Below are 72,089 nucleotides of genomic sequence, written 5' to 3' on the forward strand. Positions count from 1 at the left end.
TCCGGCTGGCATCTGGCAGGTGTCCCTCTGGGACGAAGCTTCCAGAGGAAAGAACAGGCAGCAATCTGTGCTGTCCCGCAGCCTCCACTGGTGATCTCCAGGCAAACAGCGTCTGGAGTGGACCTCCAGCAAACTCCAGCAGACCTGTAGCAGAGGGGCCTGACTGCTAGAAGGAAAACTAACAAACAGAAAGGATAGCACGTCCACTCAAAGACCCCATCCAAAGGTCACCAACATCAAAGACCAAAGGTAGATAAATCCACAAAGATGGGGAGAAACCAGTGCAAAACGGCTGAAAATTCCAAAAACCAGAATGCCTCTTCTCCAAAGGATCACAACTCCTCGCCAGCATGGGAACAAAACTGAATGGAGAATGAGTCTGACGAATAGACTGAGGTGGGCTTCAGAAGGTGGGTAATAACAAACTCCTCCAAGCTAAAGGAGCGTGTTCTAACCCAAGGCAAGGAAGCTAAGAACCCTGAAAAAAGTTTATTCGAATTGCTCGCTAGAATAACCAATGTAGAAAAGACCATAAATGACCTGATGGAACTGAAAAACACAGCACGAGAACTTCGTGAAGCATACACAAGTATCAACAGCCGAATCAATCAAGCAGAAGAAAGGCTATCAGTGATTGAAGATCAACTTAATGAAAGAAAATATGGCACATATACACCATGGAATACTATGCAGCCATAAAAAAGATGAGTTCATGTCCTTTGTAGGGACATGGATGAAGCTGGAAACCGTCATTCTCAGCAAACTATCGCAAGCACAAAACAACCAAACACTGCATGTTCTCACTCATAGGAGGGAATTGAAAAATGAAAACACATGGACACAGGAAGGGGAACATCACACACCAGGGCCTGTTGTGGGGTTGGGGGAGGGGTGACGGATAGCATTAGGAGATATACCTAATGTAAATAATGAGTTAATGGGTGCAGCAAACCAACATCGCACATGTATACATATGTAACAAACCTGCACGTTGTGCACATGTACCCTATAACTTAAAGTGTAATAAAAAATTACATATATATATAATGGGACAATAAGAAAAAAAGAAGACCAACTTAATGAAATAAAGTGTGAAGACAAGATCAGAGAAAAAAGAATAAAAAGGAACGAACAAAGCCTCCAAGATATATGGGACTATGTGAAAAGACCAAACCTACGTTTGATTGGTGTACCTGAAAGTGATGGGGAGAATGGAACCAAATTGGAAAACACTCTTCAGGATATTATCCAGGAGAACTTCCCCAACCTAGCAAGACAGGCCAACATTCAAATTCAGGAAATACAGAGAACACCATAAAGATACTCCTCAAGAAGAGCAACTCCAAGACACATAATCGTTAGATTCACCAAGGTTGAAATGAAGGAAAAAATGTTAAGCGCAGCCAGAGAGAAAGGTCGGATTACCCCATCAGACTAACAGCAGATCTCTCTGCAGAAACCCTACAAGCTAGAAGAGAGTCGGGGCCAATATTCAACATTCTTAAAGAAAAGAATTTTCAAACCAGAATTTCATATCCAGCCAAACTAAGCTTCATAAGCAAAGGAGAAATAAAATCCTTTACAGGCAAGCAAATGCTGAGAGATTTTATAACTACCAGGCCTGCCTTAGAAGAGCTCCTGAAGGAGGCACTAAACATGGAAAAGAACAATCAGTACCAGCCACTGCAAATACATACCAAATTGTAAAGAACATGGGCACTATGAAGAAACTGAATCAACTAATGGGCAAAACAACCAGCTAGCATCTTAATGAAAGGATCAAATTCACACATAACAATATTAACCTTAAATGTAAATGGGCTAAATGCCCCAAACAAATTCAAAACCTAGCAAAAGACAAGAAATAACTAAGCTCAGAGCAGAACTGAAGGCGATAGAGACATGAAAAACCCTTCAAAAAATCAATGAATAGAGCTAGTTTGTTGAAAAGATCAACAAAATAAATAGACCGCTAGCCAGTCTAATAAAGAAGAAAAGAGAGGAGAATCAAATAAATGCAATAAAAAATTATATAGGGGATATCACCACTGATCCCATCAGAGAATACTATAAACACCTCTATGCAAATAAACTAGAAAACCTAGAAGAAATGGATAAATTCCTGGACACATACATCCTCCCAAGTCTAAACCAGGAAGAAGTCAAATCCCTGAATAGACCAAAAACACGTTCTGAAATTGAGGCAGTAATTAACAGCCTATCAACCATAAAAAGTCCAGGACCAGACGGATTAACAGCTGAATTCTACCAGAGGTACAAAGAGGAGCTGGTACCATTTCTTCTGAAACTATTCCAAACAATAGAATAAGAGGGAATCCTCCCTAACTCATTTTATGAGACCAGCATCATCCTGATACCAAAACCCGGCAGAGACACAACAAAAAAGGAAAATTTCAGGCCAGTATCCCTGATGAACATCAATGCAAAAATCCTCAGTAAAATACTGGCAAACCGAATCAAGCGGCACATCAATAAGCTTATCCACCATGATCAAGTCAGCTTCATATCTGAGATGCAAGGCTGATTCAACATATGCAAATCAATAAATGTAAGCCATCACATAAACAGAACCAACGACAAAAACCACATGATTATCTCAATAGATGCAGAAAAGGCCTTTGACAAAACTCAACACCCCTTCATGCTAAAAACTCTCAATAAACTAGGAATCGATGGAATGTATCTCAAAATAATAAGAGCTATTTATGACAAACCCACAGCCAATTTCCTACTGAATGGGCAAAAAATGGAAGCATTCCCTTTGAAAATGGAAACAAGACAAGGATGCCTCTGTCACCACTCCTATTCAACATAGTGTTGGAAGTTCTGGCGAGGGCAATCAGGCAAGAGAATGAAATAAAGGCTATTCGAATAGGAGGAAAGGAAGTCAAATTGTCTCTGTTTGCAGATGACATGATTGTATATTTAGAAAATGCCATCATCTCAGCCCAAAATCTCCTTAAGCTAATAAGCAAATTCAGCAAAGTCTCAGGATACAAAATCAGTATGCGAAAATCACAAGCATTCCTATACACCAATAACAGACAAACAGAGAGCCAAATCATGAGTGAACTCCCATTCACAATTGCTACTAAGAGAATAAAATACCTAGAAATACACCTTACAAGGGATATGAAGGACCTCTTCAAGGAGAACTACAAACCACTGTTCAAGGAAAGAAGAGAGGACACTAACAAATGGAAAAACATTCCATGCTCATAGATAAGAAGAATCAATATCATGAAAATGGCCATACTGCCCAAAGTAATTTATAGATTCAATGCTATCCCCATCAAGCTACCACTGACTTTGGTCACAGAATTGAAGAAAACTACTTTAAACTTTATATGGAACCAAAAATGATCTCACATAGCCAAGTCAATCCTAAGCAAAAAGAACAAAGCTGGAGGCATCAAGCTACCTGACTTCAAACTATACTACAAGGCTACAGCAACAAAAACAGCATGGTACTGGTATCAAAACAGATACATAGATCAATGAAACCGAACAGAGACCTCAGAAATAACACCACACATCTACAACCATCTGATCTTTGACAAACCTGACACAAATAAGCAATGGGGAAAAGATTCCCTATTTAATAAATGGTGTTCAGAAAACTGGCTAGCCATATGCAGAAAACTGAAACTGGACCTCTTCCTTACACCTTATACAAGTATCAACTCAAGATGGATTAAAGACTTAAATGTAAGACCTAAAACTATAAAAATTCTTAAAGAAAACCTGGGCAATACCATTCAGTACATAAGCATGGGCAAAGACTTCATGTCTAAAACACCAAAAGCAATGGAAATGAAAGCCAAAATTGACAAATAGGATCTAATTAAACTAAACAGCTTCTGCACAGCAAAAGAAACTACCATCAGAGTGAACAGGCAACCTACAGAATGGGAGAAAATTTTTGCAACCTACTCATCTGACAAAGGGCTAATATCCAGAATCTACAATGAACTCAAACAAATTTACAAGAAAAAAAACAAAGAACTCCATCAAAAAGTGGGCAAAAGACATGAACAGACACTTCTCAAAAGAAGACATTTATGCAGCCAACAAACATATGAAAAAATGCTCATCATCACTGGTCATTAGAGAAATGCAAATCAAAACCACAATGAGATACCATCTCACACCAGTTAGAATGGCAATCACTAAAAAGTCAGGAAACAACAGATGCTGGAGAGGATGTGGAGAAGTAGGAATGCTTTTACACTGTCGATGGGATTGTAAATTAGTTCAACCATTGTGGAAGACAGTGTGGCAATTCCTCAAGGACCTAGAACTAGAAACACCAGTTGACCCAGCAATCCCATTATTGGGCATATATCCAAAGGATTATAAATCATTCTACTATAAAGATACATGTACATATATGTTTATTGCAGCACTATTTTCAATAGAAAAGACTTGGAACTAATCCAAAAGTCCAACAATGATAGACTGGTTAAAGAAAATGTGGCACATATACACAATGGAATACAATGCAGCCATGAAAAAGGATGAGTTCATGTCCTCTGCAGGGACATGACTGAAGCTGGAAACCAGCATTCTCAGCAAACTATCACAAGAACAGAAAACCAAACACCACATGTTCTCACTCACAAGTGGGAGTTGAACAAGGAGAACACATGGACACAGGGAGGGGAACATCATACACCAGGGCCAGATGGGGGGGGGGGGGCTAGGGGAGGGATAGCATTAGGAGAAATACCTAATGTGGGTGATGGGTTGATGGGTGCAGCAAACCACCATGGCACATGTATACCTATGTAACAAAACTGCACGTTCTGCACATGTACCCCTGAACTTAAAGCATAATAAAAAAAATAAAAACTGTGGTATGTATACACCATGAAATGCTACTTGGCCATAAAAAGGAATTAAATATTGGCATTCGCAGCAACCTGGATGGAATTGAGACCATCATTCTTTTTTTTTTTTTTTTTTTGAGATGGAGTCTCACTCTGTTGCACTGGAGACCATCATTCTAAGTGAAGTAACACAGGCATGGAAAACCAAATATCATATGTTCTCACATATAAGTGGGAGATAAGCTATGAGGAAGCAAAGGCATAAGAATCATATAAAGGTCCGGGCACAGTGGCTCCACTCCTATAATCTCAGCACTTTGTGGTGGGGCCGAGGTGGGTGCATCACTTGAGGTCAGGAGTTCGAGACCAGCCTGGCCAACATGGTGAAACCCCGTTTCTACTAAGAATACAAAAAAAAAAAAAAATAGCTGGGTGTAGTGGCACATGCCTGTAATCCCAGCTACTTGGGGGGCTGAGGCAAAAGAATTGCTTAAGCCTGGGTGGCAAAGGTTGCAGTGAGCGGAGATCATGCCACTGCACTCCTGCCTAGGCGACAAAGCGAGACTCTGTCTCAAAAAAAAAAAAAAAAAAAAAAAAAAAAAAAAAAAAAAAAAGAATGATATAATGGACTTTGGGGACTCTGGGAAAAGGGTAGGAGGTGGGTGAGGAATTAAAAAAAAAAAGAATTTCAAATGAAGAGGCAAATTCTGAGAGTGAAGTTCCACCAAGGGAGTGGCACTGAGTGGTATTTAGGATGGGCATTGAAATATGGGTGGATACCACCCAGCACAAATTAGAAGAGGCTCACGGACAGCCCTTCCATCAGAGAGAAGCATGTGTAGATCTGTGACTGCTTCCACAGAAGAGATAAAGCTTCTTAACGAAAGTCCTGCTCTCTTGTCCATTCCCTCAAATCCAATTTCCCTGCCACTGAGTCTTATAAAAGATAATAAGATCTTCTGACTTTCCTGTTTAACCCTTCAACGATGTTTATCTACCAGATATAGTCTAAATTCCCCAAAACGGCACATCAGAGCATCTGGGATCAGACTGCTGCCGGTCCCTCCAGGCTCATGTCCTGAACCTACTGACTTGTTCTCATACTCCAACAAGACACAGACACCAAAGCCTCTGAAGGGATCACACGTATGTTTACTGAATACATTCCGCATAAATTTACTTGCTGGAGCTGCCCTTACCTCTTCAAATGCCCTCTCTACCCTCTTTGTCTGACTAATTTCCACCCAGCCCTTAAGACTCAGCCTCTCTCTCTTGCTTTGCAAACTCTTCATTTATTATCCCTGTAACTAATTGTTCAGTGTCTATTTTCTGCACTAGATGGTAAAGACAGGGAATAGGTCTATCCTATTTGCCCCTGTATCTCCAACACTTACTAAAATATCTAGTATATGGCCACCTCTCAAGAAATATTTGTTCAATGAATGAATGAATGAGTTAGGAAAAAATAAAAGGAACAAGGAGACAGTAGTGCAGGAAGCACACATGGTACCCTACCTTGGCTTTCAAGATAAATGTGACCACCTTACACTGATATTACCCAGCTTTAAAAACTACATTGGCATAAGGCAGTTATAAATATCTTTGTTGATAGCCAGAGACACAGAAGTCAGGCAGGATCAAATGCTGCACAATATCACACAGCGTGCTTGTGCTTCCATGATATCAGAAATGCAGGGCTTGGACATTTGAGCATGAATGCTGTCAGATTCAAACTTCACTATGAAGTTCAACCATGTTGCTACAGAAAAACAAGATCCACTTTTGCTCCCACCATGTAGAATTTGAATCTCCTGTTATGATGTTTTTAGCTATAATGGAAGACAGACTTAGACGAATAACTCATAATTATGGCAAAAACACTGAAAATGAACTAAGAATTCAGTATTTTGAATGCCAATGCATCTTTTATCCTATCGTAAATTATTGTCAATTCTGATTTTAAAGGAAAATGAGAGTACATTGCAGGTGATGGCCACTTATTGAGTGAATGCAGATGGCATTAAATATTTCAGACTCACTGGCTTAAAATGTTATTCACTTTTGTTTGTTTCTTCCCTTGGTGGAATCAGAATACAGGTTTAAAATTCCCTCTAATGCCAAACAGCTGCTACTTTGCTTTGTTTTATTTAAAATTGAATATAGCTGCCCCAGATGCCCTGCCCGTGTGGATCTGCACAAGATGTCACTGAGCATCACCACCAAGCCCTGAAAAATTATATTGTGCCTGTATATTAATGAGCCATGGAGTATTTGTGGAAGAAGAGGGAGAAGACGGGGGATTCACCTGTTTATTACACTACAGCACCAATATATGGCTATCAGCACATTAAATTTTTACTCATATGGCTTGGGGTCAAATATTTAGAGTAAAGCCATCTTAGAAATTATCTGGTCAGATCCCCCTTCATGATTAGAAAACCCAGCCCAGAGAATTTTAGTGATTTGCCAAAGTCACATATCTGATCTGTGTCAAGGCCTCACCCTTCTCCCTTGACAATGCACCCAGCATTCAGTATCGTGAAAGTACTTTTTTAACATTTGGGGTTTCACTCAGCTGTCACCATCTTAGCACACAGTCAATACCTAGTGAACTCCCACTCGCTCTCTCTCCCTATCTCTAAATCACTTTTTTTCTCTCAGCCAGAAATTCTACTTTGATCTTGGTAACTGTTCTTTATATCATCCCAAACAGACAGAAGCAACCTCAATGGTAATTTTCACTCACATGAGTAATATGGACAGTTCCGTACCAGGCACAAAGGGAAACGATCTCAAAGAACTTGAGAAGAAGTTTTAACATTATGAAGTACTATCAGTTGAGAAAATGTGGCTATGAAATATATTAACTATTCTTTGAAGCCTCTTTCTGCCTTTCCTCAATCTCAATTTCTTCATGAAACCCAGCAGACATCATGTTACTGACAAAGGCAGAATATTTGAATAGATAAAACTTAGAGGCACTCCCTAGTCTACGGTAATAGAATACACATAATAGTTAGGTCAAGCTAACTGTTGGAACAAAAAAAGCCCCAAAATATATATTTTGTCTAATATAAAAGAGGTTTATTTCTTACTCACCTAATAGTACTGGGCAGTGAAGGAGTTAGTAAGCTGTCCCTTTTCTAAGTAGTTATTTGGAGATTACATTGATGGAGATGACAGAGGCTTTTCCATCTTCTACATGTAGCTTCCAAGATGTCCCTGAGGTCATGGGCACTCAGTCCAGCTAGAAGGAAAAAAGGAGCATGGAGAAGCACATAGAAGTTTCAATGAGCCAGGCCAGCAGGATGGTGGAGCATAACGTTTTCATTCACAATCCACTGGCTAGAATTCAGTCACATGGCCTCAACTAACTGCAAAGTGATGCTGGGAGGCAAAATCTGGCTGAATTTCCAGGAAAAGCAGGACATACCACTTGAGTGGTATAGAATCTATCTTAGCCTCTATGATATACCTAAATTACGTTTTTAAAAATCCCAGCATTCAATAAATAAATAATAGCTTTGATGAAATCTTATTTATATACTCAAATTCTTCCATGATTAGACGATTAGAAAATCAGAGAGACACATCGCTCCTCTCAAGCCAACTAAGGACTTCTAAGATTAAAGATGTAGCTAATGTCATAATTTAATAAATAATAAATCCAAGCAATAAATCGAGTATCTGCAGTGAGCATTACAGCCCATCAAGGCAAATATTGGTTTTGGCTGATTTTTTTTTTTCATTAAAACTACATACCCACATATATCCAATCAGATTTCTAATCAAACTTTCCAGGAAGTTCAGCCTTAAAACTAAATATACTCAACTAGTCATTGGAACAATCTTATATAATTGGATTGACCATTTCCTCAGAAACTTCTACTCACTGAACATTCGTTCTTCATCAGACACAGACATATGGGGCATGATACTATTACGTCACCCATATTGCAAAGGGGAAAACAGAAAGATGAATAATTTGTTCTAGGTAAGATTCAAACCCAGGCCCATCTAACTCCAAAGTACTGTGGTTTCCCCTGTGGTACACTTTCCCAGTTGGTCCTTTCAAATGTTTAGAGAAGTTGCATGCTTCAGTCGAGACTCCATCTGAGTATTTGGATATTCTCAATATGAGCTCAAAAAGGTTTGCAGAGACTTAGAGTTAATAGCACTATCAAGACTTGACAGGGCAAATCACCTGCCTCCATGTCCATCCACTGCTTACCAACAAGCGGAAGTACTACAGCACAGAGAGAACCTTGATGTGTGACTCCTAACAGTCTACCTTTTAATCCAGTGTTACGCCTTTCCAGCCTCTGCTTTGGGAAATGCAGCCTGGGAAGGAAGGATCAAGCCTACTCAGAAACACAAGCCGAGGTCTTATCCTAGCAACTCCCCAGAGCAATTGTACAACATTGTTTGCCTAAGCCTCAAGTGCTGATGCCTGGCTGTGAACAATGCAAAGTTCAAAGGTTTGCTCATTACCATCATGGGATATAAGCCTTTACTGTTGGCTGTGGAATAATGAAGATAATTCTTTTGGATTGTTCCTTCGATCTGTGTTTATTTTGGTTAAATAAGCTTTTTTTCTTTTTCTCTCTCTCTTTTTTAAACATTTCTTGAATTTTTTTCTATGATTAGTTAAGATAATATTCAACAGATTTTTCATAAGGGGCAGAAGGTTATTAATTGAGGTCCCCCCCCCACCCAGCACAAAATATCTAATCCTTCACTTTTCCATGGTCAACAAATAGCACATCACATTAGTAATTCTGTATTTGCCAATAATGAGAAACTTGTTAGCCTGACAAAGCCAGATTTAATTAAAACACACAGACACACACACACACATACACAACAAATATGTTCATAATAGCGAAAAACATTGGCAGCAAACAAATGAAAACATATTGGAAAAAAACAGAATATTTCTTTACCCTACATGAGAACTTGAGCTACAGCAGTGGTAATAAACTCACAAGGCAAAATAAAGTAAGGGTTTTCATCAATGCAGTTTTTTTATTTTATTTTAGTATTATTATTATACTTTAGGTTTTAGGGTACATGTGCACAATGTGCAGGTTTGTTACATATGTATCCATGTGCCATGTTGGTTTGCTGCACCTATTAACTCGTCATTTAACATTAGGTATATCTCCTAATGCTGTCCCTACCCCCTCCCCCCACCCCACAACAGTCCCCGGAGTGTGATGTTCCCCTTCCTGTGTCCATGAGTTCTCATTGTTCAATTCCCACCTATGAGTGAGAACATGCGGTGTTTGGTTTTTGTCCTTGCGATAGTTTACTGAGAATGATGATTTCCAGTTTCATCCATGTCCCTCCAAAGGACATGAACTCATAATTTTTATGGCTGCATAGTATTCCATGGTATATCAATGCAGTTTTAAGGTTAATTTTTAAGATAAATTTTCTTACCTGCTTTTGACATGCCCATATACAGTCAGACTTTAAGCCAAAACCCTATAAAGAAATTAATTTTTTAAATCATTCTTGCCACATACTCATTCTAGAGGTGCATGTTCCAAAAGTGCTAATGCCTCCAGTTTGGGATCACTGACCTAAAGAGAGAAACTGGGGGATATAATCACACTGTTCTTTGTGCCTTGGAATGTTTGGAGCCACTGTCAGCTCATAAGTCCTTCCTGTGCTGACAGCAAGGAGTCGGTCCAGAAACTGTTACCCACAAGTCTACAATGAAATAAGGAATTTGAGCATTAATCTAAAGGACTTCTAATAATCCCCAGAGTTGGGGGTTGAGGAATAAAAGGAGCAAAGATACAGTCTGTCTTTCACCTTGCTCCTAGAGGCTCCTGCAAGATGCTTGGGAAGCATTATACTGGCCACACCTTCCTGACTACCTTTATCCTAACCTGCCCAGGTTTATCTGATTCAATCTTTATGTAATGGCCAAATAACTCTCAAAAGAGGGATGGTCCAGAAGGAACAGTGGTTGTAACTTTCCTTTAGATTCACCTTTGCTTTGTGCCCTGAGGAAGAGGGCTTGTAGTCCCTGACTCTTGACAAAAGATTATAAATTAACATACAGGGATATTTACCATCTCTTAGCTACTTTTCATCTCAAGTAGTCCCTCCCTTCATCAAGCTAGGTTGGTGATCTTAATCCTTCCCATGGTGCTGTGGTTTGAATGTTTGTTCCCTCCAAAACTCATGTTGAAACTTAATCCCCAATGGAACAGAGTTGGATGCAGTCTAATGAGTGGTGTTTAGGTCATGAGGACTCCATCCTAACTGATGGATTTAATGTCACTATAAAGAGGACTTCTAAGAGTGAGTTTGCTCTCTTCTGTTCCTCTGCCATGTGAGGAAAAACATCCCTTTTCTCCAGAGGATGCAGCATTCAAGGCACCATCTTGAAAGTGGAAACCAAGCCCTCACCAGACATCAAATATGTTGGCACCTTGATCTTGTACCTCTCATCCTCCAGAGCCATAAGAAATAAATTTCTATTTTAATGTTTATAAATTATCCAGTCTTTGCTATTCTGTTATAGCAGCACAAAATGAACTAACACACTTGGGAAACTGCACTACCCCACTGGAAAAAGGAGAATTCTTGGTAGCTTCTTCTGAGACTTCAACACTAAAGTCCCCAGGCTTTACTGAGGTGTTAATTGAGGTGCTCAATTGCAAACACAGGAAAGGAGGGAAAAGGGAAAAGGTGAGATCTGGTGTCAAGAGCAAAAGCAAAGATATTTCCACAATACTGTTTCCTCCACCCTGTCAGGGAGAACTGCAACTGGTTTTCTCATTACTTTAATAAACAAACACATGCCAAGGTAAGCAAGAATTTTTCCTGGAGGATAATCAAATCTAATCATTTGTGAAGAAAAGACATTTCTTCTATCAGCATGACTTGAGATGCTGTCCTTTATGAAACAAGAATCTTGATATTTCAGGACTAGATGTTTTTGGCCCCTCCCTGAGCCACCATAGTAATTGAGACTAGCTCTTTCTTTGCTATCTAGGAGAGATGTTATCAATTCTAATAAGATCTTTTTTATTACAAATTTTTCTCACCAGTATCATAAACATGAGGGAGGGTATTTCTTCCTGCCACTAATGCAAAATGTCCTGCTTGATTATGCAGATAAAGACGAAGAAGAAAAAGACTCCAACTTATAAGCATTTGCTGTCTAGTAGTACTATATTGGCTATCTATTGATTCATAATAAATTGCTCCAAAATGTAGTCATATAATACAACAAATATTTATCATAATTGTATAATTTCTGTGGGTCAGGATCTGGCTACATATTAGATGAGTGCCTCTGTATCAAGGCTTCTCATGAGGTAGCAGTCAAGCTGTCAACTAGGGCCGAAGTCTCATCTGAAAGCTCAATTAGGGGGAATCTACTTCCTCACTCACTCACTCACCATGATTCCCTTGCCACATGGACCTCTCTACATAACAACTTCCTTTCTCCAGAGCAAAAAATCCAAAGGAAAGTGAAAGTGAGAGCTCAACACAGGAGTCACAACCTTTTTGTTAGCTAATGTCAGAAGTGACATCCCAAAACCTCTGTCATATACTGTTCTTTAGACTAGATCAATAAATCCAGCCCACATTCAAGGAGAGAGGATTACAATAAGTACACTAGGTATAACAATAGAAGATGGAGATCATTGGGGGATGTCCTTGAGATTACCTACTACAAAGACACAATAAGAAGTGCAAAAACAACTACGCAAATTATCTTGCATGATAAATACAAGTTTTAAGGAGGGAGAAATCATTCCTGCTGGAAAAATGAGAGTAGGTTTCAGCCTCATGAAAGAGATAGGTTTTAAACTGAGTCTTCATACATGGGCAGCACTGTAATAAATGGTGGAGACTGGAGAGCGTTTTAAGCTTAGGAAAAGACAAGAGCAAAGATAAAGAGACAAGAGAATGTAGAATGCTTAGGGAATGACACTTAGTTTGACTAACATGTGGGTCTAAGGAAATAAATGGTGGTCTTGATTTGTTAATTCTGTTTTTATAGGTATAAGATGAGCTCCTTGCAATAAAAAGCAACAACATGATGGAAGAAAGTTGAGCTCAGAACCCAGTGACATCCGAGCTCAAATACCAGCTTCTCCACTTAACTACTTTTGTCTCCATAGACAGATTATACAAATTTCCTGACTTTCCTTATCTGAGAAATTGTGAGAGTCCTGCCTTGCAGGGCAGGTGTGAGAATTAAAAGCATGGGACATACCTAGCATAGCCCTTGACACATAGTGAACATTCATTTGTCACCTCCCTCTTAAAGGAAATAACTATTTTTTATTCTCTGTATCCCTTCTATTATCTCCCACACAATAGTACCTCAATAAACATTTGTTAAATAAATAAATAAATAGCTCCACTTCTCAGCCAAGTGGTGAGTTTCATCACTATATTGTTCTTCTTTGGGCATCCATTTCCTGCTAAAATAACAATGCATATTTTATCTACCTGACCAAGAAGGAGTGGGGGTTAATTAGATAAATGAGTGGTATTCAAATAAGTGACCTGTATAAATTTGTGCTATCATTTGCTTATGCTGAAAAATGATAGATAGTAATTTTTTTAATTTAACTTTATTTTGTTTTAAGTTCCAGGGTACATGTGCAGGATGTGCAGGTTTGTTACATAGGAAAATATGTGTCATAGTGGTTTGCTGCACCTATCAACCCATCACCTAAGTATTAAGCCACACATGCATTAGCTATTTTTCCTGATGCTCTCCGTCCTCCCACCACCCTCCCAACAGGCCCTGGTGAATGTTGTTCCCCTCCCTGTGTGTGTTTGTTCTCATTGTTCAGCTCCCACTTATGAGTTAGAACATGTGGTGTTTGGTTTTCTGTTCCTGCATTAGTTTGCTAAGGATAACAGCTTCCAGCTGCATCCATGTCCCTGCAAAAGACTTGATCTCATCTTTTTGTATGGTTGCATAGTATTCCATAATGTATATGTACCACATTTTCTTTATCCAGTTTATCATTGGTGGCATTTGGGTTGATTCCATGTCTTTGCTATTGTGAATAGTGCTGCAATAAACATATGCATGCATTTATCTTTATAATAGAATGATTTATATTCCTTTGGGGATATACCTAGTAATGGGATTGCTGGGTCAAATGGTATTTCTGTGTTTAGGTTTTTAAGGAATCGCCACACTGTCTTCCACAATGATTGAACTAATTTACAATCCCACCAGCAGTGTAAAAGTATTCCTTTTTCTCTGCAGCCTTGCCAGCATCTGTTGTTTCTTAACTTTTTAATCATTGTCATTCTGACGGGTGTGAGATAGTATCTCATTGTGGTTTTGATTTGTGTATCTCTAATGATCAGTGATGCTGATTTAGTTTGGCTGTGTCCCTGCCCAAATCTCAACTCAAATTATATCTCCCAGAATTCCCATGTGTTGTGGGAGGTACCCAGGGGGAGGTAATTGAATCATAAGGGCCGGTCTTTCCCATGCTATTCTCATGATAGTGAACAAGTCTCACAAGATTTGATGGGTTTATCAGGGGTTTCCACCTTTGCTGCCTCCTCATTCTCTCTTGCCACCACCAATGTAAGAAGTGCCCTTTGCCCTCCGCCAGTATTCTGAAACCTCCCCAACCATGTGGATCTGTAAGTCCAATTAAACCTCTTTTTCTTCCCAGTCTAGGGTATGTCTTTATCAGCAGCATGAATACAGACTAATACACATGCTGAGCTTCTTTTCATATGCTTCTTGGACATATAAATGTCTTCTTTTGAGAAGTGTCTGTTCATTTCCTTTGCCCACTTTTTAATGGAGTTGTTTGTTATTTTCTTGTAAATTTGTTTAAATTCCTCATAGATTCCAGATATTAGAACTTTCCCAGATAAAAACAGATAAATAGGTTGCAAAAATGTTCTCCCATTCTGTAGGTTGTCTGTTCTCCCTGATGATAGTTTCTTTTGCTGTGCAGAAGCTCTTTAGTTTAATTAGATCCCATTTGTCAATTTTTGCTTTCATTGCAATTGCTTTTGATGTCTTGGTCATGAAATTTTTGCCCATGCCTATGTCCTGAATGGTACATGTATTTCTATTTTATTTTTGTCAGGTTTATCAAAAATCAGGTGGTAGTAGATATGCAGTCTTATTTCTGTGTTTTCTATTCTGTTTGCTTGGTCTATGTGTCTGTTTTTGTACCAGTACCATGCTGTTTTGGTTACTGTAGCCTTGTAGTATAGTTTGAAGTCAGGTAGCATGATGTCTACAGCTTTGGTCTTTTTGCTTAGGATTATCTTGGCTATATGGGCTCTTTTTTGGTTCCATGTAAATTTTAAAATAGTTTTTCTAATTCTGTAAAGAATGTCAATGGTATTTTGATGGGAAAAGCATTGAATCTGTACATTACTTTGGGCAGTGTGGCCATTCTCACGATATTGATTCTTCCTATCCATAAGCATGGAATGTTTTTCCATTTGTTTGTGTCCTCTCTGATTTCCTTGAACAGTGGTTTATAATTCTCCTTGAAGAGGTCCTTCATTCCCCTTGTTGGTTTTATTTCTAGGTATTTTGTTCTCTTTGTAGAAATTATGAATGGGAGTTCATTAATGATTTGGCTCTCTGCTTGTCTGTTTTTAGTGTATAGGAATGCTTATGATATGATTTTTGCACATTGATTTTGTATTCTGAGACTTTGCTGAAGTTGTTTATCAGCTTAAGAAGCTTTGGGGCTGAGACAATGGAATTTCCTAGATATAGAATCAGGTCATCTGCAAACAAAGTCAATTTGAATTCCACTGTTCCTATGTGAATACTCTTTGTTTCTTTCTCTTGCCTGATTGCCCTGGTCAGAAATTCCAATAGAATGTTGAAAAAGAGTGGTGAGAGAAGACATCCTTGTCTTGTGCCAGTTTTCAAGGGGAACACTTTCAGCTTTTGCCTGTTCAGTATGATATTGGCTATGGGTTTGTCATAAAAGGCTCTTATTATTTTGAGGCCTGTTCCTTCAATGGGCAAGTAGTAATTAAGTAGATTCCTAGAGCAACTCATTTACTATTTATGTATATATTAATACCCTCACTTCAGTCATCAGGTAGATTACAAAAATAAAAGTAATCCTTCAAGACTCCCCAAATGATATACAAGCCAGAGGTAAGCAAAAAGGAATATCAATAAAGGTAGGGAGAGTTAGTGCACAAAAATACAGCACATAGGATCCTGCATTATTAGGAACATTCCGGTTATTGAAATGTCTTGTATTGTGGCTAATTTTTATCCCTTCTCTGTTCTCTTCCTCTTACATCATTCATTGTTTTTTCTTCCATTTTCTGACTTTTCTTCCTCTTCTTTTTCACTTTGCTTACACATTGTTTTCTTCTTTCTCAAAGCTCCTCCTGATATGGTTTGGCTCTGTGTCCTCACCCAAATCTCATCATGAATTGTACTCCCATAATTACCACGTGTTGTGGGAGGGACCCAGTGGGAGATAATTTGAATCATGGGGGTAATTCTTCCCACACTGTTCTCGTGGCAGTGGCTAAGTCTCACAAGGTCTGATAGTTTTATCAGGGGTTTCCACTGTTGCATCTTCCTCATTTTCTCTTGCTACCACCATGTAAGAAGTACCTTTCACCTCCTGCCATGATTCTGAGGCCTCCCCAGCCATGTGGAACTATAAGTTCAATTAAACCTCCTGTTCTTCCCGGTCTCAGGTATGTCTTTATGAGCATCATGAAAACGGACTAATACACCTCCCTTTCTCATAAAAGTCTATTGCTTCTATTCTGCTTATACTCAGCCTAATATTATCCTTGTTATCAGCAGAAGGGACAAAAAGGCATTATTTTTTCAAATCAGTTAAAGACAATAAGGATATTGGCTAACCTAGATCTAACATTTACTGCATGGCCAATCCAAGTCAGGTAAATTTTTACCTGCTATACTTACTGCCTACTAATAAAAGAATGAAGGCTGACAAAGCCTGGGTACTCTCCCCAAATATCCACCAATCTCTTGACTTCTGGGACCACTTTGAATGAGGAACTGTCTGAGACTTTTTCTTGTACCCAGAAAAAGTCCACTTTGTCAAAGTAAACAGGAACTCTGTAAAAATCATCTGAGATGCTGAGAGTTATTTGAAGCAGGAGGCACCATTATCTATAATTATCAAGGTTTTAAAAATTGTCTTGGGTCCTGAAAAAGCAAGAAAGTCAGACTACCAATCATGAGAATTTTGCTCTGGCACTACAACTTGAAGAGTGTTTCTGCAAAAGTACTTTGTTATAGATGGAGAAGATGTGGTGGGGATTTTATCTATTAACCAAAATACTTTGTCTTTTTCCAGAGCACAGCTGAACTAAATTTCTCACCTTCTATTGAAAACATTACTTTTTGGGGAAAGAAACAGCTTCTTTGAGGTATACTTGACATACAAAAATATTTAATTGTACAATTTAATGAGCTTGGACATATGAATACATTCATGAAACCACCACCCCAATCAAGTTAATAGATACATCCATCACTCCCAAATTTTCTTTATGTTCCTTTGTGGTTTGAGTGTTTTTGTTGTTTTTTGTTTGTATTTTGTGTTTTTATATAGTAAGAACACTTAACATGAGAAGTATTCTCTGAATAAATGTCAGTCAACAGAAAATGTATACAATAATGTGATATACACATATAGTGCCATATTATTCAATATTTAAAAAGAAAGACCATCCTGCCATTGGTGACAACGTGGATAATATTGCAGTAAGTGAAATAAACCAGTCAAATATGAGCAAACATAATCTGATTCCACTTATATGAGGTACCTAAGTAATCAAACACATAAAAGCAAAGAATAGAACTATGATTACCAGGGGTTGAGATGAGGGAGAAAAGGGGACTTATTGTTCAATTCCTATAAAGTTACAGTTATGCAAGATGACTTAGTTCTAAAGATCTTCTCTCCAGCATATTGCCTCTATTCAACAATATTGTAGTATGCACTTGAAGATTAATTTTGGTTGACTGAACTGTAGCTAACACCACTGCTGGGATGATGTCATTGGAATGTGGGAGATATATATATTTATTAGGAGAAATTTCCTTAAACAATTATGAAAACCAATTAGTCCTATGATTTGCTGTTTGCAAGCTGGAAAGCCAGGAAAGCCAGTAGTAGAGTTCAGTCTTAGTCTGAGGCCTGAAAACCAGGGGAGCCAATGGTATAAATCTCAGTTCAAGGGCAGGAAAAGATGAGATGAGACATCCCAACTCAATCACTGAGGTAGAAAAATAAAGAGGAGCATTCCTCCTTTATCCAGCTTTTATTATATTCAGTTCCTCCATGAATTTGGACAATGTTCACCCACACTGGGGATGGCAATCTACATTACTGAGTCCACAGAATCAAATGCTGATCTCATCCAGAAAAACCCTCACATAAACACGCAGAAATAGTGTTTAATGTGGGTATCCTGTGATTCAGTCAAGTTGACACATAAAATTCATTATCAGAGAGAGTGGTGGAGCAAGATGACAGAGTAGGACTCTCTTGGAGTCATCCCCCAACCAAAACATACATTTCAACAACTATCCATGCAAAAAAAGATACCTTTACAAGAACAGAGGAAACCAGGTGAAAGATCATGCTACCTGGTTGTAGCACCATAAAAAAAGATACACTGAAGAGAGTAGGAAAGACAGTTTTATGTTACCCATGTCATTTCTCCCCCAGTCTCAGGCAGCATACAGCAGAAAGAGAGACATCATCCATTTAGGGGAAAGAAAATGAAGTGAGCATAAGACTTTGCCTTAAACCCCAACATTGGGCCTGCCACAAACAACCCAGCATAGGAAAGACCAGAATGGCCTCATATTTCAGGCTGGTACCTATGGACTGAGCCTCTACCAGCCCAGTGCCAGGTAGGACCACACAGCCTCAGGCTTCAGGCTTGCTTAACAATGTCCCTCTTACACCATTGCCTGGATGATGTCAACAGCCCCAGGTCTGACAGCCCTCACTAGCAGGCAGGCTTCAGTGGCCTCAGGCTTCTGGCACACCACTGTCCTGCACCTGCCATAATTGGTCCAGGTTCCTGGCAACACCACACTGGCCACAGCTGCCCCAGGTTTCTAGTTGGTCAGCACTACACCTGCCACAGAGCTTTCCCAGTCAAAGCCAGTCTGTGAAAACTGAAATAAGTACCTACTTCTTCAAATGCACAAATATCAATGCATAACCACAAGGATCAAGAACAATCAGAGTAGGATGACATCACCAAATGAATGAAATATGTGCTAGTGACTGACAATAAAGAAATAAAGATGTATGGACTGCTTAACAAAGAATTCAAAATAACTTTATAAGGAAGCTCAGTGAACTTCAAGAAAATACAGAGAAACAATTCAATGATATGAGGAAAACAATAAGTGACTTACATTTTAATGGAAATATTTAAATATTTTTCAAAAAATCAAACTGAAAATATAGAACTGAAAATACAATGAATGAAATAAACAATGCAACAGAGAGCATCAACCATAGAACTGATCAGACAGAAGAAAAACCTGTGACCTAAAAGACATTTATTTTAAAATATACAATCTTAGGAGAAAAAAAGAATGAAAAGAAATGAAGGAAGCTTATGAGATTTATGAGTCAGTATCAAAAGAGTAAATTTCTAAGTCATAGGAATTTAAGAAAAGGAAGAAACAAATAAAGGGTTAGAAAGCTTATTTATAGAAATAGTAGCAGAAAACTTTTCAAAACTGGAGAAAGTAAATATCCAGGTACAGATAGGTCAAAGGTCTTTAATTAGATTCAATCAATACACAAGACATATTGTAATCAAACTCTCAAAAATTAAAGACAAAGAGAGGATACTGAAGCAGCAAAACAAAAGAAGCAAATAGCTTATAAGAAGTTCTAATACAGCTTGCAGCAAGCTTCTTAGTAGAAACCTTATAGGACAGGATAAAGTGTGAAGATATATTCAAAATTATGAAGGATTTGAAAAAAACTGGCAACCAAGAACACTGTACTTTTAAGGCTCTTCTTCAGAAATGAAAGAGAGATGAAGACTTTCCCAGACAAACAAAAGCTGAGGGAGTTCATTACCATCTAACCTGTCTTGCAAGAAATGCTCAAGAGAGTTCTTCAAGCTGAAAGAAAAGGATACTAATGAGTAATACAAAAAGATCTGAAAGTATAAACTCACTGGTAAAAGTAAACACTCAGTCAAATGCCAAAAAACACCTAAAACTGTAATGGTGGTATGCAAATTCCTTGTATCTTTAGTTTGAAAATTAAAAAACAAAGCCATAAAAAATACTAATAATACCTACAAGAATTTCTTAAGGGTTATTCAATATAAAAGGATGTAAATTTTTAAAATGTGGGTGGGAAGTGGTGTCAAAGTATAGAGCTTTTTGTGTGTGATCAAAGTTATGTTGGTGTCAGCTTAAAATATCCTATTATATCTATAAGATGGTTCTTGTAAGCCTCATGATAACCAAAAATGAAAACATAATAGATAGGCAAAAACATTAAAATCAAGGAAACAAAACATACCACTAGAGAAAATCACTTAGCCAAAAAAAAAAATACAGTCAAAGAGGAAGAAAGAAGCAAAGATCTACTAAACAATTAGAACACAATTGACGAAATGGCAGCGTTAAGTTCTTACTTATCAAGAATTACTTTGAAAGTAAATAGATTAAAACCTCCAACTAAAAACATAGAATAGCTGATGAGTTGAAAAAAAGGACACAATTATATGCTGCTTACAAGAGACAAGAGACTTACCTTGGCCTGTAAGAACACATATAAACTGACAGTGAAGAGATGGAAAAAGATATTCCATGCATATGAGAACCGAAAGAGAGCAAAAGTAGCTGCACTTACATGAGATAAAATAAACTTTAAGTCAAAACTGTAAAAAGATCATTATATAATGATAAGAAGAGTCAATTTGGCAAGAGGATATAACAATTATAAATATATATGCACCTGACATCAGGGCTTCTAAACACACAATGCAAATATTTATAGATCTAAAGGAAAAAGATAGACTGCAATACAACAATAGTAAAAAACTTCAACTCCCAACTTTCAGCAATATACAGATCATTCAGACAGAAAATCCATAAGAAAACTTGGAATAAACTACATTCTAGATCAAAAGGACCTAACATACATACACAGAATATTCCATCCAACAGCAGCAGATAACATATTCTTCTCAAGTGCATACAGAACATTCTCCAGGATAGATTATACACTAAGCCAAAAAAACAAATTTAAGAAGATTGAAATTATATCAAGTATTTTTTCAGAACACCATAATATAAAACTAAAATTAAATAACAAGAGGAACTTCAGAAAATTCTCAAATACATGGAAATTAAACAGCACACCCTCTGAACTACCAATGGGTCAATAAAAAAATTAAAAGAGAAAAAAAAAACTTCCTGAGACAGACAGAAATGGAAACACAATGTACCAAAACCTATGATATACAACAACAATAGTACTAAGCTGAAAGTTTATAGCCATAAACGCTTACATCATAAAGAAGAAAAATCTCAAATAAACAACTTAATATTGTACTTCAAGGAGCTAGGAAAACAAAAACAAACTAAACCCAAACTTAAGGAGGAAGAAAAATAATAAAGATTAGAGTGGAAATAAATAAAATTGAAACTAGAAAAACAATTTTTAAAATCAACAAGACTAAAAATTGTTTTTTAGAAAAGAAACACAATCAACAAACCTTTTAGCTAGGCTGAGAAATAAAGAGAGAAAACTCAAATAAATAAAATTATAAATAAAAAGTAGACATTACAATTGACACAATAGAAATACAAAGGATCATAAGAGACTATTATGAAAAATTATATATCAACAAATGAGATAACTTACAAGAAATAGATATATTTTGATGCATATAAACTACCAAGACTGAATTATGAAAAAGTAAAAAACCTTAACACACCAATAACAAGTAAAGCTATTAAATCAGTAATCAAAACTCTCCCATCAAAGAAAAGCCCAGGACCTGGTGGCTTCACTGATGAATTCTATCAAATTTAATGAAGAACTGATACTAATTATTCTCAAACTCTTCCAAAAAACCAAAGAGGAAAAAGTATGTCCATATTTATTTTACAAGAACAGCACAACCCTGATACTAAAGCCAAAGACACTACAAAAAAAACTGCAGACCAATATCCCTGATGAATATAGCTGCAATAATCCTCAATAAAGTGCTAGCAAACCAAATTTAACATAATATTAAAAATATCATTTACCATGATCAATTGAGATTCATCCCAGGGATGCAAGGATGGTTCAATACATGTAAATCAATAGATGTGATACATTATATTAACAGAATGAAGGATAATACCAAATGAATATCTCAATACCTGAAGAAAAAGTGTTTGACAAAATATCGGCCAGGCGCAGTGGCTCACACCTGTAATCCCAGCACTTTGGGAGGGCGAGGCAGGCAGATCAACTGAGGTCAGGAATTCAAGACCAGCCTGGCCAACACAGTGAAACCCCATCTCTACTAAAAATACAAAAAATTACCTGGGCATGGTGGTGGGCACCTGTAATCCCAGCTACCCAAAAGACTGAGGCAGGAGAATCACTTGAACCCCAGAGGTGGAGGTTGAAGTGAGCTGAGATCACACCACTGCACTCCAGCCTGGCAACAGAGCAAGACTCCATCTTAAAAAAAAAAAATTGACAAAATTCAATTTTCTTTCATGATTAAAAATCTCTCAGCAAATTAGGTATAGAAATAATGTACCTCAAGAGAATAAAGGTCATATATGACAAACCCACAGCTAATATCATACTCAATGGAGAAGAATTGGAAGCTTTTTTTCTAAGATTTGGAACAAGACAAAGATGCCCATTCTTGTCACTGGTATCCAAAGTATAGTACTAGAGGTCCTAGCCAATGCAATTAGGCAAGGGAAAAAAATAAAAGCCATCCAAATTGAAAACACAGAAATTAAATTGTCTCTGTTTGTAGATGGCATATTCTTATGTAAAGAAAACCTTAAAGACTTTAGAACTAATAAATAAATTCAGTAAAGTTGCAGGATACAAAATTAACATACAAAAATCAGTGGCATTTCTGTACATTAATAGCAAGCTATCTGAAAAAGAAATCAAGAAAACAATCTCATTTATAATAGTTAAAAAAATAATTAGAAATAAACTTATCCAAGAAGGTGAAAGATCTGTACACTGAAAATTACAAAACATTAATGAAAAAATTGAGGAAGACACAAAGAAATGGAAAGATGTCCTGTGTTCATGGATTGAAAAAAAAATATTAATATTGTTAATGTTCATTCGACCCAAGCAGTGGGGCAGAGAGTGAGGATGATTAATGAGTACAAAAATGTAGTTAAACTAAATAAGATCTAGTATTTGATAGCACAACAGGGCAACTACAGTCAACAATAATTTATCACACATTTTAAAACAATTAAAAGAGTATAATCAGATTGTTTGAAACACAAAGAAAAGATAAATGCTTGAGATGATGGATAACCCATTTACCCTGATGTGCTTATTACACATTGTATGCCTGTATCAAACTATCTCATGTATGCTATAAATATATACACCTGCTACGTATATACAAAAATTAATAAAGAAGTTTTTAAATTAAAAAAAAGCTCATACTACCCAAAATGATCTGCAGATTCAACGCAATCCCTATAGAAATACCAATGATGTTCATCACATACACAGAAAAAACAATCCTAAAATTCCTATGGGATAACAAAAGATCCAAAATAGCCAAAGCAATCTTGAGAAAAAGAACAAAGCTGGAGGCATCACACAATCTGACTTCAAAATATGCCATAAACTGTATTAACCATAAAGCATGGTACTGGCATAAAAACAGATGCATTGATCAATGGAACAAATAGCCCAGAAGTAAATTCATGCATTTATAGCCAATTGATTGTGATTATTCATAAAAGTCAAGATACGGAATCAGTCTAAATGTTCATCAATAAACGAACTGATAAAGAAAATGTGGTATATATATACCCAATGGAATACTATTCAGCCTTTAGAAAGAAGAAATTCCTGTCATTTGCGACAACATGGATGAATCTGGAGGACATTATGTAAAGTGAAATAAGCTAGACACAGGAAGACAAATATCACATGTTCTCATTCGCATGTGGGAACTGGAAAAGTTGATCTCATATAAAGAGAGAGTAGACTGGTGGTTACAAGCTGTGGTGGTTATGAGTTGAAGGAGGAATTGAAAATATGTTTTGTCAAAGGATCCAACTTTCAGTTAAACAGGAAGAATATGTTCAAGAGATCTACTGTACAACATGGTGACTGTAGTTAACAATACATTGTACTCTTGAAAAATGCTAAGAGTGGCTATGAAGTGTTCTCTCGACCAAAATTACTGTGTGAGATAATGCATGTGTTAATTACCTAGAGTTAGTCATTCTACAATGTATGTATACTTCAAAACATCATGTTGTACACTGTAAATACATACGATTTTATCTGTCAATGAAAAAAACTACTACATTTTTTTAAAACTTAGAAAAAAAATTTACCATCAGAATCAGCCCTCATTGAACTCACAGTTTACTGGATCTAAACAATGAAATCTTTTTGCCTACATTCTGTCCAAGTCACCTTGATATCTTTAAGAGCCACAACAATTTAACTGCAAATTCCCATCAATCTCTATTACCTTCCAAAATCATCAATAGTATCCCCTTCTCTCACAGATCTCTTACCCATTCCAGCACTGGTATAGCCCTCTCCATTGCTGCCCCAGGAAACTGGTGAGGAAGGCACCTGTGAGGCTGAGCCTTCTTGGCTTCTGCTGGTCATACCCAGCAACTCCCTGAAAAGTATAGCATCCTGGAAGCCCTGCAGTCTCCTTACCTCATCCCATTAGCCCTTCAGGGTCCTCTACTGCCCCAAAAGAAGACTGATATTTTGCAGAGTATGATTAACTTTGCAAAGTATGGACAGACTCTGGAAACACGGTGGCATACTCTTGCTCTTCACAGTTCTGCATCCTTTTCCCATTTTCTCTCTTACATATTTCCCTCCTGTTACTCTTTCTTTTATCTTTAATTACTTCAGTTTTTGCATATTCCTGTCTATGCCTTGGGCTTCCTGTTGAAGTTTCTATCAGCATTGCTTAAAGACACAAATTCAGTTTTATCTATGAGTAGAGTGAGCCACTGCCTAAGGCACGTGATTTCAAGGGTTCCAGGAAACAAGACGCCTAAATTCTACATTCCTCTATTACCAAAATTTTTTCCATAATATCCATAATGACTGACAGTGCTTTACTTTATTCAGTAAAGATGTATTGAGCCTCTACCATGTGACAGGCACAGTTCTAGGCACTGGGGATAGAACAGCAAACAAAACATTAAAATATGGGACAAATATTTTTATTCCACAATTAGGGTTCCCTTTGAATGCAAATACTGCTGCGAGGTGACACACAGATTTACATAAATGCTGAATTATTCATGCGCATCATCAATTTTTTTGTGGAAGTCATGCATCAGTAGGCAGACAGGGGGAACTATTTAAGGAGCAGCTCTAGCCCTTTTGGTTCTCCTGTGGTCAAATCACAGAAGTTATTCTGACAACATAATTTTTGAGAAAGAACACACACATCGCAGCTACAAATACAGGGGTTTAAAGATAACTCCATTTACTTGCAAGCTCTGTGATCTAGAGTAAGATAACTAATTTCTCTGAATCTCTGTGTTTTCATTTGGAGAAATAGAGAAATCAATATCAATTTATCAAGATTATAGAGCAAGATTGCATGTGTAAACCCCTAAAGCATGATTGTGCCCAGTCAGCCCTCAGTAAACATGAGCTTCCTTGCCATTCCCAAAGCATCCTGGTTTATGGCCAGAGACCGGTGAGCTAGGGTAACTCTAATAACACCTGCACGTAATGGCTAAAATTGCTTTAATAAGGGATAGAGACTTTGACTTCACAACTAGAGGTGTTTCCATAATTAGCAAAATTGCCACCCCTAGTTTGCGATCTGATTATACCTACTCCTTTTGCATGCCCGGCCTGCCCTGGCAACTCATGAGACAAAACAACGGAGGTGAGGCTCCCTCTGAGCCCTAGAAACTGTTCAGGGTATTGGTCCTTTCTTGAATGAATAAAGGCCAGGCCAAGGAGTGCATGAGGGCAAGAGTTGTCAGACCTCACACAATATAGAGAGGGAGAAAGTAGGCATTAAGGGGAAGAAGACAAACACTTATTTAGTGTCATTTCTCCCCTTTTGATGTCATTTTGTGTCATTTTATTTACTGCCTCTAGGGAATCAATTAAAACAGTGCTAATTTATGGGTCTTAATGAACAAGGTATTATGCAAACTGTAAGCATGGCAGGCTTCTTGAATTGGAGAACACTCAAAAGCACAATCACCTGATGTGACAGTCTCCCTTCCAGATTCCAAAACAGCATAGGAATAAACATGATGAATACAACTGTGTGTGTGTGTGTGTGTGTGCGCGCACGCACGTGCAGGATGCATGCCGCATGTATAATAGTCTACACTTCTTCTCACACCTACTTCTCTCCTCTCTAAGAACCCAGGCAGAATGTTTACTAAAAAAATACAAAGTTCATCTTCATAATACACCGTGGTGTTTTGCTTTACATGTCACTTCTTGGACTAACAGAGAAATGTATCCCTTAATTGTCCACTAATGTAATTGGTACTTTCGAATCCCTACAATTAGACAGACACCATCTCAGGCTCCAGAAATGTTAAGGTGAATAAAGTACAGTGTGCTACTTTGGAATCACAGGCAATTGGAGGAAGAAGACATCTAAATGACTGCAGCACCTTATTATACCACAGAGGAAAGATACTCTGGGGAGTAGGGAATGCAGTAAAAGTCGGGACAAGCTTCACTGAATCACTTAGAAAGAAAATGTCCCCTCCCCCTCCTGTGTTGATTAGCCTGTGGTTTCCCTAGAGCCCCCTCCCTCTTCAGTCCAGCACTGTGTAACTCTGGACTGAAGTCCATTTCCTGCCTGGACAGACAGCCCTGGCAGGATTTGTGCATGAGGACTTTCTGTCAGTGGACCCCTCTGTCCTGAAAAGGGGGAGTTATCCTCAACTGACATGCTTGTGGCCAGTGGACCTGGTCACAGCCAAGTCCCATTCACCAGGATCCAAGCCTCCTGCCTGCCACCCAAACAGTTGGCCATCTGTGGCACTCAGTTGAATTTGAAACTGAACCTTCCAAGAGCAGGCTAAATCATAGCCACTGCCCAGATAGAAAAACGAAGCCAGCCCTACTGAGCATAACCATTTCATGGTTTCAGTTGACTTTCAGCCAAGCATCCTCATATTTACCTGTGCTTGTCTCACTGCTGTCACTGTCATACTATGCAGCTTGTAAAGCTCATCTTTACTTGCAGAGGCAGTGCTGGGTGGTTATAAGCCCAGGATCTGAAAACCGACTGCCAGGTTCGAATCCTAGTTCCACCACTTGCTTATTATGTTCCCTAAGAAAAGTCATCCACTCTGTGCTTCACTTTGCTCATCTATGAAGTGGGCATAATAATAGTTCATTCCTAATAGGCTTCAGTGTAAACGGTAGAACAATATGCATTTAGGCAGCAGCAAGGGTGGATGTGGCACCCCGGAGTGTTTCCCGTCACAGTCCCAGCCAGCCCTGCCTGCTCTGCTCCTCTTTTCTGGCATTTTAGTTCTCACGGCTTCTGCTTCTCTTCCACCATCATCACTTTCACCTCCATGTTCACATCCAATGATGTCATCTTCTTTCTTCTCTTCTTTCTTGGTGGCGTGTGTGAGCTATGATGGGAAAACAAGAGGCACGTTCCTCGAAATGTCAGGATTCCAAACCAAGGGACAGATCTATGTATTTACAAGGTTAACCTGATGAAACTTGAGCATAACGGTCTTGTTCCCTAGAGATGTTTGCTGGTGGTATTGATAAATAAGCAGTGGAAAATGCTTTTGAAATTAAAGCTTCATCCAGCCAGTTCATATATGGGTCACAACTTCCTCTCCTTGCTGTTGGAAGTTTATAATGAGGTATAGTTTAGTACATCTCAGGCCAGCTTCCTTGGCGTAGATGGCAATTTCTCCAGTCCAGAACTTACCGTTCTATTTACTAAGATTCTGGGTCACATCCAACTTGCGAGAACTTTGCAGCCATCTCCTTGAACCCAGCCTTGGGGTGCAAAGAGACAAACTCCTGGTCACCTTACTCCTTACTTATCTGTCTCCTGCTCCAAACCATGTGGTGCCAGATGGCAAAACCATGTCTTATGAATATCCATATCCCCAGAACCAAGCCTAGTGCTGGCATGTAGTAGACATACCATCAGTATTTGTTTAATAAATTGATTTAAAGATAAGGCCCTTGTTCTTGGAAGCATTTCAGCAGTTCCCACAGGCAGATGAGGATGGGCAGTTTTGTTTTTGATGAGGAACCAATAGTACAATGTGCATGATGACCGATGGCACACAAGTCAATGGCACACAGCCAGCAAATCAGGGCGGTCCTCCTGGAAGGGGAGGCTAATAACGCCAATGGTTACTGCCATCTGTTGCATTTAATTCATTTTCCCTCTCAAGACAGAACATCTTGGAGAAACCAATGCAGCACAACATTCTTATACTTTCTTAAGGTAAACTTTCCTCTCTGCTTATAGAAAGGGAGCTCACTGCTGACTATGGGGATAACAGAATATGGTGCTTAGAGACAGGGAGGAGAGCCAGACTTCCTGGGTTCCAAGCTCAGCCCAGCTCTGCCAATCACTAGTTACATGACCTGGAGCAAACTGTTTAACCTCTCTGTGTCTCAGTTTCTTGATCTTAAAAAACAAGGCTTATAATATTACCTCTCTCAAAGGAGTGTTGAGAGGTGAGAATTGAATAAGGTAACATGAGTACAGCATGTAGGGCATGCTTGGCTTGGGATGTGCTGTGTCAGTGTTTATTTAGTAACAGTATTATCCAAGTGTGATGTTGGACAGAAGTCCTGTAGGATGAGAATAAGGGGAAATGCCAAGAGGGAAAACCAGCTAATGAAGAATGTCCCTGGATTTCTGGCCACCGTGGGCCAGGCCTGGCTGGGAGCAGTAATTATTGTAATTAAAAGCAAGTTTCAGTGTCTCAGAGACCCAAGTAGGATGGAGCCACTTGTCATAGGTTTTGCCTTGTGAGAAGGCAATGCTGTAATAGGCCATAAAATTGCTCTAACCTTCCGTTCCTAAGTTGTCACATGCCGCCGGATCGATGCCTCCCTGGCACCTGCTATTGCTAGCAATTTCGGCGCTCTTTCAGCAGTACCTCTCTGCTGCTGCACCCATGCCAAGAACAGCTCAAGGGGCTGATAAAGAGACCTAAGTGCTAGGGCCACACAACCCAGGATGACAAGAGGGCAGGGGGAAGAGAGGCTGGGGGCAGGGGGGAAAGGGAAGTGAGAGAGATGGAAGCAAGGAAGCCAGTGGCTGCGGGAGTGCCCAATCTTGTTTTAATATCCTTCTGACCCCAGAAAGAGAAATGACAGTGGAAAGCTTGTTAATAGCAACAGGACGCAGAGCCAATCCTTTCTTTTCTCTACTTTCCAGGAGACCCAGGTGACACAATCGCCTGATTTGTGTTCTCTGTGCTCCCTGGTATTTGGCCTACAAGTCTCTGCATTTTCTCTCCAACCTTTTAAAGCATAATAACTGACCGTGCCTTTCCAAAGCATGTGTTGGAGACAAAGAACACAGGAATATGTCATTTTCTATAAAGGCCAGAAAGGGTGTTGTGACCAGGGAAGTGCTAAAATGACATTTGCACTTAGGTGACAAACAAGCCCATTCCATTCCAGGTAAAGACCAGAGCTTTTTCCAGCGACAGTAAAACACAAGAAAGTAAAGGCTGCCCTCGTCAGGGTGCTCCGGGGATGACAACTGCTGCTTGGGAAGGCAGCAAGTTGCACTCTGGAGACAGACCTTGGATGAAAGATCAGGAATGAGAAGCCACATCTGCTTTCAGGTGGACGCTGCCTAAGGTCTTGTCCTTGAGCAATATTCTCCCAGGCACCAGTACATTAGGAAAGAAGCAACAAACCAGGAGAAAGTCTTGTTTAAGCTGCCTCCTCACATAAGCAAAGCCTTTGAAATACGACTTTAAATAAACTGAACTTGAGAAACAAGATTTCTAACACTACAAGAATCTGTGAATAGGTGCATTAGACTGATACAAACTGTTAGCTGAATCCAATGCGTTTTCCGATGAGGGAGACAAGCAGCCATTCTCCACCCAGCTAAAGACGAAAAAATATGAAAGTGGCAGTTGAGAGGCATAGGAACACTCCTGGCTCCATCACAAGATCTGCTGCCTGAAATTGGGCAAGGTACTTGCCCGCTGTTGGACTCAGTTTCTTCATCCGTAAAATGAGGTGCCTGGCTGAAGGACGCCTGAGATTCCTTCCAGCCAAGACATGTTACGATCCATGACGTTCATTTTGTACTCTCAGCCAGCAGTATAAGTGCTCCAAAAGAAATAAATGGAGCAAAGAAAAGAATAAAATCAAATAAGAACGTCACGCCAGCCCATCCGTTTTCTACAACCTGTGGGCTCACCCCAGTTGAGGGTCCTTGGAGTTAGGGCAAAAGGGTCTACAGTCCCGCCTCACACTTGTCATTGCTGGTATGATTCTTCTTTAATTCGACATACTGAAGTCATGGAATCTTTTTGCATTTTCTTACTTAACAGATAACAGAAAGGTGATTGTTAGCAGAAGACAAGTTTTTATTTTTTAAGAAAGATCCTCTACTAAAAGGGTTTAAAATCTTATAGTTCAAGGCTTAATCACAAAATTCCCTAGAAATAAAGCTCTCAGATGAAAGCTTTGTACACACACACAGACACACACACCGACTCCATCTGAAATTCAGTACTAAAAGCAATCAGCAATTAAACATAGAACAAAGAGCTCCTACAATGAGCTGCAGTCAGTGACAAGCCAGCTGAATCTTTGGAACATTTCTAATTGGTGAGGAGGAAAATCCATAAGTGCAATAAGCCACCATCGGTGGATAAGCTCATGAGCTACTGAAGGCTGATTTAGGAGTTGTCCTTTGGAAGTCTGTTTCCTTACCTGGGCCCCACACAACGCCCTCCTCTCCCTCACGCACATCTCTAACGTGTGTGAAATACATATTTTTAAAAAGCCAAGTTTTCTTATTTTAATCTGCCAGCCCATAATATGGTTCAGTCAACCCTAAGGCTCTTTTCTTGGCTTTTGCTCTGAGGAGTTGCCAGGAAGGAGAATCACAGCTCCAGGCTACTTCTGCTTTACAAAAAAAAATTGAGGCAGTGGCTGGGCACAGTGGCTTATGCCTGTAATCCCAGCACTTTGGGAGCCAAAGCAGGTTGATCACCTGAGGTCAGGAGTTAGAGACCAGCCTGGCCAAAATGGCAAAACCCTGTCTCTATTAAAATTACAAATTTTAGCCAGGTGTGGTGGCGGGCTCCTGTAATCCCAGCTACTCAGAAGGCTGAGGCAGGAGAATTGCTTGAACCTGGGAGGCAGAGGTTGTAGTGGGACGAGATCGCCCATTGCACTCCAGCCTGGGCAACAAGAGCAAAACCCCATCTCAAAAAAAAAAAAAAAAAAAAAAATTGAGGCAGCAACCTGGATTCTGGGCAAATACCTGGTTAAGTGATTTTTATGAGTCAGATCTGCCAGCTGTGTAAAACCAACATTCTCCTGCCTTAGAAAGGTGGATGGCAGCAGGAACTGTTCAACAGCAACTTGCCCCTGGGGCCCAGCTCAGCCTCAGACCTCTCTTGCTTCCCTGCACCAGCCGGCTGCAGGAGGACCACAGGAACGGTCCCACCCAGCTCTGGAGGCATGTTCACCAAGACAGAGCACACTGTGAACCACAAGCTGGGCATTGTGCCACTCAGAGTGGCAGCGTGCAGCCCCTCACAGGTCTTTGCCAGTTCTTCTCTTTACTCTTCTCTTGGAGACACGACAGAAAAATAAAGCCTGAAAGTATAGTAATGGGAAACATTGAGTGTTAGAGTTTAAGGGAGCACTTTAGAAGAGTTTTACTCTCTTACAGAGTACATGACATTCAACACCCTCCAAACTGAAGCTAGACCTCACGTTCCCCTGGCTGTACTAAAAATTTCACAGTATAAAAAAGATTTTCTTATGTAGTACGACAAAGCTGTTAGAGCTGAAACTGATGCTCTTTCTGTTAGGAAAAAATAAAAAAAAAGGTAGAAGGAGGAAGGAGAGAGAAAGAGGGTGGTTTGTGTGAAGATGAGGTGTTACGTGGTCCAGGAAAGTTGGTGTTTGAAGGCACAGAGGTGCTTTGCTGGGAACATGCAGGAGGGGAGGCCAGCACGCAGAGGTGGACAGCGACAATGCACAGGGTCTGCAAGAGCAGAGGGTGGGGCAGAATGAACACATCCAGCTCAAGATCATCAGCACCAATGCTCAGGAAGCCTGAAAAAAAGGCACACATTCAACCTCAAAAGCTAGTTGGTGAAGGGTCTGTTCAAATCTATTGGCCATTTTTTACTGGGTTGTCTTTTTCCTTTTTTTTTTTTTTTTTTTTTTAGATGGAATCTCGCTCTGTCCCCAGGCTGGAGTGAAGTGGTGCAATCTCAGCTCACCGCAACCTCCGCCTCCTGGGTTCAAGTAATTCTCCTGCCTCAGCCTCCCGAGTAGTTGGGACTACAGGCGCCCGCCGCCACTCTGGCTAATTTTTTGTATTTTTAGTAGAGACAGGGTTTCACCATGTTGGCCGGGTTCGTCTCGATCTCTTGACCTCATGATCCACCAGCTTCAGCCTCCCAAAGTGCTGAGATTACAGGCGTGAGCCACTGTGCCCAGCTTCTTATTGACTTTTGACAGTGCTTTATGTATTCTACATGTAAGTCCTAGTAAGATATGTATTTCACAAATATATTTTCCCAGCCTGTGGTTTGTCTTTTCATTTTCTTAATGGTGTCTTTCAAAGGTCAGAGTTCCTAAGTCTGTGGAAGTCTAATTCACCAATCTTTCTTGTTTATGGTCCGTGCTGTTTATGTCCTATCTATGAATGCTTTGTTTAACCCACCATTACAAACATGTTCTCTTGGGTTTTCTTCTCCAATTTGTAGTTTTAGGTTTTACCTTTTGGTCTATAAAATATTTGGGGTTAATTTTTTGTATATGGTGTTAGGTATAAGTGGGTTCATTCTTTTATACCAATGTCCGATGCTCTCCATGACACTTGTTGAGAAAACTATCCTTTCTTTATTGAATTACTATGGTACTTTGTAGGAAATCGATTGCCCATATATGAGTAGACTGTTTCTGAACTCTCTTCTGTTCCATTAATCTATATGCCTATTTTTTCACCAATGCCACAGATGCCTCAACCACAGAAAAAAAATGTGAATGGCAAATAAGCACATGAAAATATGTCCAACATTTGACCCAGCCATCCCATTACTGGGTATATACCCAAAGGACTATAAATCATGCTGCTATAAAGATACATGCACATGTATGTTTATTGCGGCACTATTCACAATAGCAAAGAGTTGGAACCAACCCAAATGTCCAACAACGATAGACTGGATTAAGAAAATGTGGCACATATACACCATGGAATACTATGCAGCCATAAAAAATGATGAGTTCGTGTCCTTTGTAGGGACATGGATGAAACTGGATAACATCATTCTCAGTAAACTACGGCAAGGACAAAAAACCAAACACCGCATGTTCTCACTCATAGGTGGGAATTGAACAATGAGAACTCATGGACACAGGAAGGGGAACATCACACTCCGGGGACTGTTGTGGGGTGGCGGGAGGGGGGAGGGACAGCATTAGGAGATATACCTAATGCTAAATGACGAGTTAATGGGTGCAGGAAATCAACATGGCACATGGATACATATGTAACAAACCTGCACATTGTGCACACGTACCCTAAAACCTAAAGTATAATAAAATTAAAAAAAAAAAAAGAAAATATGTCCAACATCATTTCTCATTAGGGAAATGCAAATTAAATCCACAATGAGATGCCACTACACACCTGTTAGCATGGATAACATAAAAAATGTTGGGGCAAGGCACAGTGGCCCACACCTATAATCCCAGCACTTTGGGAGGCGGAGGCGGGTGGATCACGAGGTCAGGAGATTGAGATCGTCTGGCTAATGCAGTGAAACCCCCTCTTTACTAAAAATACAAAAAATTAGCCAGGCATGGTGGCGGGCGCCTGTAGTCCCAGCTACTCGGGAGGCTGAGGCAGGAGAATGGCGTCAACCCAGTAGACGGAGTTTGCAGTGAGCTGAGATGGAGCCACAGCACTCCAGCTTGGGCGACGGAGCAAGACTCTGTCTCAAAAAAAAAAAAAAGAGTTGAAAATATACAGCGATGGAGAAAATGAAGAACAAGTGGAACTCTTATACATTGCTAGTACAAGTGCAAAATGGTGCAGCCTCTTTCAAAAAGAATTGGAAAGTTCTTGTTAAATTAAGCATACCCTTTTCCGTATGACCGACTTCTAGGTCATCAAGAGAATTTGACACATATGTACACATGAAAGCCTGTAGGTGAATTTTTAGAGCAACTTTAATCCCAATCACCAGATACTGGAAACAGCCCAAATGTTTATCAAATGGTAAGTGAATAAACAAATTCAATCACATTATGTTGTACAATGGGAAACTACTTAGCAATAAAAAGAAACAAAACGATCCATTCCACAACATGATGAATCCAAAAAGCAGATTATGCCTAGTGGAAGAAACCACAATCAAAAGGCTACATATGGCATGCTTTCATTCATATGACATTAAGGAAAAGGCAAAACTATGCTGACAGGAATCAGTTGCTTCCGGGAGCTGACGGGAGTGGAGAGGATTGACTGTAAAAGAACACGAGGGGCTTTTTGGATAATGGAAATAGTCTCTGTCCTTACTGTGGTGATCACACAACTCTATATTTGTCAACATTCTTGGAACTATACTCCTAAACAAGGGAATTTTATTAGATGTAAATTATACCTCAATAACTCTGGCTTTAAAAAAACTGCTAGCTGGCAGACACTCACAAGATCAGCAATTTGGTGGTGTGAAGGAAGGGAGAGCTCTCCAGCCTCAGGTGCCAGCCACTGAATTAATGTTGTTTTATGTTAATTAAATTTATTAATATAACTCTGCGATAAGAATACCTGTCTTCTAGTTCCAATATTCCCAAAAGTGATGGGAGCAGGGGAGATGTGCCAACCTGGCAATATTCTGTGAAACTAATTACCTCAGGAATTTGTGTAAGAATGAACCAACACAGGTGCTACACTCAAATAACAAATTAAATACACCCGTCCTCTGAGAGATTTTGCAATGTACCCGCAAGAGTTTGTTGCTTTGTGTGAACCTCATACATAAAACAGGGTTTATGGTTATTTTGAGGTTTTGCCACCTCTATTCTCTATCCAATATGGGCATTGGAGGGCTTGTTGTTGACCGCATGTCTTTTTACTGAGTCTTCCTCTGTTTCCTTTGATCCTCCAGCCAATGGCTGCTGTCCACGGTCCCTGAATGGCAATTCACATGCATCTCCCGGGCAAATTTGATAACGCATAGGAGATCCAGTCAGTCCAGGCAGTGGAGCCCATCAAAACAGTCACACAAGCAACACAAACCTGGGGCTACTTGTTCTACACTGCAGGCCCCAGAACAAGAATCACAGGCTCTGAATCTTTACATTTGGCCCCACTCACAGAGACACCAGCATCTCCCAAGTCTAGGCAGTGTCAGATGAAGTGGGTTGTGCTGGCCTTCTTTCTAAATCCCCCCAGACAAAGAGTTTTTTGTTTTGTTTTATTTCGTTTTGTTTTCTGAGATGGAGTCTTGCTCTGTCACCCAGGCTGGAGTGCAACGGCACGATCTCAGCTCACTGCAACCTCTGCCTCCTGGGTTCAAGTGATTCTCTTGCCTCAGCCTCCTGAATAGCTGGGATTACAGGTACATGCCATCACATCCGGCTAATTTTTGTATTTTTAGTAGAGACGAGGTTTCATCATGTTGGTCAGCCTGGTCTCAAACCCCTAACCTCCTGATCCACCCTCCTCAGCCTCCCAAAGTGCTGGTATTATAGGCGTGAGACACCATGCCCGGCCAAACTGTTGTTTTTAAATCACAAGCCATTTGAGTCCCTCTATTCCTCAGCCCCAGTCATTCTTTCTAACATTATTTCCTGGCCACGCCTCCCCTACCCCACCTTATACCCATCCTACACTCCAGGTACATCAGACTGTTGGGCTGACTATAAGCCCAGTGGGCACTGATTCATTTATATTCCTTTGTCCATATTTCTTCAGCTCAAATGCCCTTCCTGTGAAAAATCTCCCCTCTGTAAATCATAGTCTTTCTTCAAGGCCCAGCTCAAAGGTCTCCTACTCTGTGAAGCCCTCCTGACTTCCTCAATCAGAATTATTCCCGATGACTTCTGTTTCCTCAGGGTGCTCCCCTCCACCCCTCATGCCCTCTGGATCTCAGTGCCTATCAAGTGCCCACACTTAATGGGGCACTGTCAACATTTGTCAAATTAGACTGTACTTATCTCTATCACAAGACATCCCTTGCTTAAACACTCCCTTGAATATTTCCAAATAAAAGAATATCTTGTATCTGGCTCTTTATTGGATTATGTATTGTTTCTGTGTGAAAATTTTCACTCTTATATTGAGGCTATGAACATAGACTCCAAAATAAAAAGCAAAGGAAATTCAATCAATCCAAATATTAAGTCTTATTGAGCAATAGAATAATTGCCTTGCTGAATTCAACTGCTTTTTTAAGAAGGCTATATTCAGTCATGTTGATCTGGGTGTAGAAATAGACTAATGTTCCCATTAGGTATTCCAAGGCATGTTTTTTCATCTTTAATCCATCACATCAATTTTGAGATTATTTCTTACAAAGTATTTCTATGTCTCCTGGAAAACCAACAGGATATGAAAATGTTAAGAGATTTTTTTTATCAGAGAAAATGTAGTGCCTTTATTTTGTCTATAATCTTGTCTTTCTCTGAACTTCCACCTGCTGGTTAGAGAAAAATAAATTAACTAAATGTCTAACCTGGTTTAAATTTAGCTTGATCCAATAATTTAAACAGCCACTTTAGGGAGTACCCAGTCTCTCCTGAATAAAATTGCTCTTTCGAACAGCCTTCCTCTTACCCTGCTTCTCTCACGATGATGGCAGTGAGTGTGGGGGTGCGTGGAGGGGGAAGGGGGCTTAGGTGTCCCGCAGCTGCCACATCAGACCTGTTGGTTTTGACTAGGCATCCCCATTAAGAGGAAACCAGAGACCCTCAGTGTGCCAACTAGATTCTCTTCTCCAACCAACTGCTCTCCCTTCTTAACTATGTGGGCCTATCCCATGATGGTTAGTGTTGGCCCCTCCCAGAATCTCAAAACAAAAACCCATTATCCTCACTGTACATCTTATATGTCTTCCTACTCCCTACCCTTAGGCAAAAAAAACAGAAAAGGAAAAATACACGCTGACCACCTCACTTCTTTCTCTCTTCTGTCCCACCTCTTCTCACTCTTTTTTTGGAACAGAAAGCTCAACTAAAGTGCTAAACCAGCCCCCATCTTTAGCCCCCTCCCCAGCCGACTGTGCCTTTACTAAATGATTCTTTATCCTATCAATATATAAGCCATGTTGTGATCCCATGAAAATTATCTGATGAAAAATATTATTCTTTCAATTCTCTAATTAAAAGCAGCTCTTCCTTTTAAATAAAACTATGCCTGCCTTGTTTTATTTGCCATTGGTTCAGGCTGATGGTAGGCAAACACCTCTGTCATGTCTCCTGAATATGAATGCATCATGCCACAATGGAATTGCAATGCCTAGTGACAAGCTGTCAGTTTTCCTAAGAGAAGAATCAGAGTTATATGGACGCTTTGTCAAAAGGCATTTAGTCAAATGCACATCTGACCTTTCCTCTTCCGTCTATCACAAATTCAACCATAACCATTCCCAGTCTGAGGTTTCCCACATCGCCTGGCTTCACCTGAGCTCAATTCTTCTCTGCCTTCACCTTTACCCTCGGCACTATAGTACTTGTAAAACTAGATTTTTAAAAAAAAAATCCTCTACTAAAATTCTTTTTTCCCCAAAAAAAGGAAATTTGCTTACATGACTTTGAGACCCTCTTCAACATCAATGCAGTTTCCAAACTCATAAGCTCATCTCATCCTTCCCCTCTTTATTCCTCTGTGTCACATCTCAGATCAGCCAGGAAGACCTTCTTCAGGAACATCCGCTCTCCTGGAACCTGGGAGGCCCATTTAGACACAATTTTGCAACTCCTTGTGACATTAAATTTTGCAACTCAGAAAGGGGACTCTCACCTGGCCTCAACTGTCTTAGGTCTCAGTATCAGAACCTCTGTCTACTGCAGTCTCTATTCAAATGCAATTCTTGAAAGGAATTCACCCTTTTTCCTTTCAACTTTTAAAATTTTTACCTGGCTTGTTCATCTCTGACACATGCACAGGGACTGCTCTTTGGACTAAAAGTCAAGAAATCTGGAAACTTCTGACTCCAACACAAATGAGCCACGTGACCTTGAATGTGTCATCTCACCCTTCTGAACCTCAGAAGACTCATCTATAAATTAAGAAGGTTTGAAGTAAGTGATGGCAGAACTCATTTCTACTCTAATACCATTTGTTTCAATAAATTTCTATCCTTTTTAAACACGACTCTTTGTATTCAATTGAGGCAAACAATAATGAGAACTTTCCTTTCGTCTTTGTACACCTGCTGTACCATCGAATTAGGATGAATTAAAAGCAAAGTTTCTAACAATGTAGCTTTCTTTCTTTCCTTTCCAAATTTTAATTGACTCTTTAACAGGTGTGCTTTAACCTGCTCTCCACTCTAACATTTTAAGAATAATATTTTTCATCACATTAGCCAGAGCGTGCCAGCATTATTAAAAATAAAGCAATCAAATTTAACAGAGATAAATGAGCACAAGAAGCTATTTTTGTCCAGAGTGCTCAATTATATTAGGGCAGTGTGTACATCTATATATCAGCCAAGAACACACATTTTTTCTTAAATCTTTCTTTTACTTCCCACACCTATCTCCCAATTTTGACACTGGCCATTCTAGCTCTCAGAATGTGCTTCAAAATTCCTAATTTGCTCATTCATTGCATTGTTTTCTGAAACCTCTTGCAGTCTTTGCAGGGGTTTTGTTTTATTTTTGTCTCATTATTGTTGCTGGTTTTCCTTTGTCTCTATAATATGCCTACTCTGTGGTCACTTTATTTGGGTTTATTTCAGAGCCTTGTCTCTGAAGATTTTGAAATCAAATGAGAAAAGATCCTTTGCATTACTTGTCACTATTTTAAAAGGACTATGTCCCTCTGAATAAAATTAAATATTTTATACAAGATAGCCAAAGTATGGAATAATTCTAATTTTCTTACACAGGTGCTGTATATATATGTTGATTCCTTGCCTATGTGTATCTTCAGGGATGGGAGAAAGGTTAGTATAAAAATGTTTTGCTGCATTCACAGAAGGTCTGCACTCTGATTGGATCAAACAATTGGTTAATTCGACAAAGTTGCCAAAAAATAGCAATCAATTCAGTGAAAAGAAAATCAATCACAGAGGTAGTTTGGTTGCTTTGTAGACAAAACAGTCAGTGGAGTGATTGAATTTTTCACTTTTCAATGAGTTGTTTTGGCCTTGTGTGGATGCAGCCATTAACTCATTAATCACCTAGAACTCCTCAGTGGCTGAGAGGGAAATCATTACTTTCCAAGTATAGATCGCACATTAACAATATGCAAAAGGCCTGCCAGGGTGAATGTGCTCAATGACCCCATTTGAGAAAAATGAGTTTCACAAATATTTTACAGCATATGGAGGTAAACTGTACCTGATTTATCATTTCACTTTCCAATTGTGAAACTCTATGTCTGCTAGTATAAGTTTGCAGAGAATTTAATGCACATGAAATATATTCACTTAATCCTTAAATTAGAGTGAATTTTAATTCGTAGAGTGCTAAAAAATAATTCTTGCAACATATTGGGCAACCCCACATTGATCTTATGCAATAGCAAAATGGAGGAGTTTTGCACACATCACAATCAGCTCCCACCCGTGCATTATACATATATGCCATTCTGATAAATACGTATATTTTCCCATATGGTGTTGAATGTCAGCATCTAATTTACCTCTTAATTTTTAATTAATTTTAAATTACATTCTAAATGAAGCCGACAGGAGTCTAATTTGCATGCTTATTTGCATATCTGTAAACACACTGTTTGCATTGTTTATCTAGTCCCTGTCCCCATGACATACAGTGGTTTCTCTCACCCCATGTGGCGAATTGAGACCGCCAAAGCATCAAGGTGCCCTCTAAGACTTGCAGACACTATTCTAATCTAGAACAGATGATGCTGGCTCTCTTTTCTCCACAATGGCCACAGAGGATTCTGAAAGGCCAAGGTCAATGATAGCAGTTAAGCCTTCTGCTTTCTCAGAGGAACAGCAGTATCTGTGATTCATCTTTAGAAAATAAAACTATATACTTTTTGCACACTGTGGATTTTTTTTTAAATGTACAGTGCCCTAAATCACTGAAATAATAACACCAGATCAGAAAAACAAAGTCACGTTATATTATCTTCTGGATTGACAGGTTCCTAACCCAGTCAGAAGAAGGCAGCACAGAGCAAAGGCATTTTCCTCTGCGACAAGCAATGGATTATTTTCCTTGTCTGAATAGGCAGTCCTCTGGCAGCACTAATGGCGGCTGTGGCCTGTTGGTACCTTGCCTTTTGATGACAACACACCATACATGCAACCTCAGTCAATCAATATACAAGCCACCTCAAAGACCCTTTCGAGGCTGACAAGCAGTTCAGCATTCAAGGAGATTTGCTGTCTTTCTGTACACGAACTACACCAGCAGACAGGACTACAGAGGCACTTTTTCTCCCTAAAAGTACTGTGATTCCCCTCTTTGTTCATAGCTTCAATAAGCAAAGATCTTGTAGCAAGTGATTTTGTTTTGCTATTAGGCAAGTACTATACTGCATGTTAACAGGAGCTTGCTGATCCCGTTTGAGGCCATACCTATCCAATTTCTAATCCCAACTTTTCTGTGACCTTGGGCACCTTCCTTAATCTCACCAAAGCTTTACTATCTCTATATTATTGACTAAAATATTAGAAATGATTATCTTTTAAGGTTGTAATAAAGACTAAGCAAGACGGAAATCTCCTGGAACATTTTCCTGTATTTTTCTTTCCTCTCCAGTGGAAATAGATACCAAGTCCCAAGCCTGGCAGATGTTAAATGTGGTGTCTCACGGCACGTAAAGAGAACAGAGTAGACCTGGGGGAATTGTGTGCTGTTGTCTTGATCTTTACTCCAATAGTACCACCTGCTTTCTTGTTGTAAAAACTTCCATGGCTGCCCTATCAAAAGTAGACTTTCCCTTTCAGCTCTTTGTTTTCAAAATCAAGCCAGCCCTCAGTGGACCAAAAGTAATATTAAATGTGTCAAAATGATGGTCTTTACAGCTGGATTGTCATCATGCAATCAATCAATCAACCACAAGAACAATAACACTTCCCCTACAAAGAGCAGAAAAAATATTCTTCCTTCCAAAATAGCCAGGAAACATTTACATCAAACATTGACTGGTGCACAGTTTGTTGTACCTGGTCATTCCGTACTGTGAATGGGAACTACACACAAAAGCCTACCTGATACCTGTTCGGAGGGGATGTAACTCCAAACTCACTCACTCCACTCCACTTTCAAGGATTTGAATCAACCAGCAAGAATGAATGCAGTTATAGATAAAAATGTAAATAGATCAAAGAAATCACAGCAAAGATAAAAGAAAGGTATGTGAGACCAAATGGAAAATCAGTTCACTGAAACATATGCCAAGAGATTGCACACAGTTATAAAAATAGGAATCTTAATGTGGTTCTGAGTTTCTATGAATCCAAAAAAGTATTATTTAATGTATTATAGGAGACACATTCTCTGTAAAATAAAATAATACCTGTTTCCCGAGAAAGCAATGCTTCCAGGCACTAAACTCTTAGGGACATGTCTCCTGCTGACACCCGTAAAGAGAAATCTGTGAGTTTGAAACATTTACCTACAAACTTATCCCGTAACTCTGTGCTTTTTAAGTAGATAAAAGACTCAAAATTAATCTTTCAGTCCTCTCTGCTCCTACATTTTTTGCTCTCCATAATGGCAGCTTTACAGACTGACTGATTTCAGGCAAAGGATCACATCTTGGTGTGCTCTAGGGTTGCTGTGCACTGCATTTAACTAGACTATGGTGAGTGGTGCCCCCTGGGGCTTAGCAAGGCAGCTTGCAGCATGCCACATAGTGTCTTCCTGGTAGAAAGCATTCAGTCAATATTTGCTTTATTACCTAAACATACCCATGCAGCAAACACAGGGGTTATGCATGCGTGTTCCTGCCTGGATATGAATTCTAGCTCTGCCACTAGCCAACTGTGTGACCTTGGAAAAGTTATGTAACCTTTTGGCACCTGTATTCCTCATCTGTAAAACCAAGATAGTAAAGGTGCACACCTAATAGGATTAAGTACTTTATGTATGTAAAGAATTCAGAACAGTCCCTGGTACAAATATTCTGCAATAGTATTATCCTGGTTTATTCCAGTGTAGAAAATATCCAGGTGGATTTCTATTTTGATGTTCTTAATGGACTATTCAAATAATTATGCTCTTCCTTAAAAGTACCTTTTAGATAGGAATGCTGCAATGGTACAATGCATTAAGGAAGTCTACAATTCCATGAGAATACAATAAGGAAGGGGAAGGAGGTTAACCCTTTTGATCACCTACCATATACCAGGCACTGAGCAAACACTTCATACATGCGGTCTTATTCAGTCCTCACGACTATCTGATAAGGTAGAAGTATTATTTGTGCCCTAAAACAAGCTTAAGCAGCCTGTGAGTGCAAATTGTGTCACATCCTCAGTAATCATCCCACCATTCATCAGTTAATACAGAACCCAGCCCTGACAAAATCTCTCCATCTTTACCTCCAGGTCGCCAAGGCTATCTCCATGCCTCTTGGAGGGGATGTAACTCCAAACTCACTCACTCCACTCCACTTCCAAGGATTTGAATCAACCAGCAAGAATGAATGCAGTTACATATAAAAATGTAAATAAATCAAAGACATCACAGCAAAGATAAAAGAAAGGTATGTGAGACCAAATGGAAAATCAGCTCACTGAAACATATGCCAAAAGATTGCACATCCACAAAGCCCGTTGGTCGGATGCCTTTTGCATCTGCCAGATACCACTGTCCCTTCTGCTAGGCATGGATCCTGAAGAGAAAGCTGCCAGGCCTGCTGACAGCTTCTGTATCTGCCCAGTACTGCCATCTTTGCTGGGCACTAGACTTTCATTGTGTGCTGCCACATAGGCTGGGCATCATCACTGTCGGTAGTCTCCCTTGCCTTTCCTCCTGGCTTCTAGTTGCTCTTCAACTAGTGTGCTGCTCCCCCTGCATTTTTGCATTATTAAAGTACTAGTAGAGATTGTAGGAGGAAAGTCACTCTCTCCACTTGGGGCAATTGTACCTTTTCAACAGGTCATCAAAACAGGAATGCTTGTGCCTTGGTGTCTCTCATTTCTTAAGAAAACATCAGGCCAGGCGTGGTGGCTCACTCCTGTGATCCCAGCACTTTGGGAGGCTAAGGAGGGCGAATCATGAGGTCAGGAGTTTGAAACCAGCCTGGCCAACATGGTGAAACCCTGTCTCTACTAAAAAAATACAAAAATTAGCCAGGCGTGGTGGTATGCGCCTGTAGTTCCAGCTACTCGGGAGGCTGAGGCAAGAGAATAGCTTGAACCCAGGCGGCGGAGGTTGCAGTGAGCCAAGGTCATGCCACTGCACTCCAGTCTGGGCAACAGAGGGAGGCTCTGTCAAAAAAAAAAAAAAAAAAGAAAGAGATAGAAGGAAAGAAAGAAGGAAGGATGGAAGGAAGGAAGGAAGGAAGGAAGGAAGGAAGGAAGGAAGGAAAAAGAAAGAAAGAAGAAAGAAAGAAAGAAAGAAAGAAAGAAAGAAAGAAAGAAAGAAAGAAAGAAAGAAAGAAAGATCAATTTGGCCAAGTGTGGTGGCTCAAGCCTGTAATCCCAGCACTTTGGGAGGCCAAGGCAGGTGGATCACCTGAAGTCAGGAGTTCGAGACCAGCCTGGCCAACATGGTGAAACCGTGTCTCTACTAAAAAATACCAAAAAAAAAGTCAGACCAGCATGGTGGTGGGCGCCTGTAATCCCAGCTACTCAGGAGGCTGAGGCAGGAGAATCGCTTGAACCCGGGAGGCAGAGGTTGCAGTGAACCAAGCTTGTGCCATTGCACTCCAGCCTGGGCAATAAGAGCAAAACTCAGTCTCAAAAAAATAAACAAACAAACAAATAAACAAATAAATAAATAAATAAATTTTGATTTGTTTTACGTTCAGTCTTCTCTATTTCCAGAACGCAGATGAAATGAGGGTGACATCAGGGATCTATCTGAAGCTTTAGACTGCATGAAACTTCCTTCTGGACCCTAGGGGCTTGCCCCTAGACCAGCCTACAAGCTATTGTACAGTTTGAAAGATTTTTTGAGAGCAACATAGTAGCTTTATTAATTTTTTAAAAAGAGCTTTTTTTCTGATATGTCTGTGTCTAGAGTCAGGATAGAAATTATGCAGATATATTCTACATTTATCTAATGTCACTATATTCCATGTTATAAACATTAATAACATCTTCAGAGTCAGGGGAAAAGGTAAGGAGAGTGTGATAAAGACAGAGCCTAGAATGATAGAAAAAGTATCAACTCAGAGACCAAAGAGATGTGGGTTTTATCCCAGCTCCACGTACCTTCTGATCAATTACTTCACCTTAAGTTCCTTATTTATAAAACTGAAATGATAATAGCACACTTGGAAATCCAAGAAATAGAGTTATTGTGCATGAAATGCCTGGTGTATAGTATGTGCCCAGTAAATGATCATTGTTCTTTGTTTTTCATTATCATCACTTTGTAATTTTCTTTGGATATGGACTTTGGGGGTTCTACGTCAAGAAAAGTGGCAGGCAGCTGAAAGAACAGTGTGGTTCCATAATTATTTATTGTCTCCTATATTTAACTTTCCATTAGCTCAAAGGGACACTTCGGAGAACAAGAGCAACAAAGTTCCCACTCTTAGAGCCTACACTCTAGGCGAGAAGATATAAAATAAATAAGCAAGTAGTAGTATTACAAACGCCATTAGTACTCTGAAATGAGTGTACAAAAGATGTTAGGAATAAAGAATGTGCAATCTATGAAGAGTTTTAGGGAGAAGAGCGAAATGACATAATTCATATTTCTAACAGATCACAGTGACAATTTGTGGAAAATGGAAGGTTGCAAGTGTGAAAGTGAGCAAGTGAAAGTCATTCTCTGCTGCAGGACAGCGACATAAGCTGGCCTTGCTTGACTTCAAAATAGTTTTCAGTGTGATCAATTCACCATTTCCGTGTGGAGGAGGTCTGTTGTTCAGACTCTTTGGGGACTAAAAAAGGTTCTTTATGATGAGAGCTGGTAAGTCAGTGAAACAGCTCCCAGCTCCAGGTTGGATCATGGGGTAATGCAGCAGAAGACTCCAAAAGTCACAGATGAAATAAGGTTGTGCCAAATTTAGAATAAAGAGATTTAGAAGGCTGCTGGTCAGCTTGAGGCACAGATTTCAGATGGCACAGGAGGAGACAGCAAGCAGTATTGGACAGGTCTTCACGTAAAGAAGGAGCCAGGACCTGCTCTTACCAGAAAGCTGAGCTCTGCCATTTGAGTTCTGTTAGTGCCGTGTAAGTCTCTCCATCCCCGAGGCAATGTGATACAGTCTGGGAAGGCTGCTGCTGTCTAGGAGCTGGGCTTTTGCAAGAGATGCTGCAGAGAGAAAGACTATGTTAGTCCTGTGCACATGTTTATATCTGTGTGTGTATATACATACATACGTACATATGACCATTTTAATTTATTTAATTTATGAATCATTTTTCTATAATACAAATTTCTTGCAAAAAATAATGTTATAGCCTACGAGTTCCTACAAAATCACAAACAAGAACTAGCGACATATACTTGACATAACGTGAAGTCTTGTGCTCTGTGCTCTCTGCAGGGAGAGATGAGGTGATTCTTCAGAAGCTGATCAAAATTCCCTGCCTCCCTCAGCATAGCTGAGCCTCCCAACAGCGGGAGCACTGCGCCATCTGGTGGGCAGATGCACTGCCTCAACGTTCATTAGCAGAGGCTTTTACACACACACACACACACACACACACACACACACACACACACACACACAAATGCTTTTCGAGAACAAATCCCGAAGCTGAGTGCGAACTACAAAATACCATCAATTAAAGATATTCTCTGGTAAGTTTCACAACAGATTAATTTATAAATGAACAGGATTGAAATGTGGTACCACTGTAGATCTTTAATTTTTCAGTCGTATATATAATATCCGATAGTTAATGGGTGTGTACCCTGTGCCAGGTAGGTGCTAGTCTATGTACTTTACATGCATTAACATATGTCATCCTCACAACAATCCTATAAGATGGGCACTATTTCCATCCCGTTTTACAGGTGAGGAAACTGAAACAGAGCGACTTGCCCAAAGTTACACAAGTTGGTACGTGGCAAAGCAAGAATTTAACAGTGTCCTTGAGCTCTTAGGCACTAGGCTAGGCTGCTTCTCTGATATACACAATGTAGCACCGTGAGATTGGGTGTCATTAAGCAAGAGGTCAGAAAACAGGATTTTTTTTTTTTTTTTTTTTTTTTTGAGACGGAGTCTCGCTCTTTCGCCCAGGCTGGACTGCAGGGGCGCTATCTCGAGGCGGGTGGATCACGAGAAAACAGGATTTCGAAAAGCATGTTCCGAAAGCGTAAGATTCCGTTTTCAAATTGCTTCCCCAAGCAAAAGAATGCAAAACTCTGAGCTTCCTATAAGGCAGAACCTTTACAAAAAGCAAGTTTTTGAAAACTGCTTTACAAAAAAAGCACCCTTTTTAGAATCACCGAATTTGGAACTAAAGGGCAAGATCCCTTGATGTGATGATCATAATTGTGGTAGTTAATTTTATGTGTTGACTTACTGGGTCACAAAATTCTCAGATACTTGGCCAAACGTTATTCTAAATGTGTCTATAAGGGTGTTTCTCAATGAAATTAATATTTGAATTGAGAGACTCAGTGAAGCAGATTGCATTCCTAAATGTGGCAGGCCTCATCCAGTAGGTCAAAAGACTGAGTAGAACACAACGACTCACCCTTCCTTGAGTGAGAACAAGAGGGAACTCCCTCTGCCTGACTGCTTTGAGATGGGACATCAGTCTTTTCCTGCCTTCAGACTCAAACTGAAATATTGGCTCTTCTTGGGTCTCCAGCTTGCCAACTGCATATCTTAGGATATTCTATTGGCTCTGTTTCTCTAGAAAACGCTTACTAATGTGATGGCTCATTATGTCATCGTCACATTGTCATCATCATTGTGGTCACCCTCAACATCACCATCATCATCTTCTCTACCACACACTGAGTGTCCTCCCTTTCAGGCACAGTGTTCAGTGCTCTGAGACTGTGTGAGTAAAAGTGCTTATTTTACAGATGAGTAAACCGAGGCTCAGTGAACTTGGAACATGTACCCAACACCTCACCAACAGTCAATGGTACAGGTGAGACCGTGGTTATGAACAGCCCAGTGCATTTTTCTCTATGCCAAGTGGCATCTCCCACTAGACGGAACAGTCATCAACAACTAACATTTAGAAGGATGATGGCATGTTTTTCATCTTCAGATATCTTATTAACTCTAATTTTCTCGAAAAGTGCTTTCTCATTCCTTTGAAAGCCATTATCTTCCTTTTTTTCCAGGGTGACATGTTGTCATTTTCGCTTGGTTACTTTTGAGGCAGTTTAATCTGATTTTGCTAGGAACCAGTTATTCTTCTTACATCTGTTTGACCATTCAGCAACTAACAGGCATTTTCCACAACTGCAGATACAAAAGAGACAAGAAAAAGTACAGCTCACCTTAAATACCCTGATTCATCTGAGCTGGGCATGATTCAGCTACTCAAGATACTGAATTTGGGAAATATGTGTGTCTTCAGACTTTTTCCTCTCTCTGTATGGGAGAGGGCTGGCAAGTCAGGCACCAGAGGGATCAACTCATACACAAGGCTGCGGCAGCCTGCATAAAAGTGTGCAAGTAGACCTGGTTGCAAAGGACAAGAGGGGGTGGGGCATCAGCCCAGCACATGCTCCCATGACAACTTCCAAAGGAAAAATAGACTATAATTATCAGAAACCCAATTGCCCTATTAAAATACATGAAATAACTACATAAATTGTGAAATTGAAGTCATGTGGGTTTTGTAATAAAAGTAAAAAACATTTGTATCCAGAAAGAAAATTTAAACCTAGCAAGATATATCTAAGTAAACTGTGCCCTTCCCACCCCTAAGCCCCAACATGTTAATCAGACGTGCAGTCCCAGAGGCAGGACCTCTTGGCCCGTGGTGAGTTCACCTTGGACAGACTCCTTTGAAGAGATAAGCTATCTAGGATAAGAAGAGAACTTTCTGGAAATAGCCAGATAAATAACAGTAGATTGTAGCCTATCTGCCAGGAAGCACACTTTTTCCCCAGCCATTTGCAGGAAGAGAAGTAGGTTGCTATGCCATTACAAGTCATTTTCTCTCCCAAGTTATGCCAGCCCATGCTCCTTTTTCATTCCAATTGCTGCATTTCTAGAGGATCATACTGCCATTTTGCTCTTCTCTGTCTAACACCAATCACACTTCTGGGCTGTTGCCCCCACTGCTGATGGTGTTAATCTCCATGGGAACCAATGTGACTCACAGGGTCAACGTGTGCTTGGCAAGTCCTGTTACGATCATTGCCAGCGTGTTACCAGCAATGGCAGCATAATCCTCAGTGATCACATTTTTGTTTTGTGAATTTTGCCGGTGAGTCATGCAGCTTAAAGGCAACAGCCTCAAAGGAAATCTTAGCTTAGCACTTTGGAGTAAATCCTATCACAGCCACCTTCTATGCAAGCTGCATTCCAGCATCCCCCTTTTCACAAGTAATGGAGTCCACTATTTGCTCAGAAATTACGTTTTCTTGGACTTTTTCTGTATCTATTATCCTGGTTTGGGATCATGCATTCTGTCTATAGACAATAGGAACTATTTAATGGGAATAGCAATGCCCATGGAAATAATGACTCTCCTTTTCAGTAAGATATTCTCATTTTTCTATTGTTGTTGTGATGGTAGTGGTGGTGGTTTTCATTATAACATGAAATCTACCCTGTGGCCTCTTATAGGATGAATCCAATGAAAGGAAGCTTTTGGTCAACAAAAAGTTGTCTTACAAAGTTTGAGTTTCTAAAGATAAGCTAGAGATCACCGAATCCAACTCCTACCTGGTGCAGATTCTAATAAATTCATCCAGCATCTTTTTGATTAGTGGAAAGCAAAGATAGCCTCCCACTTATTTCCAAGAGACGTGCCCTCTAATGCTGGATTACTTAAATTATTAGAGAATCCTTCCTTACAATGAGTAAAAATCTGCCCCCCTGTAGCTTTGATCCATCTATTAGCGTTCTGCTCTCTAAGGAATAAAAAAACCTTTCTCTCCTGTACTCCCATTTTATCTTTACTGGGGTCGTCTAGTACCCAATCCTTCCTGCCACATCACATGAGACTCATCACTTGTTTTTCATGTGTCTGTCTCCTTCACCAAATGGAGCTTCTGGAAGACAAAACACATGTCCCATTCTTTGAATCATGAGTGCTTATGTTTAATGACACACCTTCAAATACTCCGTGCTGCTTTGTCTTTCTCCCTTGGTCATTGTATTAGTCTGTTTTCACACTGCTATGAAGAAATGGCCAAGACTGGATAATTTGTAAAGGAAAGGGAAGAAGCGGGCACCTTCTTCACAGGGAAGCAGGACAGAGTGAGTGCAAGCAGAGTAAATGCCAGATGCTTATAAAACCAACAGATCTTATCAGACTCACTCACTGTCATGAGAACAGCATGGAGAAAACTGCCCTCATGATTTGATTACCTTCGTCTGGTCCAGCCCTTGACACAAGGGGATTATGGGGATTACAACTCAAGATAAGATTTTGGGTGGGGACACAGAGCCAAACTATGTCATTCCACCCCAGCCCCTCTCAAATCTCATGTCCTCACATTTCAAAACACAGTCATGCCTTTCCAATAGTCCCCCCCAAAGTTTTAACTCATTCCAGCATTAACCCAAAAATCTCTGAGACAAAGCATGTCCCTTCTGCCTATGAGCCTGTAAAATCAAAAGCAAGTTAGTTACTTCCTAGATAGAAGGAAGATACAGGCATTGGGTAAATACGCCCATTCCAAATGGGAGAAATTGGCCAAAATTAAGGGACTACAGGCCCCATTCAAGTCCAAAATCCAATAAGGCAGTCATTAAACCTCAAAGATCCAGAATGATCTCTTTTTACTCTATGTCTCACATCCAGGTCACACTAATGCAAGCAAGAGGTGAGCTCCCATGGCCTTGGGCAGCTCTGCCCCTGTGGCTTTGCAGGGTACAGCCCCTCTCCTGGCTGCTTTTACAGGCTGGCGTTGAATGTGTGTGGCTTTTGCAGGCACATGGTACAAGCTGTCAGTGGATCTACCATTCTGAAGTCTGGAGGACAGTGGCCCTCTTCTCACACCTCCACTAAGCAGTGCCCCAGTGGAGACTCTGTGTGGGGGCTCCTACATTTCCCTTCTGCACTGCTCTAGCAGAGGTGCTCCATGAGAGCTTGGCCCCTGCAGCAAACTTCTGCCTGGACATCCAGGCATTTCCATACATCCTCTGAAATCTAGGCAGAGGTTCCCAAACCTCCATTGTTGACTTCTGTATACTCACAGGCTCAACACAATACGGAAGCTGCCAAGGCTTGGGACTTGCACCCTCTGAAGCAATGGCTTGAGCTGTATCTTGGCCCCTTTTAGCCATAGCTAGAGCTGAAGCAGCTGGCATGCAGGGCATCATGTCCCAAGGCTGCACAGAGCAGAGGGGCCCTGGGCCCAGAAAACCATTTTTTCCTCCTAGGCCTCTGGGCCTGAGACAGGAGGGGCTGCCCCAAGGTCTCTGGCATGCCCTGGAGACATTTTCCCCATTGTCTTGGTGATTAACACTCAGTTCCTTGTTACTTTTCCAAATTTCTGGAGCGGGCTTGAATTTCTCCCCAGAAAATAGGATTTTCTTTTCTACTGCATTATCAGGCTGCAAATTTTCCAAACTTTTATGCTCTGCTTCCTTTTGAATGCTTCGTTGCTTAGAAATTTCTTCCACCAGATACCCTAAATCATCTCTCTCAAGTTCAAAGTTCCACAAATCTCTAAGGCAGGGACAAAATGCTACCAGTCTCTTTGCTAAAGCAAAGCAAGAGTGATCAACAAGTTCCTCATCTCCATCTGAGACCACCTCAGCCTGGACTTCATTGTCCATATCACTATTAGCATTTTGGTCAAAGCCATTCAACAAGTCTCTAGGAAGTTCCAAACTTTCCCGCAGTTTTTTGAGCCTCCCAAACTGTTGCAGTCCCTGTGTGTTACCCAGTTGCAAAGTTGTTTCCACATTTTCAGGTTTCTTTATGCTGCACCGCATTACCTCGGTACCAATTTACCGTATTAGTTTGTTCTCACACTGCTATGAAGAAATTACTGGGTAATTTATAAAAGAAAAAGATTTCATTGACTCACAGTTCTGCATGGCTGGGGAGGCCTCAGGAAACTTATAATCATGGTAGAAGGCAAAGGAGAAGCAGGCACCTTCTTCACAGGGTGGCAGGATGGACTGAGTGCAAGCAGGAGAAATGCCAGACACTTATAAAACCATCAGATCTCATGAGATTTACTCACTGTCATGAGAACAGCATGAGGTAGACCCCCCATCATGATTCAATTACCACTACCTGGTCCCACCCTTGACACATGGGGATTATGGGTATTACAACTCAAGATGAGATTTTGGGTGGAGACACAGCCAAACCATATCAGTCATGCTAGTTCAGGCTAAGAATTTCTAATTCCTTCAACTATTTGTCAAATCACCAAGAAGATACTGGCCTCTTTTCACTTCCTTCTCCAACAAGAGCACAAAAAAGGTGAAAGAAGGCAGTTTAAATCATATCATGTCTCTGTGACAAAAACTATACTTTCAAATATGTGGTGAGGGTAATGAAGTAGTTCAGAAAGTCTATATAGGATGCTCTAGGTCCTTCAAACAGTCTCGAAATTCTACACTAAATGAGATTTTTACAATCGGAAGAGACTGTAGACCCCACCTCACCCAATCATCACTAAGGGGAATGTGGGGACCCAAGAATCAGAGTGAATTGCCCAAGGTCACAGAGCCAGTTACTGGACGAACTAAAACTAGAAACAGTCACTTCTTTTTCTGTCTCTCGTGTTCTTTACAACACACCTCACTAACTCAATATTATGCCCAGGCACTTTATATGCTCCTGAATAATAACTGGTGATTTCAAACATGGAAAGCGTGTTCTTATATCTTCAGACCTAAATTTTAGCACTCTCTCTCCCACTGATAGGATTTATATGGTACTAAATATTCCAACAGGGTTTTAAGGCTTACAACTACTGTCCCTGGCAATCTTGGTTTTGATCTCAGAAGAAAGAGATGCTAATATAAAATCTTCAGAGTTTTAAAAGACTGAAGGAGTCTTTCTTATTCATGTTTATCTTACACAGCACTTAGCACAGTGCCTGGCGTATGATGGTCATTTAAAAAATGTTTGCTGACAGATTAATAGTTTTGTAACTATTCATTGATGAATTGTCCTCGACAAAATTTCAAATCAGGCTAAATTTCCCTGTCTCTTGGCCTATTTCCAATATCAAGACCTCATCCTCAATAATCAATAGATTATTATTCAAAGAACTTAAACAAATACTAATGTTTACCTAAGCAACATATACTTTGAAACTCGAATATGCTAAAAATACACATACAAGATAATTCCAACCTGCAAATAGATGACATTCTGACAGAGCATATGCAAACTAAGAACTAGAACTTGAAAGATACATTCTGGAGGAGAAAAAGTAACAAGAGGAGGAAGAGGAGGAGTAAAAAGAAAGAGAAAAGTGGCTGGTGTAAAATTCCCTTTGTGTTGGTGAAGCACATTGTACAGAACATGACAGAGTAAAAGAAGAACCTGCTTCCATCTCTGCTTCTCTCTATAACAGCCTCTATGACCTTGAGATAAATAGATTCCCAGGCCTGGGAAATAAGATCTATTTAAGATATTGTTTATTTAGGAAACATGAGTCCCCCTTCACCAGGAACACAAATCCCAGCTTCTAAAGTTATAAAGCCACTGTCAAGTTAGAAAGAAATTTATTCCACACTCATTGTAATTGAAAGAAAACTTATTATCCCTGAAGACAGCACTTGTTAGCCTTTCTACCCAATCTTTTTTAGCAATGTGCAATAAAAAACTTTCTTTTTCAATACAATCGAAAAAATTAAGTATAAAAGTTGGTTCAAGTAAAAAACTATTAAAAGTACATATTTTATTTAATTGTCAAATATGTAAGTATACATTCATGTATCCATCTCTGATATATAATGGAGCAACCACTAACTAAATTTCCTCAAAGTTTATTTTGTATAAACCACTCCCAAAATGCCTCCTTTACAATTGGCGGTTTCAATTTTTTTAATATGCAAAACATTAGGACACTTTAAAAGCAATCTGACTGCAAAAACTTTCTTAATTTTTACAATTTTTAAATCAAACTGCAATCTTTGCAAAATATTTTGTCATTTTGCAAAGAAATAACTCTTCTTCCACACTCATACTTTACTCATTAAATATATATTACAATAATATTGCAAAATTACAAGTACAATTGACAAAAACAGATTTGGGAACAAACACAACTGATTCTTGGTAAGCACACAGCTCAACTCCTCAAAGTAGGATTTGGGCAAACCACAGAGTAATCTACCAGCACGAAGTGTTCAGTCAAGCGTGGGTATCCATCAGTATCCTGTACAGAGGGCATTAAGAGTATCAGTTCATCTGGTAAACCAGTTTAAAGTGCTCCTACTTTATTTACAGCAATGGAGCCATCATTAGTTTCATGGGACAGTGTTACTGCCCACTCCCCAAACCTCCATTGACTATACTTTGATAAAAACCGCCTGTATTAGTTTCCAAGAATTTTCATAACAATTTATCACAAACTAGGTGTTTAAAACAGCAAATTCTTTTTTTGCCACAGTTCTGGAGGTCAGAAGTCCAAAATCAAGGTGTCATTAGGGCTATGTTCCCCCCGAAGGCTCTAGGAAAGAATCTTCCCCTGCCTCCTTTAAGTGATATGGGCTACTTCCAGGCCTGGCCCATAAAAGTCTCCCAGGTTTACTCCTTCACTCTCTTTTCCCTTTCTAGATGCTAGCACAGAGATAACTTACAACACATACATTCTCCGTGTGGGTAATATGGCTCCTAACCATTATATCTGCAAATACCCTGTTTGCAAATAGGCTCACATTCTTAGGTTCTTGGTAGACATGAGTTTTTGACAGACACTATTCAACTGGTCTACCACACTTTGACAAACCCTCACCTCTACATGCTTAAATAGCCTCAAACATGCTATTTCCTATTCTAGAAAACCCCCTACCCCATTCTTTAACATGGTAAATTCTCATATGCTTCCTTGCTCATATGCTTTTGGCTGTTCTCCCAGAAGAAGGTCCTTGCCTCCTTAATATAATTCATTTTCCTATTCTGACCTTGTCTGCTTTTCTTATCTATTTTCACCATCACACCTACTTTTTCAACTATTTATTGAGCACCTGCTAAATGCCCACACTGTGCTAGGGGCTGAAGATATATTTCACAGCAATGACTTAAGACCAACTTTCCTACCTTTGGAAGGGTAGAAAGCTTCAAGTCTTTAAAAGGAAGGAACATAAATTTGTTTTTGATTCCTCAAAGCCTGGCATGCTACTAGTCATACAGTAAGCACTCAATACACATTTGTTGAGTAAACAATTTCAGAGGGCAAAGCAAATAATCGGTAGAGTGGGACAGTTGGAGGTCTGAGGATATAGATTTTTGCCTGGAATGAAAACTTTCATGCAATTCAAGCTATGACCAGGAAATGCACTACCTCTGTTTTACTAAAAATGCTCAGACAGAAATGGGTCAATGGAAGATCAGCCTACATGGTTTCTAAGGCTCCTTTAAACGCTATTTCTTTTCATTCCCTGATAGATTAAATGATGGAGAGAGGACATGTCTCAATTTTCCCTTTTTTCCTATGCAAATTCAAAAAATTTTATTTAGTACTAACAATGTACTAGACATGACACTAAACATTTAATTCCTATTAAGTGTTAACTAAATTCTCACCACACATCACACAAAGCAGTAAAATAGTAAAAGAAACCACTGGCTGTTCACCAAAGAATGCATCTTCTCTTTTTCCTGAAACACAACTAGATTACATTTCTCAATGTTCCTTGCGTTTAGGGGTGACCATGTGACTGAATTCTAGCCAATTGAGTACAAACAGAAGTGATATGGGCTACTTCCAGGCCTGGCCCATAAAAATCTCCCAGGTTTACTCCTTCACTCTCTTTTCCCTTTCTAGATGCTAGCACAGAGATAACTTACAACACATACATTCTCCGTGTGGGTAATATGGCTCCCAATAAGTGAACATTGTTGCTTGGGGGAGCAAAAAAATCTTTGATATTGCAATGGTTTGTGGCCTTCCAAAGCTCGTATCTACCTGGTAAAATCTTATTTCTTAGCATTTAATTTCTCTCATTAGGGAGAAGTTAAATGAAATTTAATTAATTAGTTTAAATTAATTGGGTTTCATTAATTTAATTTTTCTCCTTAGTGGAGAAATAATGAGAAAATATTTGAGAACTACTGCTCTAAAGCAACCCTGAAAGCTACATATTAAAGATAGTAAAACTTCTTTCAGCCTGAGTCCCTGAATGACTAACTGGAGAAGAAACATTTTGGTCACTACCAAGTACTATTAATGAAAAATCTCGTTTCTATTGTGTCTGAACCTTTACATACTTAGGAGTCTGATACAGCAGTTAGCCCTTCCTAAGTATTATAACTATTCTCTTACCCATTTTACACATGGGGAAAACTGAGCTCAGAGAGCATAATCCTAAGATCAAGCCTGCTGGTAAATAGTAGAGCAGAGATTTAAAACTCGTCTGATTCAAAAACCTGAGCTATGGATCCTTATGCTCCATTGCTTCTCCACCTGTCAGAAGCTACATGTTTCCACTGTATGAGGCCATTTCCAGTCTGAATGACTGGAGAATGCTGAATGTGATCTCTAGTTTGGGGATTAAAGTTATACTATTTTGAGTTATACTATTTTGAGTTATACTATTTTTTATGCATTCGAAGTTGAGAAATCCTTCCAGAAATCACAACTTTAATTCATGCTTACAAAGTTGCGCTGCTGCAAATCTCTTGTAATCAAATATGCACAGTAATAAGCAGTGAAATGGAATATGTGGAAATAAATTATTTTTTGTTTTTTGATAGACACAAAAACGAGATGCATCGGGTCTGGATGAAACCTATTAAAAACTCAAGTAAGTCAAAGGCCCATGGAATTTGGTTTCATATGCACTCAAAAACATCCAAGTTTCCCCAGCTGAGAATGCAAAGTCAGGCTGAAGATTTCATGAGATCTAAGGAATTATGTCATTGCTCTTCAAAGCATCTTACTATGTATGATCATATTACAGACAATGATGGGCTTTGTCCTAATGTTGCAAATCTACAGTTTTCCCATAGAAATTGCACAGGATGTACCTACGTGGAAACTATTTAACTTGCATTGTCCCCAGAAAAGTATTATCAAAACACATAGATGTCTGAAAGAGCTTTTCATTGTTCTCCATGTAGGTGTATGCATGCTTAATGTAGTGTAAGTCTTAGAGCTGCTGAATAAAAAGAAGACAGTAACTTTTTAAAATGTTGACTAACAAAGTCTACTGTGTTGATAGATGGGAAGAGCATTGCTCAAATCTTTAATTCTCTATACAAGTTTTACTGTGTGCCTTTTTCTGGTGATCTTTGAATACACAATTGAACGATGCTCCTCAGAGAATTTCCCTCTTTTTTGCTTCACTTTATTCCATTGCTACTTAAATAAGTTAACGTACTGCTCTGAGACGTAAATGCATCCCATTCCAACCTGAAATATGGGAGATGTGAACAAAAAATGGAACTATTGAATGCTAGATAGAGATTACAGGATGTTTTAGGTAAAGGTTGAAGAAGGAATTATTTGTTTTTTATTCTTATGTATTTAAAAGAGTGCTACAGCTTTGGAATATATTTCCAGATGCAAAATTAATATTATAGAGAATCACCAGATTCACAGCTTTTGAATCAAATGCCATCTCTTCTGTATGCTGTGAGTAGCCCTACCTTTTAGCATTTAAGAGATAAAGCTCTATGTTAAATTTTCCAATTATTACCTGTCTGGTACAGTTGCAACAGGACCATATCAAGTATTTGAGTTTTACTAGAGAAATGTAATTACAGTTTGAAAAATAGTAGAAAACGCATTCCTATCATATCCTTAGTGGCAGTTTATATGCTAAAAAGAAAAATGCTTAGGGTCTAATTCATAAGAGCTTTATGCTTCATTTACATTTTTCTTTGCAGTTTACTTGGAAAAGAGCATAATGCATGTTTTTCAAGTAAAATATGCTTTTAGGGATTCATTCAACTTGCTTCCACTGTCCTCATTGAGGGCCAAGCATTCTTTTCTACAACCCTAAAGGACACTAGTAAATGGGGTGGGTGGAAAGCCCTCACTATTAACTAAAAGGAATGCCTAAAACCATTGTACAGATTATTTAGAAAATTTACAGCAGTCTCTAGCAGTCAAATCTTGAAAAGCCTGATGTACGTTTACTATGCAGACTGTTTCCCAACCCCTTTGTGTAGGATATTAAACAAATTACCTGACAATATGGATATCTTTGAGGTCTGCTCAGAATTTACAAGGTTCTGACCATTTCCCAACCCATCCATGTTCTTTTCTTTAGTTCAGTGTTTCTCAAAACATGGTCTGTGGGCTAGCAAACATCAGAGTCAACTGAAATTCCTGCTAAAAACACGATGTCCTAAGTTCCACAACACTGATCCAAAATTGTTGAGAGTAGAGACCTGGAATTTGAATTTTACAAGCTACAATGATGAGCACCAAATTTAAAACCCCCTCCCTGTGTTTTGGACTAAGGCAATCAAGAGGGAGTTCACTCCTAGGTAGAGGGAGTTCACTCCTAGGTAGAGCAAATACACTCTCTTTTAGTAACCAGAGAGTTTTTTTTAAACCAAGTTTACTAGCCCATGTAAGATCAACCTGGAGGAGGCCAAAATCACATTTGCAAGAGATGGCAATTTGGTCTCAAGCACAAAGTTATATCCCTCAACGATATGATCCACAACATTCAGCCTTTCTGTCTTCTGCCTAATCCCTGTAACTGCTTTCTACAGTTGCTGAAAGAGAACAATGTAACCAAAATGCACTTCTTACAGTGTTCACTGATGCACTGGAAAATGAATATTGCAGACAATCAGCTCATTATTTATAATACACACTATCAAAACTGCCAGGCCAATTTTCTTCTCCCCCTGAATTCACTGAACATATTCAATGGCTTTGGCATCCTGTTGAGATCACTATAGCCCTATATCAGGGAAAATTTGAGGCCAAACATAATTGTTCTAAAAACGCATCACCTCTGCCATTACAGAGTAACACTTGTAATACTTTTAGTGGGCGAAGGCCATGGGCCTTGACTGGTTTGGCTAAGTTTACTCTGGGTTAAAGCCAAAACTTAATATGTCTTTGTTGATCGATAAAAGAAAAAAACTCATGTAGTAGAAATCCCTATGTCACCCGCATCTGGTTTTCCTCTCCATCCTGGCACATATGAAGATTACACTTTCATGTCCAGGTGGGCAGAAGTGAGTGATATCACTCCCAGGGCAAAGCATTTAATTGCTGGAATGAACACCCTAACACAGTCCATCCTTGTGCAATGACCAAGGAGCTGCAGGTTCCCAGTGGAGCAATTACAGAGCATTCATTATCCCCAAAACGTCACTTGGACTTACTTAACTTTGTAATCAAGAAACCAACCTTTCTTCTGTGACGCTACTGAGATATGGGGTTGTTTGTCACTACAGCATAACTTATCCAATCCTGCTTAACATAACAACACAGTATCACACTTCAACGTATTGACATATATTCAACATATTTTGGCAAACGGAATACTCTAGACCAATACCGGGCAGAAAGGTCACGATGAGCAAACCGCTTCTTCCCAAAGATTGTTTCATCTCAATGTGCTGGGTGGTATCAGCCTCCACGTGGTAATAAAGTGTTTTGAAGCCTTTTCTGAATCTGAGAAGGCTTTTGGGATCCAATTCGGAAGAGACTATTTTGAGGACGAAATGAGATAATGTATGCCAAAGTGTTCTGTTTAACACACAGAGCTACACAAATAGGAATTAGGCTTGACAAAAAGCCCACTTAGATTGTACTTAATTTCACACAAATTTTAAAGTTATTACTCCGTCTTCTTGTTTTCAGTTGGAGGGGTTTTATTTTGATATTTTAAAAAGAATAAAATGTGTTGGATTAAAGGACACCCACATCTTATAAAATGAAAGTACATTTCCTATTTTGCCATTATCATCTACATTTATAGTCATGCCCTTGCTGAAAGTACTATAGGAAGTGCTGTGAGAGATAGAAAAGTAGACAACATATTTTTTAAACAGGCCTTCATTTTCGTCATCTGTGTAATACAATTAACAGCTGCTAATCTCTCTTATGTTTCTACCCAGAAATACTATGAAGAAAAGTGCTATCATTTCTGCTGTTATCTTTGAAAAAATATTTTGGTAACAATGGAATTTGGTTGGTACCTTTAAAATTCAATTTTTATCCTTGTAAAGTTCTTTGAATAAGGTTGTTTTTCTTTTGAGAGCTGGTAGGATTGATTAAGCAATGCTATCTGGATAAGAAAAGGTTAACAAAAATATTAAAATCCTTAACTCACTACTACATGTTTTTAAAAAAGAGAGAAAGAGAGACTTTTTTTTTTCAGTCTTTCAGGAGAGAGAAACCATGACGCTGTTTTCTTCTGTGTCAGTTTGCCCAGAGGGATGCTGTTTCCTGAGCTTAACAAGGGCCCTATTTCTTCTCAGCCCTTACGGTCTATTAATTACTACAGTGAGTGCTTAGAGATGTCGAAGCAATCATTTGTAAGATGATAGGAGCCCTCATCAGTCTGAGATGTGGGTTTTAGCCATCTAAAATTACCCAAATGAAACAGATGCTGCAATTGTGAGTCCCTATTAAAATGTTTTCTTTTCATTACCCAGCAGAAAGCTGTGTTCCTCACGCTCTGGTCTCACATAGCAGGACTGCCTAAGAAATCTTGGGCTGGGCATGCCGTGTTCTATAGGACCTGTGGGTGCCCAAGGAGTTCTGGTTTGAGTCACTGACACAACACAAAAAGCCAGACCAGAAGCAGCCCACCAAGATCCAAGAATGGGACTGTCAGGTAGGCTCAGTACCCAGCCTCTCCTGCGCATTATTCAAAGTAAATTTCATGGTCTCCTTTTGCACCTAGGAGGCTAGAGCTGCACAAAGCTGCTTAATGAGAAACTGGGGGAAATTGGCCCTGTAAGCATGTGGCTAGAACTACACAGTTCATTTTTGTATAGTGGAACTTTCTTCAGTTTATGGTGAGTAGATCTTTGTAACACAAAAGAGAGAAAAAGAAGAAAGTTAAGTGGTGACATATCTTGATAAACGGTAAATGCCATTTCGCTTCCCCCTTTCTCTAATCCTCTGGCACCTAACTTCATATTCCACAATTAATCCCCTCAATAAATACCAAATGCTAACTATATGCTGGGCATTATTCTGGTTACTGAGGAAACAGCCATGAAATAGACAAAGTTCCAGCTCCCATGGAGCTAACATTCTAGTGAGAGACAGACTTCAAAGAAATAGATATACAGCATAATATTGGGTATATACATGTTTAGAAGAAAACACAGAGCAGAAAGAAAGAACGTGAAAATGGCTCTGGCTTTCAATAGGATAGCTAGGAAAAGCCTCACTAAAGAGGTGATCTGAAAGAGACAAAGAAGTGAAGTAAGGGGAAGACCCATGGGAAAATCTGGGATGAGAGTTCCAGGCAGCGAGAACAGCACGTGCACTGCCCTTAAGGTGGAGGCAAGCTTGGTGCAGTGGAGGCATGGCACGGGTAGGAAGGCGACTGGAGCTGCAGGATGTGGGGGGAGCTACATGAAATGAAGCCAGAGAGTCTAGTAGGCCAATTGAAGGACTTTGGATTTTGTTCTATCCGAGGCTATTGATGGGAAAATACTGGAGGATTAGAGTGAGTGAATATACAATCTGATTTTTTAACGATCACTCTGGCTGCTATTTGGAGAATAGTCTCAGAGGGCAAAGTGGGAGCAAGGAGACTAATGGGGGATGCGGAAAGAAATCAAGTTCTCTTTTGGATGATGTATGGGGTCACACCCCCTGTATACCAACTCAGATCCCCATCACTACCTATTTCTTTTTCTCTACTTTGGAACCCACCTATGCCGGGTCCACTTTAGAACTTGGGTAAAATTCAACACGAAGGGTAATAAAATCTGTTTTCCCAAATGGCATGACTGAGGCTGTAGGACAACCCACAAGCGCTGGGGAAATTAGCTCTCCATGGATGAAACTTGACCAATAAGAAATGCAAGATGGGAGGGAAAGACAAATAAAGTTCCCTCCCTTTCTCTTTCTTTAAGACTACTCTAAAGGGCAGCTCTTCCTTACTATCCTATAGAAAACCTATGTGCCAAGTAAACAAGCCTGAGGGCCACCTGCTCTGTTTCTTCATAGCTTGGTTTACCGCTAGGACCAAGCAGAAATGCATCTCGTGGCCAGCCCTGAATCTTCCTATCTTCCTTGTTTCACTTCCCTTGCATCTTTGCCTCTACAACCTGGACTTGCACATTTAAAATAAAGCAGTAGCATCTTATGCTGGCTTCAAGCTCTACTTTCTAGAGGGCCACCTTAAGATATGCATGTTAAATTGAAAGCACATATTGGACAACTGAAGGAAAATGGGTACACAAGCCAGAATTTCACGGAAAATATTAAGGCTAGAGATACTCACTTTGGAGTGATGTATAAATGATACTGACATATCATTTATCCTGTTTAGTCAGGACCACTAAGGGAGAGTAGAGAGAGGGGAGATCTGAGGCTTTACTGAAGGACACTCTGGCACTTAGGGGTAGAAATTAGAAGAAGCCATTAAAGGAGTTTTAGAATGAGATCGAAGGAAAAGGAGGAAAGGTGGCATCCTGAAAACAAACTGGAAAAGGTGCTTCAAAAAGAGAATGTCAGCAGTTGCTGGTACATGAGAAAAATGAAGAGTGAGATCCAATAGCTGGGTTTGGCAACATGGAAGTTGTTGATGATTCAACAAGAGCAGCTCTGCTGAGTGGTGAGGGTAAAAGCTTGACGACAGAGGGTTAAGAGAGATTTGGCAGGAGAGGATGGGCAGACAACTCCCAAGAGGAATTGCGCTATGAAAGGAAGCAAAGGAATTGGAGAAGTATGTTTCTCTAGGTCTTTCACAAAGCAGACTCCAAGCCTGGATTAAACATGTAAAGATTTTATTATGGGGAAATGCCTGTGTTAAAAGTGGTTGGGGAGCTGTCGGACGCTAATGCAAGTCTGAGGCTGAGTGGGCTTAGTGGAGGAGAAAGGAAGACAGGAATGAGTGGAAGCAGGCTAGACTGCCATGCAGTTCGTGGAAAGTTTGACAAAGCTAGTAGTTCTCAAGCCAGAGTTGGCCAACAAAGGAGTCCTGTATCTCCCAAGAAGGGCTCTGTCTTAGTATTACTGCCTAACTCAGTCATTGGCAGGGAGTAGTCTGTGGAAAACATTTCCTCGGTACAAAGGGAGAATAGATTCCAAAGCACAGCAGCTGGAGCCCTGGGTGAAGAATGCTCCCTTTAGTAGGCTGTTTCCCTTAGTAGGAAGGCCACTGCAACATGTTAATGAAGAAAAAGAAGGGTCAAGGGAGAATATCTTTTCTTAGGATGACAGATGACACAGCCCGTCTGTGGAATGTTGGGGTGACCTAGAGAGAGGATCATAATATGAAGCTGTCGAGAGGGCCCATGGCAGAAGCAGAGTCTTTAAAAAGGTGAAAGAGGAGCAGAATCAGCTACAAGAATGAAGGATTTTTCCTTCAATGGGACAGGGGTTCAGGATCGAAAACAAAGTTCTCAGTACACATTCAGTGGATTGGTAAATCACTTGGCGAAAGATTGAAGTCATCCTTTCCTGTTGCCTTAAACTTTCTCAGGAAAGTAGAAAGCAAGACCATCAGCCATGAGTGAGAAGTACGGAGGGAGCAACGAAAATTTGAAGAGAAAGGAAATGTTATAAAATAATCACCAGCAACAGTGGGAGAGTAAATCAGCTAAAGCAATGGGATAGAATTGTGAGGTTCACTGTATATGAACAAGAAAACACGAGCGAGCTTATTATAATGTAAATAAAATAATCACAGACACTAACTTACAGATGGTGAATGACAAAAATCACTGTAGCAAGAGCTTTCAGACTAATTTCGATAGGCTCTAGTGCAGGGCTGCTCAGGCTCGATTTCCCACACCTGTCACGTATGACTACCTATTAATTCCCATGTTTCCCACTTATCCTATTGCCTGGTGGCCTGAATATTTCATGCACCTCACAGTTCACAACATAAGGATAGTCCACCTGGCTGGTACCACAGTGGCAGGGAGGGCAGCTGCACTGAAGACTTCTCCCACCACCACTAGATCCAAGGGAGTGATCTGCCCCCATTCGTTTACATCCAAACTCCCTTTGATATACCAGCAAGTTCTTTCATCAACGTGCTTGAAAGGAGATAGTAGCCACATGTGTCTGGAAAGAGTTTGGAAAGTTATTGCTGGTCATTTTTCAGATGAAAGTGAAAATTCTGTGCACAGAATGGAGGTGTGGAGGTGAGACCCAAGTGTCAGTATTTTTTTCAACTTCCTAATGATACTCATGTGCATCCAAGATAGAGAACCACTGTGCTAAAAGAGTGAAGAAAAGAAAACAATTCAAGTACGAAAATGGATCTTATTTTTTTGTGTACACTTGAGGTGGGTCACATAGTAAGATTTCAGTGGATAGAATGAGAAAACGGGGAATTCTAGGGCTAAAGGAAAAGCATTAAGATGAAAAAAACACTCCAAGAGAGAAAAAAAAATGGTAAACTTAGCAAATGTCGCATGTTCCTTGAGGCTAAGATACCAGGTGCAAGAAGGAGGATGATAAAATGTCAGTGCCCGAGAGTCAGATGACCAAGGGGAGGTTCAGTCTATCCCAGGCGATGGGAGCCATTACAACAATTTAAGCATAGGATGACAAAGCTATAAGACCAAGTGAGCTTTCACACACTCACAAAATTAAACACCAATTAGAATTGTGATCCTATGAAATCCAGGGAAGTCTTCATGTCTTGGTCATTTTTTACGTAATAAAAACACATCTTATCTTGTTTCGCTGTCTCACTAATTCAGCAGGTGAAGGGATTTCTTAACATCTTTTCAGTTTGAATCATTTTCCTAAGATAATTAATTAAATTGAAGTAACACATTGGGAGTAAATGGGGTCAATAATTCTGTATGCAAAGTGTCGGTGCAACAGACTTTATTAACTCTTGTTAAAATGTGCACTTCTGGCTAGGATACCAACTCACTTTAGGTCATTGAGGAAAGAAATTGGGAACATCTCAGTTTTAAATATATATCGATTGAATTGTGGCCTCCTGTTTTTCAGCACCATGGAAGAGCAATCATGGTTTAGTTAATCCCAACCCCTGAAAACATGCAATTTGTATATATACCCTTAGGAATTCATTTTAGTATTTGCATAGAATTTACCTTCCAGCTTATATTTTTTATTCAATTAATATTAAGATCAGTTTACATTTTCCTTGAATATAAATCATAATGGCAGAGAGAATACACAGTGTGGCAGCATCCCTGTGGCAAACGGAGGGAAATCTTACATTTCCTGTTTGTCCCAGTGAATATTCCCACAGAGTCACTATTTTCCGGGTGGTTAAAATGGGAGCGGGTCACATGTGATGGAATCTGAGAACTGTGTTCTATCTCCACAATCCAGAATAAGAAAGAAAAGAATTAGCTCAAAATTCCTTGCAAAAGGTTTAGATCAAAAGAACCAGTAGAATTTTTTTAAATGCAGTTTAATGTGGAGTAGATTCCCCCTGGAGGGCATGTTAATCTCCACATCAGAGCTCTGAGTATAATGAAAAAAGAGTTTCATTCTGAGCTCAGTTATTCATGGATGTTATGAAAATAAAAACTCAACTGATGAAGCCTCCCTCTTGTTAATGTCCTGCTGTGTGATGTGTCTAAAAGCATTATTATTTTTTCTTATTAATGTTTTTAATATTATTAATTAGCCAAGAAACATAAAGTCATGCAAAGGCCTGTCTTTAAAATGGACTCGCAACCAGAATGAGCCAGCACCCCACACAGTAGGGAATGGAAATGCACTCAGCAGACACACTGACAGCTCAGAATTGGGTGGACAGCAATAATGCCTGAAGGAAGAAAATCAGCTCCAGCTTTCATGCTTTATTTTAGTCCAGTGGGTTTTTAGGTTGACGCCATCTGACATTGACAGAGCTCTCCTTCCTGCATCCTCCCATGTTTACCCTCAAGTGTGCTCTGTGCAGCTTCCCCTGGGTCTGAATCCAGCCTGACTAGTTGAGACCAGGGCCACTGGACAAGGAGTGTGACTAATTCGGCCTCAACACACACCCAGGATGGCACTTGCACCTCCATATGTGACAAAGCATTTGAATCCCCGGAGAAGGAGTGCGCAGGAAAGCAGACCTGTAAAAGCAACTGAGTAAACCATTTTTTCTCTTTCCCCAGCCTGTCCACAGTAGAAACCAGTGATTCTGCAAGGGTTGGAGCCACATTTAATATTTTCTATGGCTTACATTTCTTGAAAGTTAAATTTAGCCCTCCACTTCTACTTGTCTTTCATTCTCCTCTCCCCAGGTAAGGTAGAGATCAAACAGGTTTCCTTCTTTCTCTCTCCTTCTTTTTTAAACATGGGAAGATGAACCCAACAGGGCTTACAGGTCCATTGAAATCTCCAGCAGCCCACGGAGTCAATAGCATACAAGTCAACTTTGATTTATACAAAGCCAGAGATGTTGCATTGGGAAAACAATGTATATTTTCAGAATAAACACATTTACAAAAATATGTACTGACTGATACACCTTAACCATCTTTACTGCTGTCTGTGAAAAACACACCTGCCAAAAGAGATAGACAAATTAAAAAGAACAATCACATAAGAAGAGGTGCTTTCAGATGCCGGGAGGGTGATATGATTTGGCTCTGAGTCCCCACCCACAGCTTACCTTAATTGTAATAATCCCCACATGTCAAGGGCAGGACACGGGGGGAGGTAATTGAATTATGTGGGTGGTTTCCCCCATGCTGTTCTCATGATAGTGAGTGAGTTCTCATGAGATCTGATGGTTTTATAAACGTCTGGCATTTTCCCTGTTGACGCTCATTCTCTCTCCAGCCGCCCTGTGAAGAGGTACCTTCTCCATGAAGCCTCCCCAGCCATGGGGAATCGTGAGTCAATTAAACCTCTTTTCTTTTTAAACTCCCCAGTCTTGGGTATTTCTTCACAGCAGCATGAGAACAGACTAATACAGAGGGATATGGGACATAGCAACCAAATATCATAATCTGGGCTTTATTACTATTCCCTTGATTGGAAGTTTTCATACTCAGATAAATGAGTGCTTTGTCTTACCAGAATCTTTGTATTTTTGTTAATTCGAGACCATGTTTCCAAAGCTTTGAATCCTGGAATGTAAATTTATCTTAGAAATTACCAGCCCTTTCATTAACCCTGATATGTTTTATATATAATAGGCCATCTAAGATGGCTTATTAGTTTTTCTGCATCCCCTGGAACAAAAGAGGATGGAAAATGATGGGGACACCAGGAGGGCATGCATTAAGTGCACTGGAGCATCAGCTCATAGTGCTCAGGAGACCTAAGAGAACATATTTGCCCACCAGAGATCATACCTAATGACTCCCAAGGAGTAGTGTACTTACCCCAGGATTTATTTTAGAGGAATCCTACAGCTCAGTGCCTCTCCTGATGGACTCCTAGGAATCCTTGGATATGTTTTTGGTCATCTTTAGGTTTCGTGATTATTTAGTGTCATGTTTTATTTCAGTGATCTTTCAAAAACAATACAAGCACATTTGGGTAATCTGGGTGAAGACTTACAACCAAGTGCTGCCAAGTAGGAGTGACCTAAAGTGGTGGCAGGTAACTTTTAATGAGAACTCAGAAGAGTCCCAGGCTATCAGATAATGTCCCACGGAAATAAGAAAAGTTCGCAGGTATAGGGGCCACAGCTGTCATCCAAAGCTAAGGATTGAAGGACAGCATTTCTCTTCTTATTCTTCAATCTCAATATGTTACACACTAACACATTTCCTCTTGAAAATATTTTTTCAAGGCCACTAATAATATCTCTTGTGTTCTGTAACCAAAAATCAAGGGCAATGTTCATGAATTAATTAACCTCCATACTGTCTATTAAGACCAAAGCAACAGCCTTGGCACGTCCTTCCTGGTTCTTTGTTTTAGCTCCCACTTAAGGTGTGCTTTGTCATCCATATTGACTTCTGGACTGGCATAGCCACACACATACTGTGTCTCAGGAGCTACTGAGAAATCCTCGCTAGTGCCTGAAACGAACTCAGAAGAGCCCCAGGCTATGAGATAATGTCCCAGTAATGCGTACAGGACATCATTATTCAGAGACTGTGGAATGAAATTCCAGTCAGAGCAAATTCCTTCTGACTGATGAATTTTCTGGGGCTCATTAAGATGAACCAACCTGGGAAGAAGTGAGTGGGGGAAAAAAAGCTTCTAATATCCCCACACCAGGAAAAAAAAAAAAAAAAAAGAAGAAGTGTAAGCCAGCTGAAAACAGGGAGTTGATTTCCCTGACGATGTTGTGGATTGATTTAGATGCAGCCATCCCAAAACTCATACAGTCCTGATTAATAGCCACTTTATCTCCCTCTGTTGCTCACTTTCACACAGATGAATTAAATAATGCCTACCTGTGCCACCCCATGTCCTGCAGGAGCACAACCTGATTGCTCAGAAGTAGTCTATTATGGCGAGCATGGAAAGCAATCATAATAAATTACCACTTTTAACTCTATCCCACATGCATCCCAACACTTCCTCCTCTTCCCACTGTGGCCTCACAGCAGCTCTTGTGCCTCAACAGGCCATTTAAGTAGCATGATATAAACATGCAGGTTGAAAATGAGCCATCTCTCTTCGGAGCTACCTGCAAATCAAACAAAGCTTTACTTTATTTGGAGTTGGGGGCAATTAATACCTGCCACCTTTCTGACCTTCAACACTGCAGGTAAAATCACTCTTTGCTGACCCTTCTCATTCCCTTTCTCCCGTCTGCCAACATGTCCTGCATTAGCTGCTGCACATTCCCGCTAGTTATTCCTCTTTAACGAAATCAGTGCTATGAGGCATGTCTCTCTCATTGATCTCTCTGTCTCTGACTTTCATGAGCCATTCAGTGGAAGCAGAGGCAAAGGCAAGGCTGCTTCTAAGAAGACAAAGAAAAGGGGTGACGGCATTGTCCTCTAATCACCAGCTCAATCAGGAATTTGGCAGCGTGGAAATGTCGTGCATAAAATATGGAACAAGCACTTTTCAAAGTGGATTATAGGGATTTTTTTTCTGGTATAAAGCCAGGCAATTTTTCACTCACTGATACAGCTAAATAAAGTAATTCTTTCTCTGGTCCTTCTCTGACGGTTATTTAATATTGTGTTGCGTTATGAGTTGTTTTTCTTCTGCATGGGCTTCTTTCCCCCATATTTACTTAATAGATACATATTCTTGAAATTTTTCCTGTAATATTTTTATACGTTGTCCTGCCGTTGTATGAAGGTGACAAAAAATAAATAAGAAAAGGCGTCTTTTCTTTCATTGGCTTTTGTTTCGGTGAACTAATAACGTTGCTATTAAAAATCCCTCTGGATCAAAAGAAGACATGCTGAGCTTCAGATATGGGAAGAATAAAATTTAGCTGCAGCTGATAAAATAGTTGAGTGTTGTTATATCTCAGGGAGCTTGTAGTAAATGTGATTAAAATCACTGTGTTGGAGAAACAGACCTTAGATACCATTTAGTCCAACCGACTCTCCTGCACATAAATCTGCTGCGTTATAAGATCACCTTTACAGAGGTCTGATATGAAAACAGAATTGGCTCACATCACACAGTGAATCCATCAACAAAGCCCCTTACCACTACCTTCAAAATGTAACCCAGCTTCAAATAATTCCCACCACCTCCCCTGCTACCCTGCCCTGCTCCTGCTACCATCCCTTCTCACCTGGATTGTTGCAATAGCTGCCACACTTCCACGCTTTCTCCCAAGAGACTATTCTCCATATAGCAAACAAAGAAATTCTTTAAAATGTGAGTCAGATCATGCCATTTCCCTACTCAAAACCTTCCAGTGTCTTTTCATCACCAAATCCAAAGCCTTTTCCATAAACCTAAATACCCTGCATCACCTGACTGAGGCTCTCTCTGACATCACCACCTTCCTCTCTTCCCCTGGCTCACATTGCTCTAACCATGCTTTTCCTTAAACACAAGAGCAGGCTCCACACTCAGGGCCTTGACTCAAGCAGCTCCCCTCTAGAGGGTTCTTTCCTCAGGTCACCTCATGGCTCACTCCTTTATTTCATTCAAATCCCTGCTAAGATGGCACCTGCTCCAGAGAAGACTTTCCTGGTCCCCCTGTATAGTCACCTCACTCACATCTTCTATCTCGATTCTTCCCCTCCCTCAGCTCCGTTTTTGTCACAAAGCTAACCAACATCCCATTGTATCTTTTTATATTTTCCTACTTATGTATTGACTGTATCCCTCACTGTTATGTAAGAGAGCAGTGTCTTTGCCACTTTCATTCAATGTTGTGTTCCTGGAAGAGCTGAATCAGGCAGGAAGGCCCAGCTGTCAAACCTGCGGCCTAGTTACAGCTCTCCGTGTATCAAGATCTAGGAAGAAAAAAGGAAAGCATGTCTGTTTTCCTTATATGGTTTATAAATTATCAGATTTGTAATATTTGAGGCTTACTATGAGGCAAGCGAGGATATAGATTTAGTTACTGTAAAATTTTAAGGGACAAAATAAGGTCTCCTGGGAAGAAGGTCAAACACTCCAGCAGCAAACTCTTTCTCTTTATAAAGTTCCCTTGGAGGAGCGAGGTTGTTTACAGGAAGATATTAGGGATTTGTTCTTTTGATAATTACAGAGTCTTTGTCAAAGCTCGGGTGGAAGCACTGCTTGACATTCATGTTGAGTAAGTCAAAGGAACAATTGCTAAGGCTTTAGAAAGTTTGTAAGTTCAGACAGTTGGCCCTCTGTTTCCATGGGTTTTGTGTCCTGGGGTTTAAACAGCCATGGATCAAAACCTGCAAATATAGAGGACCAACTGTATGCATTTTTCGTGTGTGGTTGGTTGAATTCTCAAGTGCAGAACCCACAGATACAGAGGGACAACTGTACTATGCCATTTTATATAAGGGACTTGAGCATCTGAAGATTTTGGCATCCTCAAAGGGTCCTGGAAACAATCCCCCATAGATGAAAAGGACCAACTATACTCTGGCCAAAAGCACATACTCTGGAACTACATTGCCTGGACCCAAATCCTGGCTGAGCATTTCCATGCTGTAGTGGTTAATTTTATGTGTTAACTTGACTGGACCACAGACTGCCTAGATATTTGGTCAAATTATATTCTGGATGTGTCTGTGAAGGTGTGTTTGGATGAGATTAACACTGAATCAGTAGATTGCCCTCCCTAGTGGGGGTGGCCTCATCTAATCAGTTGAAGGTCTAAATAGAACAGAAATATTGACCCTCCCTAGACTAAAAGGGAACTCCTATTGCCTAACTGCCTTCTAGCTGGAACATCAGTTTTTTCTAGCCTTTGAACTAGAGCTATACCATCAGCTCTCCTGGTTCTCAGGCCTTCAGACTCAGACTAGAGCCATACCGTTGGCTTCAGATCTTAGGACTTCTTGGGACTTCTCAGCCTCCTTAATTGTGTAAATCATATAAGTCTTACTACTGATAATAAATTTACCTTGCTCCAAAACCCTAGGAGATATGATGGAATATGAGTTACTCATTAACAAAACAATTTCTGACATTTTTACCTAAATATCTGCAACAACTGAAATATCCCCAGTATAGTCATTTAACCTTTTTTTTTTTTTTAGACAGAGTCTCACTCTGTCACCAAGCTGGAGTGTAGTGTTGCAATCTTGGCTCACTACAACCTCCACCTCCTGGGTTCAAGTGACTCTCCTGCCTCAGCCTCCCGAGTAGCTGGGACTACAGGTGTGCGCCACCACACCCAGCTAATTTTTGTATTTTTAGTATAGACGGGGTTTCACCATATTGGCCAGGATGGTCTCCATCTCTTGACCTCGTGATCCTCCCACCTTGGCCTCCCAAAGTGCTAGGATATAAACTGAAGGCAAAATATTGGGACTCAAGCTCTAAAAAGTTATTTTTCAAGCAACAACAAAGTTTAAGCTTACTACTCAAAGTCCACTTTACAGATAAGGAAGCAGAAAGAAAGGATATTGCCATAGCCAAGGCCACACAACACTGAGGGCTGCAAATTCTCTAGCCCATCTTTAATTCACTGAATTCACATAATCAGTGACAAGCCAAATCTGTCTCT

The 72,089-nt window shown here is 39.8% G+C and overlaps 1 long non-coding RNA gene across 1 annotated transcript; it reads right to left on the bottom strand.

Annotated features, from left to right (window-relative positions):
* Positions 1–6,333: 6,333 nt before the first annotated feature.
* Positions 6,334–47,469, bottom strand: LOC105738227. The gene is made up of 6 exons (XR_001113986.2): positions 47,323–47,469; positions 46,124–46,254; positions 45,806–45,928; positions 38,426–38,568; positions 7,950–8,097; positions 6,334–6,679 (listed from the first exon to the last, which is right to left on the bottom strand). It is a non-coding gene; the product is annotated as an uncharacterized LOC105738227 (long non-coding RNA).
* Between the last annotated feature and the right edge of the window lie 24,620 nt (positions 47,470–72,089).

The sequence above is a fragment of the Nomascus leucogenys genome, chromosome 9 (assembly GCF_006542625.1).
Source record: "Nomascus leucogenys isolate Asia chromosome 9, Asia_NLE_v1, whole genome shotgun sequence".
In the NCBI taxonomy this organism is placed as follows: Eukaryota; Metazoa; Chordata; class Mammalia; order Primates; family Hylobatidae; genus Nomascus; species Nomascus leucogenys.